The sequence below is a fragment of the Triticum urartu genome, chromosome 5 (genome assembly GCF_003073215.2).
Source record: "Triticum urartu cultivar G1812 chromosome 5, Tu2.1, whole genome shotgun sequence".
NCBI classification, from domain to species: domain Eukaryota; kingdom Viridiplantae; phylum Streptophyta; class Magnoliopsida; order Poales; family Poaceae; genus Triticum; species Triticum urartu.
The window spans coordinates 121,923,432-121,995,520 of record NC_053026.1 but is presented as its reverse complement, the minus strand read 5'-3'; the positions used below and the strand labels follow the sequence as shown (position 1 = coordinate 121,995,520).

The 72,089-nt window shown below is 47.4% G+C and overlaps 1 pseudogene; it reads left to right on the top strand.

Annotated features, from left to right (window-relative positions):
- Window positions 1–54,989: 54,989 nt before the first annotated feature.
- Window positions 54,990–70,459, top strand: LOC125506843 (annotated as a pseudogene).
- Window positions 70,460–72,089: the final 1,630 nt, after the last annotated feature.

The window sequence follows — 72,089 nt, the reverse complement described above, 5'->3', positions numbered from 1 at the left end:
TTGCCACGGTGTTATTTATGTGCAGAAACAAAAGTTCTCGGAATGACCTAAAACTTCATGGAACGTCTATTTGGAAATAATAAAAATCCTTGCAAAAGATGAAGACCAGGGGGCCCACACACTAGCGATGAGGGTGGGGGTACGCCTGCCCCCCTAGGGCGTGCCCCCTACCTCGTGGGCCCCCTGGAGCTCCTCGGACCTCAACTCCAACTCTATATATTTGCTTTCGGGGAGAAAAAAATCAGAGAGAAGGATTCATCGCGTTTTACGATATGGAGCCACCGCCAAGCCCTAAAACCTCTCGGGAGGGCTGATCTGGAGTCCGTTCGAGGCTCCGAAGAGGGGAATCCGTCGCCATCGTCATTGTCGGTGTCAAAAGTGTATCAACTAGGGATGTCCGTATCTTCCATGTTAGGCGGGTTATTCTCAAGAGGAGTGGACTCCGCTCCTCACTCACGAGAAAATGGCTGGTCACCGGGATGCCCAATCCCATGCTTTATGCAAACTAAATCAAAATAATTGCAAACAAAACTCCCCCTGGGACTCTTGTTAGTTGGAGGCACTCATTGTTTCGAGCAAGCCACGGATTGATGCTTGTTGGTGGAGGTGGAGTATAAACTTTACCATTCTGTTTGGGAACCGCCTATAATGTGTGTAGCATGGAAGATATCGCCATATCTTGGTTGTTATGTTGACAATGAAAGTATACCGCTCAAAATATTATTCATCTCTATTTCAAAACCGAGCTCTAGCACCTCTACAAATCCCTGCTTCCCTCTACGAAGGGCCTATCTATTTACTTTTATGTTGAGTCATCATCCTCTTATTAAAAAGCACCAGTTGGAGAGCACCGCTGCCATTTGCATTCATTACTGTTAGTTTACATTGAGTATGACTTGACTGGATCTCTTTTACCATGAATTACAATGTCTAGACAGTCCTTGATCTTTAAAGGTGCTCTGCATTTATGTTTTGTGGTCTTAGAAAGGGCTAGCGTGATACCATCTTGTTATATCATATTATGATTGTTTTGAGAAAGTGTTGTCAACTGAGATTTATTATTATTGCTCGCTAGTTGATTATGCCATTGATATGAGCAAACATGAGACCTATGCGTTATTGTGAATATGGTTAGTTCATAATCTTTGTTGAAAACTTGAATGCTGGCTTTACATATTTATTACAACAAGAGCAAACAGAGTTTGTAAAAGTTTTTCTTTATCACTTTCAGTTTGTCAACTGAATTGCTTGAGGACAAGCAAAGGTTTAAGCTTGGGGGATTTGATACGTCTCTGATGTATCTACTTTTCCAAACACTTTTGCCCTTGTTTTGGACTCTAACTTGCATGATTTGAATGGAACTAACCCTGACTGACGCTGTTTTCAGCAGAATTGCCATGGTGTTATTTATGTGCAGAAACAAAAGTTCTCGGAATGACCTGAAACTTCACGGAAGGTCTATTTGGAAATAATAAAAAATCCTTGCAAAATATGAAGACCAGGGGGGCCACACCCTAGCCACGAGGGTGGGGGGCGCGCCTGCCCCCCTAGGGCGCACCCCCCTACCTCGTGAGCCCCCTGGAGCTCCTCCGACCTCAACTCCAACTCTATATATTTGCTTTCGGGGAGAGAAAAAATCAGAGAGAAGGATTCATCGCGTTTTATGGTACGGAGCCGACGCCAAGCCCTAAAACCTCTCGTGAGGGCTGATCTGGAGTCCGTTCGGGGCTCCGGAGAGGGGAATCCGTCGCCATCGTCATCATCAACCATCCTCCATCACCAATTTCATGATGCTCACCGCCGTGCGTGAGTAATTCCATCATAGGCTTGCTGGACGGTGATGGGTTGGATGAGATTTATCATGTAATCGAGTTAGTTTTGTTAGGGTTTGATCCCTAGTATCCACTATGTTCTGAGATTGATGTTGCTATGACTTTGCCATGCTTAATGCTTGTCACTAGGGCCCGAGTGCCATGATTTCAGATATGAACCTATTATGTTTTGATCAATATATGAGAGTTCTTATCCTATCTTGCAAGTCTATAGTCACCTATTATGTGTTATGATCCGTTAACCCCGAAGTGACAATAATCGGGATACTTACCGGTGTTGACCGTAGTTTGAGGAGTTCATGTATCCACTATGTGTTAATGCTTTGGTCCGGTACTCTATTAAAAGGAGGCCTTAGTATCCCTTAGTTTCCATTAGGAACCCGCTGCCACGGGAGGGTAGGAAAAAAGCTGTCATGCAAGTTCTTTTCCATAAGCACGTATGACTATATTCGGAATACATGCCTACATTACATTGATGAATTGGAGCTAGTTCTGTGTCACCCTAGGTTATGACTGTTACATGATGAACCGCATCCGGCATAATTCTGCATCACTAATCCATTGCCTACGAGCTTTGCATATATTGTTCTCCGCTTATTTACTTTTCCGTTGCTATTGTTACAATCACTACAAAATACCAAAAACATTACTTTTGCTATCGTTACCCTTTGCTATCGCTACCACTACTATCATATTACTTTGCTACTAAACACTTTGTTGTAGATATTAAGTTTACATGTGTGGTTGAATTGACAACTCAGCTGCTAATACTTGAGAATATTCTTTGGCTCCCCTTGTGTCGAATCAATAAATTTGGGTTGAATACTCTACCCTCGAAAACTGTTGCGATCCCCTATACTTGTGGGTTATCAGCATCCTTCAGCTCTCGTGCTATGGTAGATATTCTCTGCTCGCACTGGCGCCGAGCGGCTTGTTCGGACTTTAACTCAGCAGCTGCCTTCTCGACAGCCCATTGCTCCCTCTGATTTGCTCCTTGGCCCAGGCTAGTTCTGCCCGAAGGGTCTCAACCGCAGCACCACCACCTGCAATTACGCATGTCCCAATATATAATCTTCAGATTCGTGCTCATATTAGTATACATGCATAAGTCGACGGCCCCAAAACATACCTTGTGCCTCGTCGAGCCGCCTGTTGATAAGAGTAATGTCCTCATTCGCTGACTCAAGTTTCTTCTTTAAATCTGCAACTTCCGCAGCATGGGCAGCCGCCATTGACATACCAGCCTGTTTTCAAATTAATCATGTCATTTCCTGAGCATATCTTTTCGATCCTCTGATCGCCTCCCTGTGAAAGCCAACCAGAGTCTCAGGGCCTACTATCTATACACAGGTGCATTTGGCATGTAAAGAGCGGTTAGGATATTACATTGCATACCTCAAAGCCTCTTAGTAGTCTCGTGAAGGCTTCATTCAATCCGCTTCTGGCGGACAGAATCCTCTCAACTACCATACCCATTAAGGTATGATGTTCCTCTAAGATGGACGTATTCTGCAACATGCCCATTAATGTATCCGGCGCCTCCGGGCTCCTGGAAGCGGCTGCGGGAGTACGAACTCCCTTCGAAGGGATATGTTTACTCGACCCTAGAGTCGTCTTCGGGTGTAAGCCAGATGGTCCAGGGCCTTTATTGTTGGTCCCCGTAGGGGCTGCACACCCCGGACCCTTGACGACCGAAGTATCACCTTCGGGCGCTGCCTTCATTGCCCGTCGTGCCACTTGATGATCGGGGGAGACCCTCCGGGATGACACCTCAAAATTGTCCGCCCTAAGGGGCGAGGAAGCATGTGGAGGCATCTCGCTTTCCATCATCTCTAGAAGCAGGTCACCCGAGGAGGAGGACTGTTGAGGAAGACTGGGGGCCGGACTATAGACATATTTTTAAGATGTTACCCTTGTGACCTGAAAAGAAAGGGATAAGTCTAGAATACCCTTGTTCACTTATGATTCGGCGAAAGGCTTGTCCTTACGAAGGAACTGCGCGGTAACGTCGTCTTCTGAACCCGGACTGTCTGACAGGGACATCTTCCCTCTCTTGGGAGCCTCTACCTTCAAATCTTCGGAGGCGGTCCTTTTCTTCCCATGGGGAGAAGGGATATCAGCTTCTTCCTCCCCTTCGTCTTCAGAAGAGGGAATTCTGGTCTCCCCTGACATAGAATCTGGTGTACCTTTAGCGTGGGAGCCACCCCTGGCCTTTTTGCTCTCCTCTTTGTCCTCCTTCGCCGGCACTTGATACGGCGTCGGGGCCAGCATCCTTGTTAACACGGGATCGGCTAAGTCTTCGGGAAGTGGGGCCGAACACCTAATTCGTTCTGCTTTCTTTATCCATCCCTGGTCGAAGATAGGTTTCTTGGTATATTTATACGGGATAATCAACTAAGCTGTGTTCAGGAGTCGAGTGCTTACCGAGGTATCCGGATGGTTGCAGTCGAGGACGATGTCCTCGGTTGTATCTGGCCACTGCTTTTGGGTCCCGAAGAATAACTTCCACATCCCTCTGTGCGTTGTGTTGAAGAAGTGCTGAAGGGTATGTGGTCCTTCCGGATTGAACTCCCACAAGCGGAGAGGTCGTCGCTGGCACGGTAGGACCCGGCAGACTAGCATTACCTGGGTCACGTTGATGAGTCCGGTGTACTTTTCAAGGAGACTTCGGATATGGCTTTGTAGCGTCTGCACTTCATCAATTGATCCCCAGTCCAGCCCCTTATTAATCCATGATGCGGGTCATAATGGAGGGCCAGATCGGAACGCAGGTGTAGCTGCCCACTTGGTACCATGGGGTTCAGTGATGTAAAACCACTCCCACTGCCATAGGTTGGAAGTTTCTGTGAAGGAGCCCTTTGGCCAAGGAGTATTGGCGAGCTTGCTCACCATAGCACCGCCACACTCCGCTTGATCCCCGTCGACTACCTTCATCTTCACATTAAAGGTCTTGACCCATAAGACGAAGTGTGGGGGAATGCGAAGAAAGGCCTCGCACATGACAATGAACGCCGAGATGTGAAGAAAGGAGTCCGGAGCTAGATCGTGAAAATCTAACCCGTAATAGAACATGAGGCCACGAACGAAGGGGTGGAGAGCGAACCCTAGCCCCCGGAGGAAGTGGGAGATAAATACAACCCTCTTGCTGGATCTGGGTGTAGGAATAACCTGCCCCTTAGCAGGGAGCCTGTGGAGGATTTCCGCGGTCAGGTACCTTGCCGCCCGGAGCTTCACGATATCCTCCTCTGTGATAGTGGAGGCCACCCACTGGCCTTGAAGGCTGGGTCTGGACATGGCTGGGGGGCTTGGAGCGATTAAGTTGAATCTTGGGTGCTGGAGCTCGAGGTTGGAAAACTTGAGGAAGAGGTAGACGTGGAGGAGAAGGACGGATCTGTGCCCCTTTATAAAGGCGATGAATATCGAATGCCTCCTCATGAGCCTTAAAACTTGCCTATTCTCAAGGAATCGTGCCAACGGGGCGGTTGGATTACCCACGCCCGTATTGATGAGAATCCCGCAATAAGGGGACATGATCTCTGCTTCAAAAAGATGTGCCAATAAAACCGCATCTTGAAACATGGAGTGGGAGGCTGAAAAACGGTTCGAAATAATGACCGGGCAGCGACATGATGTCACGCTACAAGAGTTGTTAGTAGATTGGACTCGTGAAATATCATATTCTCTGCGCGTGTGTGTGGTACTTGTTTTGCAGAGCCGGACGCGTTTTCTATGTTCAAAAGCTGTTTTGGAGTATTCGGAGAAGGAATCCGCCTTGCAATGCCGAAGATAATCTGCGCGCCGGACACATCATCATTGAAGCCTGGTTCAGGGGCTACTGAGGGAGTCCTGGATTAAGGGGTCCTCGGGCGTCCAGCCTGTGTGACATGGGACGGACTATTGGGCCATGAAGATACAAGATAGAAGACTTCCTCCCGTGTCCGGATGGGACTCTCCTTTGCGTGGATGGCCCGGATGAATTATTTCCTTTCTCTGTAACCGACTTTGTATAATCCTAGACCCCTCCGGTGTCTATATAAACCAGAGGGTTTAGCCCGTAGAGAATAATCACTATCATATAGGCTAGACTTCTAGGGTTTAGCCACAACGATGTCGAGGTAGATCAACTCTTGTAATCCTCATACTCATCAAGATCAATCAAGCGGGTCGTAGGGTATTACCTCCATCAAGAGGGCCCGAACCTGGGTAAACATCCTGTCCCCTGTCTCCTGTTACCATCGACACTAGACGCACAGTTCAGGACCCCCTACTGCAGTAGATCAATATACAAATTATTTAGTTTTTCCTAATTTCTTGTGAGCGCATACTTTCTGTTTTTATCGGTAAGATCAAACAACAATCACCCAAGAAGATCCTAAATGCTTTCTGTTTTTATCGGTAAGATCAAACAACAATCACCCAAGAAGATCCTAAATGCTTTACTTGGCACAAACACTAATTAAAACATAAAAACACAATCATAACAAAGGATAGATGATTTATTTATTACTAAACAGGAACAAAAAGCAAAGAAGAAAAATAAAATTGGGTTGCCTCCCAACAAGCGCTATCGTTTAACGCCCCTAGCTAGGCATCTATAATTTTAATGATGCTCACATGAAAGATAGCAATTGAAACACGAAGGGAGCATTATGAAGCATATGAAAATCACATCTAAGTCTAACATACTTCCTATGCATAGGCATCTTATAGGCAAACAAATTATCATAGCAAGCAAAAACTAGCATATGCAAGGAAGCGGAAAGAAACAATAGCAATCTCAACATAACGAGAGGTAATTTAGTAACATGAAAATTTCTACAATCATATTTTCCTCTATCATAATAATTACATGTGGGATCATAAGCAAATTCAACAAAATAGCTATCACATAAAATATTTTCTACACAATCCACATGCATGCAAAGTTGACACTCTTCCAAAATAGTGGGATTAACATTAACTAAAGTCATGACCTCTCCAAACCCACTTTTATTAAAATTTTCATAAGATTGAACATTCTCCAAATAAGTGGGATCTAAAGCTGACACTCTTCCAAACCCACTTTCAATAATATTGCAAACAATATTATCAATCTCATATTCATCATGGGGCTTAAATAAATTTTCAAGATTGTAAGAAGAATCTCCCCAATCATGATCATTGCAACAAGTAGTGAACATAGCCAAACTAGCATCCCCAAGCTTAGGGTTTTGCATATCATTAACACAATTGACATCAATAGAATTTATAATAAAATCATTGCAATCATGATTTTTATTCAAAGATCTATCGTGAATCGCTTCATAAAGTAATTCATCACACTTTTCAGATTCACGAATTTCAAGCAAAACCTCATAAAGATAATATAGTGCACAAAACTCACTAGCAATTGGTTCATCATAATTTGTATCTCTTAAAAAGATTGGCAAGCGGATGAGGATCCATATCAATAGACTTTTAGCAAGCGAAGATGCAAGCAAAAAGAAGGCACATGGTAACACAAGACCGAACGAAAGAGGGGCAAAGAAAAGGCAAAGGTTTTCTAAAATCGTTTTAGAAGTGAGGGAGAGGAAAACGAGAAGCAAATGGCAAATAATGTAATGCGAGGGAGAAAAGTTTATGGTGGGGGTCTTGACTTGGCGTAGATCTCCCCGGCAACAGTGCCAGAAATCCTTCTTGCTACCTCTTGAGAATGCGTTGGTTTTCCCTTGAAGAGGAAAGGGTGATGCAGCAAAGTAGCATATGTATTTCCCTCGGTTTTTTAGAACCAAGGTATCAATCCAGTAGGAGATTACACACAAGTCGCCTAGTACCTGCACAAACAATCAAGAACCTTGCAACCAACACGATAATGGGGTTGTCAATCCCTTCATGGCCACTTGCAATAGTGAGATCTGATAAAGATAATAAGATAAATATTTTTGGTATTTTTTGTAAAGACTGAAAAGTAAAGATTGCAAAATAAAATAAATAGTAAACTAGAATTCTAGATCAGAAACTTATATGATATAAAATAGACCCGGGGGCCATAGGTTTCACTAGTGGCTTCTCTCATGATAGCATGTATTAGGTGGGTGAAAAAATTACTGCCGAGCAATTGATAGAAAAGCGCATAGTTATGAGAATATCTAGGCAATGATTATGAAATATAGGCATCACGCCCGTGTTAAGTAGACCAAAACAATTCTGCATCTACTACTATTACTCCACACATCGCCTTCTATCCAGCATGCATCTAGAGTATTATGTTCATAAGAACAGAGTAATGCTATAGGCAAGATGACATGATGTAGAGGGATAAACTCAAGCAAAATGATATAAACCCCATCTTTTTATCCTCGATGGCAACAATACAATACGTGCCTTGCTGCCCCTACTGTCATTGGGAAAGGACACCGCAAGATTGAACCCAAAACTAAGCATTTCTCCCATTGCAAAAAGATCAATCTAGTAGGCCAACCTAAACCGATAATTTGAAGAGACTTGCAAAGATATCAAATCATGCATATAAGAATTCAGAGAAGAACCAAATATTGTTCATAGATAAACTTGATCATAAATCTACAATTCATCGGATCTCGGCAAACACACCGCAAAAGAATATTCACTACAAAAAAAATACACTTCCATGATGATACGTGTTTGTCACAGTAGGTCGCATTTTCTGTCATGCATGTACATCCATGACAATTTTATGACAGAATCAAGATAGTCATACCTGTGCTGTCGTAGAAGTGTTCCATGACATTATGAAAATTATCATCACGGAAGTGTCCACTTCCATGACGATAAATCCCGCGTCACAGAAGTGCTTTCGTCAAGGGTGACCGACACGTGGCATCCACCATAACGGGACGTCGTTAAGCTATCGGGTCGGGTTTTGGATCCGATAACCCGTTAACAGCCCCGACAAATGGGGATTTTCCATGTGTAAAATCATCATTGGCTGGAGGAAACACATGTCGGCTCATCGTTGGGACAGATGTCATCCACTCATTGGACAGAAGGCGCCTATGATACATAGACACGTGGCAAGGCCCAACAGAGGCCCATTCCTGTGAAAAGGCCGGCCCGTTTGACTTGGTCAAAAGGTGGTGGGCTGGCCATGTAAAGCCTATTAACGGCCTATTCGCATATAGCCCATTTACAGCCCGTTAACCCAAGGCCCGTTACGCCCTATCCGAATTAGGCCCAGTAGCGTCATCTGGGCCACCCAATATGATTCCAGCCCGTTTTCACTTCTGGCCCATGTATGGCCCATGATGTCTTTCAGCCCATATGAGGCCCTATGTAACTCTTGGCCTATTAACGGCCCGTGGTGAAACTGGCCCGTAATGAACAGTGTATCACCTTACACCCATTAACGGCCTATGGTGAAACTGGCCCGTAATGAACAGTGTATCACTTTATACCCATTAACGACCCGTTATTTTGTTGGGCCGTTTCCAGCCCATGTTATCTTTCGACCTTCTCAGAGCCCATTTATTCTTGGGCTCATTTCCAGCATTCGTTTACTTACGGCCTGTTACTGTCATTTTCTGCTTGTGGGCCAAATTCGGCCCGTGGTTACAGTCGGCCCATTTGTGGTCCGTTAATACGTTGGGCCGTTTTCATAGCATCATCAAATACGGCCTATTAACGATGGCCCATTATGGTCGGCCCATGAACGGATGATTCCAACTCTAGCTCGTTTACGGCCATAGTGCGGCCTATTATTGGCCCATGTTTGGCCAATCGATCATACTGCCCGTATAAGGCCCATTGATGATATGGCTCGTAGAAGGCCCATTGTTTCTACGGCCCGTAGAAGGCCCATTGTTTCTACGGCCCGTAGAAGGCCCACTGTTTCTACGGCACGTAGGAGGCCCAGTGTCACTACAGTAAATATTAGCCCATGGTTATTGTGGCCTAGTTTTAAAAAATAGGTTATTGCAGCCACTAGCAAACCGCGGAAAAAGAACTGCAATGACTCCAAGCAAACAAATAAACAAGACAACAAGGAAATTAATAAGCAAGCAACTTACGCTAGGCTATCACGGCTATCACACATATTACATCCACTAGGCATCAAAGTTCGCCACCAGTGCAAATAAACGCGCCGACAAAAGAATATACAAAACTGAGAGCACTTCAGAAGGCACTAGGCCTAGCCAGGTCGGGCCCCCAAACAGCTAAACAAGCTGAGTAGACCTCAGTTGTGTCAATGATAGATGCATCAACACTAGATTTAAGGCATGATGGTGCGCACGGCAGTCCTCTGACATCTTGATTGCATCTTTGACTTCAAGTCGGAGCTGAGCTGAAGCAAGCCTTTCCGCTTTAAGTTGAGACTGAAGAAGTCGAACTGATTGAGGCAGCGACTGCACAGAGGTTGTCTCACACCGGCTGGTGAGTAGCTTCAACTCACCGTCTTCATCAAGACAGGACCTTGGGGTCATCTCGCTGTCCTCAAGATGGTTTGGCTCACTATCTTCCCTAAAGTTCTGCCTGGCGTAAGAGATACGAGTATGAAAGAGAAACAAGGAGACACGTAACAGGTTTCACAATTATATAAGCAAATAAATGGATCTGTTCTGCATAAGGAACATGTTTTTACAACTACAATTTGAAACTGGTAGTTGTTGCAAACATCCAATCAGATGTAAACAGCAAAGCAAACAGTAGTGGAGGAAATGATGCATATCCAAATCTATACTAGAACAAAGTTTGAAGGCTTGAGAAGGATGAACTTACATTACATGTTAACACGGGCTGGACAAAGCCCTTCTCCATGTTGATGGAAGGATAATTGAATAAATTCCCTAAAGAAAATTCTTTATAAGCGTTGCCATTATTCTACATTTTACAAAGAGTAAATATAGATCAAATAACATTGGAAGAAACAGAGGATAATGAAGCTTAGGTGCAGACTGATGATACATAATCAAATAGCAATTAATTAAGTACAACATTACAAGGCAAAAGGGAGAGAGGTACTGACAAGAGCAATGCAGAGCCCCTTATTGTTTCGAGATCGTATGATCCTTTGAGCAAGGAGATTCATCTGAAATTAGTTTTCATACAAGAGAGAAGGTAAGGCACAAGCAAAAATTTAGGAGTTCAAATTTTGAATTGATATCATAGACAGTACCTGACGCTGGGCTCCTAGCAGTTCTAATAGGGGTTTGGACACTGGAGTAGGGGTAAAGTGTGGTACAGTTGGGCTGTGTTTTCTGTGGCTGCTGATCTATCTGATTTAACAGGTATCACTACCTTTTCCATATACCTAGTTTGTACTCCTTGAGGATCTTCACTCACCCTCTTCCTTTTGGACATCTATTACGAAAGAACAACATTTGACTGGAAAAACATAGTGTGACGACACATGGAATAGGTACAGAAAATGGATAGGTATGGCATATACTCATATATGATGCTTAAACTAAGCAGATGGTGTAACAAAGTAGAAGTAATGCAAGAGGTCAGATGCAAAATATGTGCGACCAATACAACATTGCAAAGTTAGAGCAAGCACCTTGATGGGTGAATAAGATAGGCCATCCTCCACCATGCCAAGTTTGTTAGCCAGTGGATCGTTCCGCAATATTCCTCTCGTGCGCCCATTCTCATATTCATTTTGATAATGTTCAATATATGACATGCATGAAAACATAAAAACAAGTGAGATTTTCTTTAAATACATCGATTTCGGACAAGGAGAGTTTGTTTTGCCACCCACCGTGTATGAATGGGGAAATGGAGGAAGAGACACATGTCTTTCGGACGAGCTTGAATCAAATGTGTTTTGCCGCCCATGTTTGGCGCCCATCGTGTCTGAATGGGCTCAGAGGCCGTCGTGTCACGTTTGATCAAAGTTACTTATCTACCCCTATCGACAGCAGTGTAAATCCGGTCAATAAGGATGTCAAGTGTCAGGGGTAGACAGTAATTTCCATCTCGCAAACACTTGCTTCGGGCAGCCCACAAATTATAGTGGGTGTTTAGCCGCTTCGTACAAAACTTGGGAGAATTAGCATTCACATTTGCCCTGGGACCTGGCAAACTAAATTCAAATCCAATTTGTATTCGATTATGAATATCCACAGATAATTATACGTTTTGTTATTTATTTCTTCAAAACCACAACAAAGATTTATTCCACCTTTATATATGACTATGATTTAGAAATGTCGTGATCTTCGAATTCAGTAGGTTGGATACACTCTGATTCAAACAGTTATTTCATCCAATACAATATGCTCACACGAAAAAAAGTTCACCTTATGTCAATCATACAACTACTGAGGATTACCTTGCCTAAAAAATTCGGATCATTACAACACATGGACAACATAGGGGGTCTTGCAACATAATCCATTCAGAGACATGACACAACATGCAAGTACAATAATCTAATTACAATTTCAACTAGTATCTAAAGAAGAACCGGGATTACCTTGGGCTTTAGATAGAAGAAACAGCAGGGCCTCCTCTGTCTTCAAATGCAATATTCTTACTTCCTCCAATTCTTGGGTTGCTTGCATAATGCGTGCCACTAATTCCGTAATTTCCAGCCTCAAGATAAAGATTACCTCATTCATGGCAGCCACACCATCTCTTTCTGCCTCTAGTAGAACCTCAAGCACTATAATATATGTGCTCAGACTGCTCTCCGGCGGTGTTGCCTCTGAACTGCTACCATCTGGTAACATGGATGGCGCACTGCTTCCACAAGTAGATTCTGGGGTTGTACATTGTGTCCTAGTGTGAACGGCATCCTGAAAGGTTTCCGCTGGACATCAGAAAGAGATAGTTATCGTATGATCCAGGCAGTAAGCTTACATGGTAAATGACGGACGAATTATTGCCGAGCATGGCAAACTATATTTAAATGGTTCGAAGCACCATCAGCCGAAAAGAAATTAAAATGGTAAGATGAAACTAGGGATGTAAGTGGCAAATAAACGACATCCGCCAATCCCATCTAGTTAGTTTTTGCTACCTCCCTAATTCATTTTCCTCAAAAAAAAAAACTCTTTTGAACTATCATACCACTAGTGGACTTTAATCGGGATTAAACGGGACCCAGTTGACATCCCTAGTAGAAAGGTAGTGTACAACCGCTATATTTAAGTTGCCAAGGCATCTAAGCAGTTGAAATAATCTGAGAAAGCACTTAACAGTGTGGCCTCATATAAACTACGAAGACAGTCTTGTGATGAAGTTGAGAGGAAAAGTTAAGGACACAAATGAAATAGGCATGCATTTCTTTATGATAGTACAGCAGGCACTGCTGACATATTGGCCAACTCAGTAGTGTAACAACAAATAAGCATTCGAATGAAGCAATACAGCAAAGTAGACAACTGAACTATTTGTAATTCGGTAGGATTACACATTGAGGGCACAAGCCAAGAAAGCAGCCCACTCGCATTACATTTCACATGTACTAAAACACACTAGCTTACCATATGTTGTTGTGAAGCCTAGCTGTTGTTGCAATGTTCTTTGAAGATATCGTCAGCATCCCGTGGTTGCAAATCTAGTTGTTGTAGTTTATTCTGCACCTTCTATGTAGGTAAAATTAATTTTAACCGCATGCACTGGTCCGAATTGATCATCAATGGTTCATCTAAACTAATGAAAGAAGGGTGTGTGCATACACAACAATATATCTGCTTCCCTCTATTTTTATGCCTGTTCGAGGTGCCATCCCCAAAAGAACAAATATTTTGCTTGATGGGGTTGGCAGCTCCATAATTAATAGAAGCATCAAATTAGTCATGCAACTTGGGAAGATCAAGAACACACAAACAAGTAATGAACAGAGGCTCGGAGCAGTGATGTAATAGCTAGCATCAGAAAATGTAGGGTAAAACGAACAAAAAGCAGCGGAACCACATGCTAGTTTGCTGATGTGTAATTAAGCATAGAGAACATTAAGGAGTCTGATGGAACCAACAGGTGGCATCAAAACAAAATTAAAGCATATTAACTATATGTGCACTGGTATGTAATTTAGCACATGTAACATGTTCACTGCCAGAAGTATGGCCCTACAGGTGCAAGCAGAATAACGCTTCTCATGAAAAACTGAACGATGCCCTAAAGAAATTCAAAGGTGCGGTGCTTATGCTAGGAAAGTGAACGTAGGTGCCGACCGTTGGATAATAGTACCTGATTCTCGGCGGCGTATGGGTATCATTCTCAAACTTGATAGCTAAGGACCGTCGATGGTGCTCGTGTTGCGGTTGAGTTTGGGCTGGCTATCGCCGTCGCTGAAGCGGTTCCGGTGCTACGATTGCGGCGCATGTCGACATACAAGAAAGCTCATCTGTGGTAAGTGAACAGTTGCACGATAAAGAGGAAAACTGAAGGAGTACAAATCGAAATAACCTGATGAGGCTGCGGCGCTGGTAAAGCAGGGCCGGTGGAGTTGAATATGGCATCCGTGGAGCAGGTCCGGTGCAGTGGACGAAGGCTTCGGCGGGCGCGTTGTACAGTGCTTTTGGTGAGGCGGATCTGTTGCGGCGGACGAGGGCTTGTATGAAGGGCCAGCGAAGGGGCGGGCGAGGGAGTCAGTGAAGGGCCTATGTTGTGGTGGACGAGGGCGCCGGTTAAGCAGATCCGGTGTGATGGACCATGATGGCGGTCAAGGAGATCTGGAGCGATGGACAAGCCAGTCGCTGAAGTGGCTCCGGTGAAGTGGTGAGTTGGCAGTTGGGGGTTCCAAGGTGCGGAAGGTAGATCCGGCGGGGTGTGAGGTCCACCGCTGTGGCGGCGGACTAGATTCGGCGGCTTGCCATGGTTGGGGGTCGGGGAGGGGAAGGGGAGGGGCTCTGGGGAAGAATGTTGGGGCAAAGAGGGGAAAACAATGGAGTTACCAAAGCATCCCTTTTCCATTCATGTGGCAGGGGTAAAACAGGAATATCGCAGGGCTTAACTTTCGGGCGCGTGATATTTCGATGTGAGCGGGAAGTTTGAAAGCTTTTGGCGCCTAAAATTATAAGTATTCTGCTCTCGTATGGCCAACTATGATATCATGGCCGACAATTTGTTTGTTTTACACGCAAAAAAATGTGCAAGTTTTGAAAATCAATGTCTCCAGCTCAAAACTTAGATTGTCCATTCAATTCAAATATGGATCATTGAGCTACTACAAGCAAATACCATCATACGGTCCAATTCAAATGAAATTCCAAATGTGTTTATCCTAAATATGATGACAAAAGCAAAAATGTGTATGTGTATGAATAAAGTGGATGATTATAAAGTTTGAACATGCTCGTATGTGTATATCTCTAGGTTTGATATATGAATTTGAAATCATGAAATCCCGGCTTAAAAATGTACCTCCGTTTAAATGAATTACAAAAGCTAATGATGGAGTCGAATTCCAAAATTCCAATCTTAGGTTTGTAATTCTGGTACATCAAGGTATATCACGCATGTTCAAAAGTATCATCATCTCATAGTACAAACTGTGAAACAAATTAATCAACCATGAGTGCACAATATCTCAATTACGCTAAAGTCCTTCAAATATAGACACCTCACTCTTTATCTGAAGTCAGCCCCCCCCACCACCACCACCACACACATACACATAGAGAAGTCGTTCTCTCCCCCAAACACCAACACACGAGCACATTAACACCCCTCTCTCTTGTAAAGTCCTGACCCCAACATAGGTCTCTATCACTTTGTCTCTCGGGCATGCACACATCTCTTCCCTCACTTTCTAGGTCTCCCGCTATCTCTCTTACCCAAGCACACACACTATGTAGAGTGTATATTTCCCATACACACAAAATGTCGCCCCCAAACGTCTATCTCCCTAGTTATGTGGTTCTAAAGCACTCACCTCACACACCACCCCCACTGCAAACAAGCACACTTTGTCTCCTTGTGCACCACTCTCCTCTTTCTATCTCTCCCACATGCGGACCCGCCCTAGCTCCTTACATGTATACATATATGTCGTGACTCTTTGCATAGCTCCCTAATGTATAATCGTTCTCGATTTCGCACATTGTTCTCTACACCATCTACTCTAGATCTCTCATGAAGTCCCTATCACACACACGATGACTCGCTTCCCTTGCGTCTCCGTTCATAGGCCAATTTCGGACAACATCAACATTGTCTCCCTATCTATACGCCATTTATGGACACAAATGACCCCTCTCGCCCCCTCTCTTCCTCTCTCTCTCTCTCTCTCCGTCGCTAGCTCTCTCTTTCTCTCGCTCTCACACCCCTCTCCCCCACACACACTCGATGTCTCTTCCAAATAGTCTGCTCCCCCCGCCCGCACCCGTGCTATTTCGCTACTACACATGTCACACCATTCCCCCTTCCCTTATACTAGGTTTACATCATCAGTGGTCTCTCTACTCCACATGCACTCTCTCCCTCTCACACATAAACGCTTGCACAAACACACACAGACACGCACAAACACCCATTTATCTGGATCCTCATCTCTCCTCATGTCCGCATGTGTATCTCACACACTCACTCTCTAATTATGTATATGTGTCTCCAACTTAGACAACATAAATCCCCATGTACATGTCTCTCTCTATCCTCCACACACATAGACACAAAGAATCTGTTATCATTGCCTCAGTCTCTAACATATCACACACGCACTCTCTCTCTCTCTCTCTCTCTCTCTCTCTCTCTCTCGCAAACACGCTCAACAAGGGTTTCCCTATGAATAACTTACCGTCTATTCATCAACAGTCGTGGCAGTACGGCGAACGCGAGACATGAAGAAGAATAAATCTACACGTGCTTAGACCATCTAGTATGACTACTAGGACTAGAGCAAGCCAAAAAGCGCGCCGTCGTCACCCCCTCCTTGTCGGCGACGGGAAAATCTTTGTTTTACACGGTCAAGAAGTCATTGTGCTAAGGCCCCACATGCCGAGGCGTTGAATATAATGTAGATGCTAGTTTACGGAAGCAAGTATCGATAATACGTTTGTATCTCCATACTTATATTTCTTCTCTTATAAAAAACCGAGTTGGTGATGATGGTACGTGTGCCATCTTACAATATAGACCGTCCGATCTATATCTGACGGATGGAAATTAAACTAAAAGATACCCGCACCCCTCTCCACATTTGCAGACAAGGCCTTCCCTCGTTCATCCTTATCTCCAACAAACCTCATTGTTGAGCAATTAAGAAAGGAAGCCTCTGGAACAAACTGGTGTGGTGGCCGCTGCCGGCGTCGTCAATCCCCATGCCTCCACTCAGTCCGACCACCAACCACCACCACACCCCACTCCTCTTCACCTTATCTCATATTTCTCGAGATATCATTAGTTTTTACACATGGGATTACTCCCACAAGGGTCAATCACAACAAGTGTTCTATAAAAAATGCATCTTGATGTTCCGTGCAATGCACGGATCTTGCTAGTACTCCTACACAAGACTAAGTTGGTGATGCTGGTGTGTCTGCCATCTGTCGTTTCTGACCATTAGATCTACATCTAAGGATTGTGAGGTAAGTTGTTGCCTTTTCTCACCAACATCCCACTTGTCTACCAATTTGCAGAAAAACCCATGATTAGTATCTTAAAACCAACCACATCCCTCCCTGACCTCACCAAAACAGCCCAAGGAATATATTCTAATTGAAACATAATATATCTCTAGTGACATATGTATATCAAAATTAGAGTGTTTTGTACCAAGTTTGTGAATAAGTATTATTCTAATTATGATTCGTTGCAACGGACATGAACATTGCTAGTATTTCCAACCATGCATATTTTTCCTAGTATTCCATAGTTTCGAGTTTTCCATCAAGATATTAGTCACTCATGGTTGATATTTACTTTCAATCATGTACACATATGCACTATGTAACTAGCCTTGCTTATTGGCTTCCAAAGCTTAACTTTCACTCATACTTACAATATGTAGAGTATTTAACAAAAAACTATCACTTTCAACCAGCCCTAGGAGGAATCTATTGTACAAAAAATAGCAAAAACATACCCAAAATTTCTTAATCCACGCCAAAAACTACCTAGTACTCCTACCGATTAGGTTCGTTTAAGCCCATTTATGACAGGGTTGGCCCACACATCTGTGTTGATGAGGCAGCTTAAACCACCACATTTTGTTTGACCGTTGACACAAGGGACCCATATCTGACCTTCTATCATGTTATTCCCCCTCAAATCATTATTTTTCCTGAACATTACTTCAAACAGTACTGATGCGTGTTCGTCGGTGGCGCCAGTGATGAGCGAGTTGGCCGCCGCTCCGCCAGATGGGCCGAACGCCGCGCTGGCCTCCGCACGGGTTGGCAGGCTGGCCCGAGCGTGACTCACGAGCGAGCAAGCCGCCGCGCTGGCCTTCGCTCGAGCCAGATGGCTGGCCTTAGCGCCGCGCGCGTGAGGAAGCCGCCGTGCTGCCGTGCTAATCTAGCGAGCAAACCTTGCAGACAAGCAGCTAGACTGAGCTATCTTGGCTAGCTAGCGGCCGCGAGCGCCGGACGGAGCTGGCATCCGGGTTGCCGCAACATGGGCTCCGCACCGCCGGCGGTTTTGACCTCACCTTCTGCCAGCGGCAGTAGCTGCGTCCCATGGCCGAGGATGACTAGGTGGACGGGCCGGAGGTAGGAGGTCACTCGAGGATTTTTGTTGGTAAGAGCATGTACAATGGTTGATAAGGTAGTCTTATCTTAAGTCTGCCACGTATGCAAGTGGTAGTAGTTTCTTGGCATTTTAGTGGTTTCTTACAATATTAGAGCAAGTACAATAGAGCTGAGTCAGCGGGCTATAAGAAATAAACTAGTATATTTCTGCTTAGTTGGAGGAAAGAGAAGAGGATAGAGAAGGTAAGCGGGCTCTTCGTGAAGAGCCAGCTCTAGCACGTGCTCCTAGGCACCTTGTGAGAATGAGAAGTGGGCCACATAATAAAAAAGTAGTACCCTCTTTTGATCTATTATTGTACATGTTGGCTATAAGATGGGCTGTAGATGACATGGCACTGGCTTATAGCCAGCAGCTGTCTATACTATTAACCATGCTTTTAGGGGTTTCTTGTAAGGAACAATGTACGTACTACTAGCGACAAAAGGCGATTCTAGGTTGCGTTGTACTCCAAGGAGTACTACTAGTGGCCGCGGGAGTGTATACCTCGTTTTGTGGGTTCGATCCCGGCCGAACGCACGATGGACTTTTTAAAAAAAATAGTACTACTACACTTTGTTGCGAGCCAATATTTTACACGAGTAGTTTGAGTTTTGAAGTCAAACGGACGTGCGGCCCCACAATCTGGGTGCACTGCAGCCTAGCCATGTGAACGGGTTTTCCTTCCCAGCATCCCGTGGCTCGCGTGCTCGCCCTAGCCACACCTCGCTTGTAGCTTCCTCATCAGCTAGTGGCATATTTAAACTAGCGCCTCCCAATTAAGCTCAAGGAGCCGAAAAAGCCTGGCGGGGCATTGGGAACTGTGCAATATGGCTCTGTACGTAAAGTGCTCTACTACTACTCTGTAGCTTGTGGCGTTGCACGCATGGACTTCACTCCATTATCGGCTCTACTATAAAAGAAATTCCTCTTGATGTGTTTTTTTTGAAACGGAGGCAAAAGCTTTGCTTAATCTCATTCATAAAGAAGGAACTACTAACAAAGTTCGATGAGATCCATTACACCTCCACAAATGGAAGCGAAAAGCCTAGTCTCGTTGTATCAAATAACTCAAATGTTCTGCCCCCGCTGTAACCGTCGCTGATAAATAGGCTGCTAGTGTGTGTGTGAGAGGAGCGGCTGAGTAGGCCAGCTACGTGAGAGGAGCGGCTGAATAGAGCACCGAGAGTACCCACTAGGCCACTACGTAGGTGTACTTCCCCTGCATTGATAGTACATCGATGGTTCTAGAGAACAGTAGTACCCTCCACCTCTAACTGTAGCTCCTTCGCCCTGAGATTCAACAGTTCAAAACTGGTGCACTATACTAGACTAGACTAGAAGTACAGTACATCGCACTACTAGTTGAGAAAAGTAGTACTAGTACTGCTACAGTACGAGTACGTGCTCCTCCGTCACATAATGTAAGACGTTTTGTGACACTGGTTGGCGTGTACAAAAAATGGCAGAAACATACCCAAAATTTCTTAATCCACGCCAAAAACTACTACCTAATGCCAAAAATTTCTTACTAGTGCTATTATTTACAGTATAATGCAATCCCATAACGTTCCATAATGCTAGTACTAGTAGTAAATAATAGCCTCACCCCTTCGCTGAGGAATGATCTACAGTTGGAAGGGACGAGGCCCTACGGTTACTACGCTCTTATCTCCTCCTCGACAGTTCCCTTCCCCCCGAAGAGAAGGCAGTTCGTCGCTGCTCCCATGGATTCGCCAGGCGGTTCTCCTCCTCGTCGGTGCTGGGAGACCTTGGATGACGATCCTTTGGGAGAAATCGCACGTCGCTCCGTCCTCACCGCCGCAAGACTCGATGCTTCCTGCACCAACTTTTTCAAGACGCTGCTTAAATAGGCTTGGAAAAAGGCAATGCTTGTTGGTCTTCCATGCGTCCTCGAGGAGAAGGTTCTTCTATGGGACAATCCTTCGAACAGTCCCCCGCTCCCTGGCCATGGTTGCACGTTGACTCCGCTAGAGTTGCCGACGTTGAGGGGTAGTCAGATTTTGTCCGATGAGCAGGTCAGTAATGGAGTTTGATCATGTAGTACTTAGTTATTCCATTTCCATCCCGTAATTCCTCCGCTGCCCACCGTATTATATATAGGTATGGGTCGGTGCCAACGAAGATTGGCTTGCATACCTCCGGCCGGATACCACCATCATTTTGCACAACATCCACAACAGTGCGGCCGTTCTGGTAGACCCCTTCTCCACCATTGGGATCGGCCTTCCGGACTGGCTGGGCTTGAATACGTATGATGATGCCTACATGAGATTGAAGAAGATAGCAATTGTGGACCCGCCGACAAAGCGACGCGGCTACGATGATTACTATCTCATCGCGGTGTTCGACATAAGGATTGCCATCAATGCAAGAGGTAGTAACGGCAGAGGCTGGCGCATGTTGGCGGCGGCAGATTTGTACCCCTACACGTTCAAAGACGCCGTGCGCCATCTAGGCCGCATCTTCGCGGTGACAAGCCAGGGGACTTGTTTCATCTGGTTGCCATCCTACGGTACGGGAGATTACAAATGGAATGCACAAACCATCATTTGCATCCCTAACGGTACTCCATTATTTTGCAGGGACCAGTCATCCCCCGATCAAAATAAGATCGCCGATCCTGGATGTGCATTTGCATCCGCGATTCGGTCTAACCTGGAACCTTGTAGCTGACTTTGGCATATTGGGATCAACTATCTTAGCAGTCGTTACCCATGGTACCACTGATGTGCAACATAGTCACACAATCTACCACTATCGGACCGTCACCATCTACCCAGGTATTCCATTTTTTAACCCTCTCACCTTCTCTTTCATTGTTGTACTAGTAGTATACTTTGTAGTACTAGTAGGAGTACTTTTCACCTTGGAGGATGCGTATAGCTGGCTAGGCCCTTAAAGACTTGAACCCACTAGCTGCCACCATTTTTGTTTTTCCATGTCTTACTATCTCATCCATGTAGCCAAGAGTGGCTATATATAATAAGCCGGTTATTTTACTTCCTCTATACCGGAGTATTACTATGTGCTGCACAGTATTACTGACCGCCATATTTGAGCACAACATTATTATGCATGGACCTTGACTATGTACGTCACCATGTGTCCAGATCTGGGATGCCGCGTGTACCAGATGAACGGCGCCGAGTTCGACCCCCGTGATGCTACATGGGTGCCGAGGAACACTCTTGGAGAGTACTCGCTTTTCATCGGGGACAGCTACCCCATTGTGAAGCGGATACCACCTTCTGTGCACGACACGGAAGGCTTGTCGTTCATGAAGCATGATTGTGTCTTCAGTGTGCACCGCCGGATGAACGACATGCTGGGACATGCTATCCCTGATTTATGCCGCTTCAGCTTGGATGAGTCTCCATCGTGTAGAACTGGACTAGAAAGCTGCGACAATGATTCCCGTTGCCCACCGCTATGGATCGTGTCATCCATGAAGAACACCTGGGACTGGAACCTGGAGGAGGACATGTAGCCCATCTATAACGTGTAAGTGGAGTACGGTAATTGTGAACAGTAGCGCTGTGAATATATGTAGACTAGTCGTGGACAAATTTATCACATGAATTGGAGATGAACTTGTGTGGCATACTGGCAATTTTCATTTAGAATTTATTACTAGTAAATGTGTTATGTGTATGTGCAACTTGTTTGATTGATGCACGGGCTCCAACACGCTCTTTGAGAAAAAAAGGTTGTATAGCTTTGGATATAGGTTACGTGGCTGCATCGTACAGTAGCATCATTCGCTATACTTGTAGTATACTCCTACTAGGACGACAACTCCTATAAAACCTTGCGCTTGGCTCTTTGCCTCTTCGGGGGGTTCAATAGTTCGTACATGTGTGAACCTTGCACTTGGTTCTTCGCCTCTTCGGAAGGTCCAATGATGATGATACTATAGTACAATATGCTTCTGGCAATCTGACACTGATTGAACTGCTGCACATCCACCGCGAGGGCGAGGGCGAGGGCGAGGGCGAGGGAGAGGGAGAGGGCGCTGTAGTCAAAACCCTCTCCTCGTCTTGCGAACCACCGCGCGCGTGGGCGAGGGAGAGGCGTAGTAAGCAAGCTTCTCCTCGTTCGGCGAGTTGACGGGACACATCAAAGCAGTACTAGTACTAGTAGTAGTAGTCCATACTGCGTCCTTTCCGATTAATATGGCTTAATTTGAAACGAGAAAAATACACTGGCAGTCAACGTATGTAACAATATGCTCTTTACGATCACTATATATAGTTTTGCGGCGATTATACGATCACTAGCTCATCGTAGAGCACCGTATTGCACCCTACTGACCGGCCACATAGTCGACGTGGCACTTTGTTAACTGGTTAAATTGTCACCTGGTTTCTGGGTCCCACCTGTCAGTTGGCAGAGCAAAGAAATCAGTTAAACCAAACTTTACGCAGGCGCGACACGAGTCCAACCCTTGCGCGCGAACCGCCCTGGCTATGTATGTGAGTGCATGCACATGTCCTCCCTCGGTCTTCCAACAAAGAGTGTACATCGGCTATAAAACAAAGAGTGTAGTACATTATGTACATCTACACTTCCAATGCATTTAGCCTTTAATCTAAATCGATATTGATTGACTAATGCACCAACTTGTGATGTAGGTATAGGCTACATGTCTATCCTTAATTACAGCATGCAACGGCCTTCATTTAATCTTCTTATCTCAATGGTCGCATGCACACATAAGTCTGCTACTTTTGGGCGTTAATTATGCCCTGGTCAATGTGTAAATCTCTAAATGTACAGTCTTTCACGGACGTAGGGAGTAGGTTGAGCACTTGAGCGTGAGCGTGTGTGTTGCGTCGTGTGCTGTGTGCCGCATGGGTGCGTGAGTGTTGCGTGCGTCCATGTGTACGTGTGAGTGTTGCATGTTGCATGCATGCAAGCATGCATGGGGCTTACTCCCTCCCATTGACATGTTCATATTTCAAGCTTCCTCTGTTCCCTCCATATGGTGATACTCCCTCTGTTCCCAAATAGTACAGAGTAAAAGCCTCCCTCTGTTCCCAAATACGGAGTATTTGTCTTTCTACAGATTTCAACAAGTGACTAGGTACGGAGCAAAATGAGTGAAGTGAGCGTAGAGGCATAGGGATACTATAGAAAGGAAGTCATCGCGATCCATTATTCCCCATCTCGGTCAGAGAGAACTATTCAACTAGTCTTTGCAGTGAAGTGACAATACACGCCGCAGCAGATGGGACACGTAATTAATAAGCTGAACCAGCATGTTGGTGTTACTAAATCAGCCTTACCTAGTACTGCCATCTCTTCTTCTTCCTCTTCTCTTCTTCTTCCTCCTCTCTTCCCCATCGTCGGCCGCACACCATTTACCCCCGCTCACTGCTCGCCCGCCCGCGCCATCTTCCTTGGTAGCTCGCGCATACCATATCCCCCCGCTCACTGCTCGGCCACACGAGGAGAAGCTTCTTCGCTCGCCCGCCCGAATCCACTTCCCTGCTGGCTCGCAGGCACCGAAAACCCCAATGGCAGAACCGACTGACACGCAGAGCCACGATTGGAATTCCCTCCCTGATGTTCTCTTGGAGCAGATCTGTAGTCGTATGGACCTACTCAGCACCGTCTGTCTGGCCGCATGCTCGGTGTCTTTGTACCGTCTACTCGTCTGCAACCAGCCGGCTCTTTTCAATACACCATGCTTGCTGATGCCCGATCCTCGCAGGTGGCCCAGACACCGACTTGACGATCCTACGGAGGTTGCCGTGGTGCCCCTCGACATGCTACCACTACCTGTCCACCTGTCCTTCATGTGCGGCCACTACTGGGCGGGCATGAAGGCCAACTAGATCGTCCTCATCCACCACACCGGTAGTCCGTGGTGTCTCATGGATATCTACACCCAGCGAGATATCACCCTTCCATCATTGGATACCGCCGCCATCGAGCCTCGTGGCCCGCCGAACACTCCTGCCTACTACACACGAGATGCATCAAGCTTTTGGCTCGACCTCTGTTTGCAGAAAGTTGTAATCTGCGAAGTGCCCACACCATTAGAAGACTACATGGATTACAAGCTCATTGCCTTGTTCAACATGGGATTAGTCTATCTGGAATCCGGTCGCCATACATGGTTATGGCTCATCATCAATCCTGTTGAGGCAACATTTCTGTATGATGCTATAGTGCATGAAGGCATCATTTAGAGCATCTCCAACAAGCGCCGGTCGCGTCGTGTGCAAAAAACAGATATGCCGCGCGCGCATCGCCTGGTTTGGCGCGGCGCGCAGCGCTGGCTCCAGCAGCCGCGCTAAAATGCAGCGCGCGCGCGCCGCTCCAGCAGCGCGCAAAAATGCAGCGCGCGCGACTCGTCGGTGCATTGCATATGGCATTTTCAACACAAAATGATAAACATTTTCCAACACAATAAAAATTTCACACAAACAAGTTGATGTAGTTCATGCCCACAAGTTTAAAATCATGCCCACAAGTTCATCCAACCAAGCTCAAAATGCAAATCAAGTTCAATACACAAATGCAAGACACATCATTCCTCGTCCTCGTCCTTGTCCTCGTCCTCGTCCTCATCTTCGGAAGATGATTCTTCCGCCTCCGAAGATGAATCTTCCTCCCTCTCCTCATCGCGCACCGCATCACGTGAAGCTCCGACAGTGTTGGCAAGATCTTCAACGACATCTTCATGGGAATGTGTGCGAGAAGGCACATCGAAAGACATTCCTCCCATGGCGGCCGGAGGTGCACCCATGCCTCCCATGAGAGAAGCAAAACTCATGCCTCCCATGGTGGCCATAGCGTCGGGGGGTGCTCCAAAGCCAGGAATGTCTCCCATTGCACCTAAACCGCCCACGGTACCTCCGAAGCCACCCATGCCACCCATGGCGCCAAGGCTACCGCCACCCATGGCGCTGAGGCCACCGCCACCCATGGCGTCGAGGCCACCGCCGCCCATTGCGCCGAGGCCACCGCCACCCATTGCACGAACCATGGCTCTTTTTTGGATCAAGACTTCTTCTTGGGCAAGATTGACATACTCCTTTTGCACCGCATTGAGGTTAGTTGTGTCCAAGAAGAACAAGTGCTTCTCCCATTCCAACAACCTAGTTCGCTCCTCATTGCTCACCTTCCTCTCCTCCAAAGCCACCTTCCTCTCCTCGGCCGCCACCCTCCTCTCCTCGGCCGCCAACCTCCTCTCCTCGGTCACGACATCTTGGGTCCTTGCCATTTTCCTCACCTCGTTGGCTTCTTTTCTTGCCTTCACAATAGCTTCCATAGCATTTTTGAGCTCATCATCTCCTTTCCTCTTCTTCTTTTCGGTTTTGTCTTTCTTGCACCCATCCGGTCGCTTTGGCTTCGATTATGAAACCGAGTTGGGTGTGTGGCTTCTCTTGCCGTCATCACTTGATGCATCATCCTCATCATCATCATCATCCAACTTACTTGTTCGCTTCCGTTTGTCGCTCAAATGCAAATCATCCAAATCTTCACGCTTCTTCCATTTCTGATCATCCTTCAACACTTCATAGCAATGAGGCAAAGTAAATACCCTTCCTTTCTTGATCTTCCCCTTCTTGGCTTTCCTCTCCTCTTCTGTGAACATGTTTTGCGCAATGTTGTACTACATGAAAACAAAGCAAGTTAGCACCAACAACAAGCAAAACAAAGCAAGTTAGCACCAACATGTAACATGAAATGGCACTTACTCTATCGTCCTCATTTGTGCCACTTGGGTTCAACTTGTCAACCACCTTTTGACAGGCCACCCACCTTTGACAATCTGAGTTGATTGTCGACCACCGGGACCTAAGTGATCGGTTGGAGCGGTCAATTCCACTCACGTTGCGAGCATCAAAGTGTTCCTTCATCCGGTTCCAATAAGCATCTCTACTTTGATCACCTCCAACGGATGGATCCCTTGACACTTGCAACCAAGTATTGCATAGTAAGATGTCATCGACGTTGGTGTAATTGCCCGCTCTTCCTTTCGGTGCGTCGATAATGCCCTCACCCTCCTCGTCCACCTCGAACTCATGGTCTTCAAAATGCATGTCATTGGTTTGAGACCAATGCGAATTGTTGGAGCCAACACCCATCGTTGACACGTATGCATCATCATTGAGACTACAATTTTTTTTGCACAATGCAAATAAGCTATCTATACGTGACGAATGCATTCAAAAAATAATAAAAAAATGAAAAGTTAGAATTTTTTTACCTTGGAGGCATTTCGTCGAGCATGTTGTGCGCGCCGGCCGCCGGCTCAACGAGTGAGCTTGCCGGCGCTTCGGCAGCCGCCACGCCCGTCGCACGCCCCGCAAGCTTCTTCCTCCTCGCCTTGGAGGTGCCAGAGCCGTCCGCCGCCTTGTTTTTCTTCGCCGATGTCTTGCCCTTCTTTGGCCGCGCCGCATTGGGGAGCTTTGAGGAGGAGGGGGCGGCGGCTCGGGTCGGCGCCGGCGCGACGCCACCCGCCGCCGAGGTCATCTGCGGCGGCATGAAGAGGCCGCGCGCGAGGCCGCTGGTCGGAGGAGCTCCGGCGGAGGCGAGGCCAACGTCACCCGGGCTAGGGATTGTGGCGGCGGCGGCGGGGGGCGGGGGGATCGCAGCTATAGGACGGGATGAGCGGGGTGCCGGCGCGTGCATCCATGGGTGCGGGTCACCGGCACCGGCGCGCGGGGGGCTTTGGAGGGGGAGAAGAAGAGCGCAGCGCGAGCGTCGAGTGTGCCGCGCGCGGAAGCGGGCGCCGCAAATACACCGCGTGAGGTACCGCTTCCTGTCGCGCGCCCAACTGGTTATACCGCGCGCGCGGTTATTGCGCGCCCGCTGGAGACATCCGCCGGGTTGCGCGCGCTAAAGTGGGTATATTTACGGCGCGGTGCCTGTTTAGCGCGCCTGTTGGAGATGCTCTTACGCGGTCGACGCACAGATTGGCTGCCTATACTGGTGGAATCTATCGTCGTGTAATTGTTCAATCTCATCTCATCTTTACCTTATGAATACGACTGCTTGTTCATTTGTTACAAATTTAGAATGCATAGCATGTCTATAACCACATCATTGCTATATGTTCCTCTCATTTCCTAGATTTTTATGACCACACATGTTATTGTTAGAGTTGATATGAGAACAATTGGCATCTAATGATTGTTATAATACATATTATGATCATAACATCATGATTGCTATATGTTATTGTCGTTTACAAGATTTTTATGACAATGCATGTTATTGCTTAGAGTTGATATGAGAACAACAGTAGTAAGTGCTATGGTAGAATATGAGTAGGCATTGTCATAGCTGTTTTCCTCTCGTTGTTACATGATGTTTGAACCATGACATATTGCTAGACTATGAAAGCCATTGGCTTTTTTTAACTTGGGGTATGATTATGACCACGACATTGCAATTCTCTGTCTATGATATGTGTCACTGTTATAATAATCTTAATTCCACACATACTCTAAACATGATTGTTTATTTTTGTCCTTTTGGTCTCCAATTTGAATTGTTGCAGCAGATGCAAATGCGCTGGCCTTCATGATTCCAGGACCTGGAATCATCCCAGCCGATGGGTGGTGGTTTATCGCTCATTCAGCTGACGACGGTCATTTGATGCTCATTGGCACGTACCAAATTGACAAAACCATTACATTAAACCACATGCAGTACAATGCGTGGGAAGTTCGTGACATTGATGGCTATGGCTGCTTCGTGTTCGAGAAAGATCCCAGCTCCGTTGGGCCAGGCTTATTCAACTGGAGGCGGCTTTACAGCCTCGGCAACTACTCCTTGTTCCTCAGGCTCAATTATCCGATCATCCAACCAATCATCGATCATATCACCGGCGATGATTACTGTCCTATGCAACTTCCATTAGCGAGGGGGGCTGTGTTTACACATCATACCATGGGTTTCATGAATCACCATATCCAGAGATTCATCGACACAGCTTGTTGCTAGATAATCTTTAGTGTGTGAAAGGCATCAAGCTTCCATGCGATGGATGGCTTTTGCAAACCCGACATGCTGCGATGTGGTTCATGCTAACAGCAAATATGCACAACTTGGTTCGTGCTGATATCTAGACTGAGCCATGTATTTTGCTGCTGTAGCACGACCCTCTTTTGTTGGATATTATGTATTGTTGTTAGTCTGAAGCACTCCTCTGGTTTGAAGGATAGATACCTTCCTGGGATCAAGTGCATCCTAACTCACCTGCGTAGGATGTACTGATAATGATGATGGAGATGTTGTGTAGAAGCCATATATATATATATATATCAGTTAGGCTTCAAGTGCGTACTTGTTAGTTAAACCTATGTATAAATTGTGACACTAAATATGACTAGTAAGTAGTACAGTAGCAGTACTAGTATACGTCGGTCAAATTATTCATCATGTCCACACATTGAATTGACGTGACAACACGTTGCGCGTGAGGTGACACAAGAATCCCGGCGGCGTGTTCGGGTATTCTGGACTTCAGATTTGGAGTACCACTTATCTGTCGAAATCTTTCATCATTCACTTAAAATAGTCGATTGATCATACATTGAGTACCATATAACTGGAATTACCGATGCAAGTCGAAGAAGGATTGGCCGGTGCTGCCGGCTGGCATCTAGTTTGATCCCACGGATCAAGAGCTGATCGAGCACCTTAAGGCCAAAGTAAGTGCTAACAGCGCGAGATTTCAGTCTCTCGTCGATTTTTTCATACCAACCATCGACAACGAGCATGGCATATGCTACACCCAACCTAAGAAACTTCCATCTAAGACACCGATCGGCCGTCTACTTGCACAAACATATTCCTTTGTTTATAGCTCTATTTTTCTTTTTAGACGCAGACCTAGTGAAGCAATTACAATTTGACGGTTAATAAAAAGTGAAACAAGTAACTGCAACATGCCAAAGATCTTATGAAAATACCAACTAGGTACACTAAAACCTGTATTGCACAATACTGCAGGTAACACACTGTGTGACCTAATGAAGCATTTCTTCCAGCGTAATTCCAGGACATTCAAAAGGGGCACGTGGACGCGTTGCAAGATATAGTCAGAGTGTGGCATGCATGCGATGTGGCACAAGACCGACAATACCTTGCTGGTGATGGTCAACGGCCGGCAGACGGGCAGCAAAAAGGTTCTGGTGCTGCACACCAACAAGAACTTCGACCAGCAGAGGACCAACTGGGTGATGCACCAGTACCACCTCGGGGACCTGGAGCAAGAGAAGGAGCGGGAGCTGGTCCTCTGCAAGATTTTCTACCAGACAAACACTAGGTCCAAGAGTAAAAAGATTATAAGTTAATTTGGTATTGGTAGTTGTACTACCTTGTCGTCTGCAAGTTGGTATTGTTGTTAACGATCTTTTGGTATGAACTTGCATTTGCTTCCAACCATCATGCCGAGGGTCGACGTGGATATAAAGCTGAATCATTTGTTTCGAAACGAATTTTCAGGCACCTGATTTTTATTTGATGGGTAGCATAAGCACCCACCGTTCGAATTCCCAGTTCTCCAATTTTTTCGAAACAAGTGCATGCACTTATTATCACGATAAAAAAACAATATCCGTGCTGCATCCCAGTTATCAGTCTGTACTTGCAGAATTCTCTCATTTATTGAGCACGTATATTGTTTTTTCAGGTCGAGCAAGTTTCAACTAGGCTGTAGACTGTCCAGGGTTGGTTTTGTTTTTAACAGACCCAGCCCATGACGACAACGGGGCACAAAGATCCATCAGGTATCTACCGGCCTCTGGCCCGCCAGCATTAGTTATATTTTGTCTTACAATATCCGTAGGCAGTTTTTTTACTGAATCAAACACACAACCCAGTTCTATTTTCCTCTTGAAACGCATGTCCTACATCTGTTTTCTAATCTCTACCTATAGTTTTACTAGTTCATATACACGTATCATTATATTGAAAACACATAAAATTCCCTTTTCATATTTACATCCTTATTTTTGTTGTTTTTCCCACCCAGCGCTGATTTTTTTACCACTGGTTTTCCCTTAAACCAACTCAATTGTCCCACGTCTTATTTGCTTACAAAAACAAAACGATTTTTTTGGCAAAGCAATAAGTTCTTAAAAAATGTTTATCATTTCGGGATTACAACAGTTCAGACTCCACCAAAATATGCAAAATAAGGTTGAACTTTTTGACCGTGGTCCTGGGCAGAAAATGGGTTGTAATAAATTACTTAAGAATTAGCAAATGGGCTGCAAATTATAAAAAATAGCAAATGGGCTTTATGTTGTCTGCCACAGATTTGGAGGCTGACTTGTGGGCCTACTAAGTTCATGCATACACAAGGTTTCTCAAAAAAGAAACTTAGTCAACAATTGACTCTAACAGCATCAGACCGTTAGATGTCAATCTAACGGCAATCGTGCTTCTTCAGTCTCTGATCTTCCTGCCCCCGCCGCCCAAACCAGCGCCGTCGGAACCTCCTGCTCCCGCCTCCCGTGGCTGGCAGTGCTGCCGGGCAGGCCTCACAACCCCATCATACTCGCATCCCTGGCCTGTCTATCCCTCTACTCACCCACACCTCCTGTTATTTTCCGGCGACGGCAGCTGAACCAGTCAACCCTCGTACTCTCCACCGCGTGGGCAGCCACTGACGTGTCTTCCCCGGCTCCGTGTCGTTCCCTTCATAAGCATCGTCGTCGTCCACCGCCCTGGTGCTCTCGGCATGGCGTGGTCAACGATGTCCATCCAACGGCCGTAGTGCTTCTTCAACCTCTGATCTTCTTGCCCCAGCCGCCCAAAGCAGCGCCGGTCGTGCCGCATGCTCCTGCCTCCCGTGGTCGGCTGTGCTACCGCGGAGGCCTCACCATCCCCATACTACTCCCACCACTGGCCAGGCCATCCCTCGACTCACCCACTCCCCATGTTATCCTGCGACGACGGCAGCCTCACACCGCAGCCGAACCAATGAATCCTCGTATTCCTCTCGGCGTGGGCATCCACTGCCGCATCTTCCCCGGCTCCGCGTCGTCCCCTTCCTAGGCCTCACCGTCGTCCACCGTCATGGTGCTCTCGGCGCGGCGTGGTCAATGTGGTCAACGACCGACTTCCATCGGAAGAGTACTGTACGTGGAGAGGATGATAGCTGGGTCCACGGCAGCCACAAGGAAGTGCCTCCTTATTACACGCAAAATAATTATTCCTCCACCTGACCGCAGGGACCCACCAGACGGGCCACCAGTATTTCATGGAAAAAACGTTTCCCCCCTGACTGTTGGGACCCACTGGACGGGCCACCGTGTTTCACGAGAAAAACGTTTGCCCCTGACTGCTGGGACCCAGCGGACGGACCATCGTATTTCGCGAAAAAAACGTTCCCCCCGCTATCAGCTCGGACCCACCAGAAGTGCCTCCTTATTACACACAGAAAAATGAATACTCCCCCCGCTAGCTGGGACCCACCATGGTGGGAGGCTGACTTGTGGGCCTACTAAGTTGACAGGGACGGAGAGCTTTGTCAACTTAGTCAATATGAACGATTCTAGCTCTGTTGGATTTCGGGTTCCGGCAGACCCTTAAGGTTCGAACTCTAGGGTGCGCACGGAGATCTTTCCCCTACCGACTCGCGCTTCTATGGCTCACAAGAAATCTAGGCTAGAAAGAAGAACACACAAGGGACACGAGGTTTATACTGGTTCGGGCCACCGATGTGGTGTAATACCCTACTCCAGTGTGTGGTGTAGTGGATTGCCTCACGGGCTGATGATGAACAATACAGGGGAAGAACGGCCTCGCGAGAGGTGTTCTTGAGCTGGTGCAGTGTGTTCTACTTGGTATGGACCTTTCTCTCTTTCTTTCTCTTCTCTCTTTCTTTCTCTATGGACCTCTCTCTTCTTCTTTCTCCTCTCTCTTTCTTCTTTCGGGGGCTAGTCCTATTTATAGAGGCCCTAGTGCTCTTCCCAAAAAATGAGCGGGAAGGGTGCCAACAATTGGCCATTTTGAAGGGGAACATCTAGTACAAGTTATCCTAGCCAAAGGTGGTCTTCGGCTGCCAAAAGCACTTGTGATGACGCCATCTTGTGCTCCACGGTGACCTCCGTCCTGCCGCTCTGCTGGTCTTGGTCTTGTTGCACCGGAATGGTAACCTTGTCCCGATGCCTTGGCCTGTGCTTGCTCCCTTTGCACCGAAGGGGAAACAAGGACACTGCGCAGGCCGGCGCCCGCCTGGCGCCCGCCTAATCTCGATCGTCATGGCTTGCGTCACGGGCTCCTCATGAGGCACCCCTCCCTTGATCTCTCCACCTCCTTGAGAGCCTGCCTGATGAGGCTGCTCCTGAGGAAGCCTCCTGTCGTCCGCCCCGCAAGGCTTGTCCCCTTGCGAGGGTCTTGAGCTTGAGCTGATGAAGCTGGGCCGCACTGGGCCCCCACTCGAGCCACGCCGCAGGCCGCAGGCAGGCAAGTCTGGGGACCCCCGTTTCCAGAACACCGACAGTAGCCCCTGGTCCCAAGGCGCGCCCGTGCTTGGCTTAGCAGAGAAGCTAAGGGGCAAGCGTGAAGCGCCGCGGGCCCTAATAGCCTGCGGCCTTGGGCGTCGCATGGCGATTGATGGGACGTGGGCATCTACGCTTCCCTACGACGCCTTGTTACGCGCCCGTCTAAGCGGACCCGTAGTTGCACACAGTTGTTCCCTTTTCCGATGCTCGCTCGCCTCCTACCTTTCCTTCTTCTTCGAGCTCCAACCTCCACCGCCAATCCGGCTCGAGCTCTTCCCTCTTTCCATCGCCATGGCGCCAACAAAGAAAGAAAGGGGAAGAAGCCCGCGCCTTCGCCCCGCTCATCTCCGGTGGCGCCCCCCGCCATTGATTGGTCGATCATACTCAATCCAGAAGCCCTGAACAAGGTCCGCTCTGCCCTTGCCACTATCTTCAATGAGTGTGGCAGGACCACAGTCTGGCCTGCGTCCCATGCCTCCCTTGATAGGATCGTCACGGAGGTCCGATTCTTTGCCGATGCCATGTGGGCGGGTCTGGTTCCCCCTTTTCCACTTTCTTCAATGCGGTGCTCTCCCATTATCAAATCTGCATGATGCACCTCGGGCCTGAGTCCATCACCCTTCTGGCTGTCTTTGCTTTTGTTTGCGAGGCAATGGTAGGCATTCCTCCTTTTGTTGCCCTGTTGCGCCACTTCTTTTCCTTACGCTTGAGCGACCCCACTCAGTGCTCAGGGTGCGTGGGCTTCTTCGCCGTGCCAGAGATGGCCGCTTCAGGGATCGACTTCGGCCTTCCTCCTTTTGAGGCCAGGTTCAGAGAGTGGTGGCTGTATGTGGACGTTGGAGTGCCCAACCCTCTGCTCGCACCCGACCTCGCCTGTTGTTCCCCACTCGGGCTGGGACCATGAGATGCTCGTGAGCCCCAGGCTCGCCTTCGTCTGGCGCCGCTTCCAGAGTTTGAGGGCGCTCAATGTCACTGCGCCCAAGGTGGTGAAGGAGTTCCTCCAATGCTGCATTGCTCCTCTCCAGCGCCACTCTCGCCGGATGTGGGACTTTGCAGGGCACAGAGACCGCATGCGACTTCAGGATGAGGACTTGGCGCCTGAAGTGCTGTGGACGGTGCTCAGGTCTTGACTGGCGATCCTTCCCCAAGCAGCCTTCGGCGTGATGGTGCCCTTTTGTATCTTTGCTCTAGCAGGGCCGATTTTGTGAGGCAGATGCCCAGCTCCGACGAGTGGGGGCTGCGCCCGGCTGGCTTCACGGGGCCCCGCGAGAACCCAGCCGCTGTGGTTGCTCCCCCTGTCGTCCATAGTGGTCCTTCCTCAGGCGATAGAGCGGGGAGACGAGAATCGGCGGGAGCTGAGACGACTGATGTCGAGGTGCCGATGCCGTGAGAAGCCCTGAAGTTGGCGCCTCCCGAGGCCCACCCTAGAGCGGCGGCTGGCGCGGAGTTGCGGCCCTCGGCTCTTGAGGCCGGGGCTCCCGAGGCCCCGACCGTTCCTCGCGAGGCGTTGCCTGATAGCGTCCCCCAGGCCGGCTCCTTCAGCGCTGATCTTCTTGATGCTTCTTCCGTGCCCCAGGCCGACCCCTGCATCGGGCGCTTAGGCCGGTTCCGTGTAGATTTCGAGGCCCTCCGCAAGAGGAAGGAGGCCTTGGGTGGCGACGACCGCCCTTGCCGCTCATTGAAGCGCAGGAAGTACTTCGCCAGGGACGAGTAAGTCCTCTTCTTTCTCTGCTCATTTACTTTACTATCCCTGCGGCTGATTGTGGCCTTTCAGGCCCCGTCCTGCCAAATTCGCCAAGTCAGCCCAGGAGCCAGCCCCCAAAGCTTCGCCTTCTCCGCTGGCTCTGGGCGCGCCGAGCTCGAGCGGCACCCCCGCCGCTGGACCGGTCGGTGGAGTGGTCTGTTCCACCGGGCACCTTGAGCCATCGCGCCTGATACGTCTCCAATGTATCTATAATTTTTGATTGCTCCATGCTATATTATCTACTGTTTTGGGAAATATTGGGCTTTATTTTCCACTTTTATATTATTTTTGGGACTAACCTATTAACCAGAGGCCCAGCCCAGATTTGCTGTTTTATGCCTATTTCAGTGTTTCGAGGAAAAGGAATATCAAACAGAGTCAAAACGGAGATTAGATCTGGAGTTCCGCCGCCGCAAGCCTCTGTAGCCACCAAAAGTCAATCGGGACCCTGTTCCGGCACCCTGCCGGAGGGGGAACCCTCACCGGTGGCCATCTTCATCATCCCAGCGCTCTCCATGACAAGGAGGGAGTAGTTCACCCTCGGGGCTGAGGGTATGTACCAGTAGCTATGTGTTTGATCTCTCTCTCTCTCTCTCGTGTTCTTGATTTGGCACGATCTTGATGTAGCGCGAGCTTTGCTATTATAGTTGGATCTTAGGTTTCTCGTCCCCCTCTTCTCTCTTGTAATTAATCGAGTTTCCTCTTTGAAGTAATCTTATCGGATTGAGTCTTTAAAGATTTGAGAACACTTGATGTATGTCTTGCCGTGGATATCTGTGGTGACAATGGGATATCACGTGATTCACTTGATGTATGTTTTGGTGATCAACTTGCGGGTTCCGCCCATGAACCTATGCATAGGGGTTGGCACACGTTTTCGTTGTGATTCTCCGGTAGGAACTTTGGGGCACTCTTTGAGGTTCTATGTGTTGGTTGAATAGATGAATCTGAGATTGTGTGATGCATATCGTATAATCATACCCACGGATACTTGAGGTGATATTGGAGTATCTAGGTGACATTAGGGTTTTGGTTGATTTGTGTCTTAAGGTGTTATTCTAGTATGAACTCTAGGGCTATTTGTGACACTTATAGGAATAGCCCAACGGATTGATTGGAAAGAATAACTTTGAGGTGGTTTCGTACCCTACCATAATCTCTTCGTTCGTTCTCCGCTATTAGTGAGTGACTCTTTGTTGCATGTTGAGGGATAGTTTTATGATCCAATTATGTTATTATTGTTGAGAGGACTTACACTAGTGAAAGTATGAAACCTAGGCCTTATTTCCACACATTGCAATACCATTTACGCTCACTTTTATCATTAGTTACCTTGCTGTTTTTATAATTTCAGATTACAAATACTATTATCTACTATCCATATTGCACTTGTATCACCATCTCTTCGCCGAACTAGTGCATCTATACAATTTACCATTCTATTGGGTGTGTTGGGGACACAAGAGACTCTTTGTTATTTGGTTGTAGGGTTGCTTGAGAGAGACCATCTTCATCCTACGCCTCCTACGGATTGATAAATCTTAGGTCATCCACTTGAGGGAAATTTGCTACTGTCCTACAAACCTCTGCACTTGGAGGCCCAACAACGTCTACAAGAAGAAGGTTGTGTAGTAGACATCAAGCTCTTTTCTGGCGTCGTTGCCGGGGAGGTGAGTGCTTGAAGGTATATCTTGCAATCAAGTCTTTTAGTTTCTTGTTTTATCACTAGTTTAGTTTGTAAAAGAAAACTAAAAAAATGGAATTGAGTTTGTCTCATACGCTTCACCTTTTTAATATCTTTCGTGAGTATGATGGAAAGGATAATTGTGCTCAAGTGCTAGAAGAAGAAATCTATAAAATGTTTGGCACTAAATATTTGAATTATGAGCATGATTGCAATGTTGTTAGTATGAATTCCTTGAATATCCATGATGATAATGATATGCAAAGCCACAAGCTTGGGGAAGCTATGTTTGATGAAGATGATATTTTGTGTCCCCCAAGTTTTGATGAGCAAATTTATTATGATGGAAGCATGCCTCCTATCTATGATGATTATTGTGATGACACGTATGCTTTAAAGAATAATGATAACCATGAAACTTGTCATCTTGATCTTAATTTTCAATCACATGATAGTTATTTTGTTGAGTTTTCTCCCACTATTATTCATGAGAAGAATTTTGCTTATGTGGAGAGTAGTAAATTTTCTATGCTTGTAGATCATGGAAAGAATGATTTAGGTGCTGGTTATATTGTTGAATTCATTCATGATGCTACTGAAAATCATTATGAGGGAGGAATATATGCTTGTAGGAATTGCAATAATATCAAGTTTCCTCTCTATGTGCTTAAAGTTTTGAAGTTATGCTTGTTTTACCTTCCTATGCTAGTTGATTATTGCTCCCATAAGTTGTTTCTTCACAAAATACCTATGCATAGGAAGTGGGTTAGACTTAAATGTGTTAGTCATATTCTTCATGATGCTCTCTTTATGTTTCAATTCTTATCCTTTATGTGAGCATCATTGAAATCATCATGCCTAGCTAGGGGCGTTAAACGATAGCACTTGTTGGGAGGCAACCCAATTATATTCTTGTTCTTTGCTTTTTGCTCCTGTTAAGTACTCCCTCTGTAAACTAATGTAAGAGCGTTTAGATCACTATTTTAGTATTCTAAATGCTCTTATATTAGTTTACGGAGGGAGTAATAAATAATTCATATATCCTCTGTTTAGATGTGGTTTTATGCTTTTAATTAGTGTTTGTGCCAAGTAGAACCTTTGGGAAGACTTGGGGAAAGTCTTGTTGATCATGCTGTAAAAAATAGAAACTTTAGTGCTCACGAGAACTGCTGCCATTTTTATTTGGAGAGTGCTATTTAGTTAATTATTTTTGCAGATGATTAATAGATAAATTCCTCAGGTCCAGCAATTTATTTGAGAATTGTATGAGTTCCAGAAGTATACGTTTGATCCAGATTACTACAGACTGTTCTGTTTTTGACAGATTCTGTTTTTTATGTGTTGTTTGCTTATTTTAATGAATCTATGGCTAGTAAAAGAGTTTATAAACCATAGAGAAGTTGGAATACAGTAGGTCTAACACCAATATAAATAAAGAATGAGTTCATTACAGTACCTTGAAGTGGTGATTTATTTTATTATACTAACGGAGCTTACGAGTTTTCTATTAAGTTTTGTGTTGTGAAGTTTTCAAGTTTTGGGTAAGCATTCGATGGACTATGGAATAAGGAGTGGCAAGAGCCTAAGCTTGGGGATGCCCAAGTCACCCCAAGGTAATATTCAAGGATAGCCAAGAGCCTAAGCTTGGGGATGCCCCGGAAGGCATCCCCTCTTTCGTCTTCGTTCATCGGTAACTTTACTTGGAGCTATATTTTTATTTACCACATGATATGTGTTTTTCTTGGAGCGTCAATTTATTTTGTTAGGATTTTCTTTCTGTTATTTAGAACAATGTTTTGCATCTTTTATTTCAATAAAAGTGGCATTGATAGCCTTTACTATGCCTATGTTACAAGTATACATGTTGCTGTTTGAAAATAAAAAGTTTACCGCTGTTGCAATAATCCCCTAGAAAAGTCTGAATGTGATAAAATGTTGAATTTTTTTGCATATTAAGCTCTGATAAATTTACTACAGTGGTAATTTTATTTCATAATTTTTGGAGCTATGGAAGTATGGATGTTGCAGCATTCTTTACAGACTATCCTGTTTAGGCAGATTGCTGTTATGTTTGCATATGTTTGCTTCTTTAATGATTCTATTTGAGGATAGGACTATTAACTATGCAGAGCCATTTAGTATGCATTGTTGAATAATAATTTTAGTGATTTGCTACAGTAGAGTATGATAAGGTTTTTGCAATGGTTTATACTAACTTATCTCACGAGTCCTTGTTGAGTTTTGTGTGGATGAAGCTTTTGAGATTTAGGGAGACCGTGATATGAGAGGAATTAAGGAGACACGAAAGCTCAAGCTTGGGGATGACCAAGTCACCCCAAGATAATATTTCGAGAAGTCTCAAGCATCTAAGCTTGGGGATGCCTCGGTTGGCATCCCACCTTTCTTCTTCAACAACTATCGGTTAGTTTCGGTTGATCCTAAGTTTTTGCTTTTCCACATGATGTTTGCTATTCTTAGATGTCATTTTATTATTCTTTGCTTGCTCTTTGAATAGAATACCAAGATCTGAAATTATTAAATGTTAGAGAGTCTTCACATAGTTGCATAATCATTCGACTACTCATTGATCTTCACTTATATCTTTCGGAGTAGTTTGTCGTTTGCTCTAGTGCTTCACTTATATCTTTTAGAGCATGGTGGTAGTTTTATTTTGAAGAAATAGATGAACTCTGATGCTTCACTTATATTATTTTGAGAGTCTTAAATAGCATGGTAATTTTCTTAAATAATCCCAATATGCTAGGTATTCAAGATTATTAAAAACTTTCTTATGAGTGTTTTGAATACTAAGAGAAGTTTGATGCTTGATGATTGTTTTGAGATATGGAGGTAATAATATCAAAGTCATGCTAGTTGAGTAGTTGTGAATTTGAGAAGTGCTTGTGTTGAAGTTTGCAAGTCCCGTAGCATGCACGTATGGTAAACGTTGTGTAACAAATTTGAAACATGAGGTGTTATTTGATTGTCTTCCTTATGAGTGGCAGTCGGGGACGAGCGATGGTCTTTTCCTACCAATATATCCCCCTAAGAGCATGCGTGTAGTATCGAGGTTTTTGATGACTTGTAGATTTTTGCAATAATTATGTGAGTTCTTTATGACTAATGTTGAGTCCATGGATTATACGCACTCTCACCCTTCCATCCTTGCTAGCCTCTTCGGTATCGTGCATTGCCCTTTCTCACATAGTGAGTTGGTGCAAACTTCGCCGGTGCATCCAAACCCCGTGATATGATACACTCTATCACACATAAACCTCCTTATATATTCCTCAAAACAGCCACCATACCTACCTATTATGGCATTTCCATAGCCATTCCGAGATATATTGCCATGCAACTTTCCACCATTCCGTTTATCATGACACATTCATCATTGTCATATTGCTTTGCATGATCATGTAGTTGACATCGTATTTGTGGCAAAGCCACCGTTCATAATTCTTTCATAAATGTCACTCTTGATTCATTGACCATCCCGGTACACTGCCGGAGGCATTCATATAGAGTCATATTTTGTTCTAGTATCGAGTTGTAATCATTGAGTTGTAAATAAATAGAAGTGTGATGATCATCATTATTAGAGCATTGTCCCAAGTGAGGAATAAAAAAAAGAGAAAGGCCATAAAAAAGAGAAGGCAAAAAAAGAGAAAGGCCATAAAAAAAGAAAAGGCCCCAAAAATGAGAGAAAAAGAGAGAAGGGACAATGTTACTATCCTTTTACCACACTTGTGCTTCAAAGTAGCACCATGATCTTCATAGTAGAGAGTCTCTCATGTTATCACTTTCATATACTAGTGGGAATTTTTCATTATAGAACTTGGCTTGTATATTCCAACAATGGGCCTCCTCAAGTGCCCTAGGTCTTCATGAGCAAGCAAGTTGGATGCACACCCACTTAGTTTCTTTTGTTGAGCTTTCATACATTTATAGCTCTAGTGCATCCGTTGCATGGCAATCCCTACTCCTTGCATTAACATCAATCGATGGGAATCTCCATAGCCCATTGATTAGCCTCGTTGATGTGAGACTTTCTCCTTTTTGTCTTCTACACATAACCCCCCTCATTATATTCTATTCCACCCATAGTGCTATATCCATGGCTCGCGCTCATGTATTGCGTGAAAGTTTATAGGTTTGAGATTACTAAAGTATGAAACAATTGCTCGGCTTGTCATCGGGGTTGTGCATGACGAGAGCATTCTTGTGTGACGAAAATGAAACATGACTAAACTATATGATTTTGTAGGGATGAACTTTCTTTGGCCATGTTATTTTGAGAAGACATAATTGCTTAGTTAGTATGCTTGAAGTATTATTATTTTTATGTCAATATGAACTTTTGTCTTGAATCTTTCGGATCTGAATATTCATATCACAAGTAAGAATAATTACATTGAAATTATACCAAGTAGCACTCCGCATCAAAAATTCTGTTTTTATCATTTACCTACTCGAGGACGAGCAGGAACTAAGTTTGGGGATGCTGATACGTCTCCAACGTATCTATAATTTTTGATTGCTCCATGCTATATTATCTACTATTTTGGGCAATATTGGGCTTTATTTTCCACTTTTATATTATTTTTGGGACTAACCTATTGACTGGAGGCCCAGCCCAGATTTGTTGTTTTATGCCTATTTCAGTGTTTCGAGGAAAAGGAATATCAAACGGGGTCAAAACGGAGATTAGATCTGGAGTTCCGCCGCCGCAAGCCTCTGTAGCCACCAAAAGTCAATCGGGACCCTGTTCCGGCACCCTACCGGAGGGGGGAACCCTCACCGGTGGCCATCTTCATCATCCCGACGCTCTCCGTGATGAGGAGGGAGTAGTTCACCCTCGGGGCTGAGGGTATGTACCACTAGCTATGTGTTTGATCTCTCTCTCTCTCTCGTGTTCTTGATTTGGCACGATCTTGATGTATCGCGAGCTTTGCTATTATAGTTGGATCTTATGTTTCTCCTCCCCCTCTTCTCTCTTGTAATGAATCGAGTTTCCCCTTTGAAGTAATCTTATCAGATTGAGTCTTTAAAGATTTGAGAACACTTGATGTATGTCTTGCCGTGGATATCTGTGGTGACAATGGGATATCATGTGATTCACTTGATGTATGTTTTGGTGATCAACTTGTGGGTTCCGCCAATGAACCTATGCATAGGGGTTGGCACACGGTTTCGTCGTGATTCTCCGGTAGGAACTTTGGGGCACTCTTTGAGGTTCTATGTGTTGGTTGAATAGATGAATCTGAGATTGTGTGATGCATATCGTATAATCATACCCACGGATACTTGAGGTGACATTGGAGTATCAAGGTGACATTAGGGTTTTGGTTGATTTGTGTCTTAAGGTGTTATTCTAGTACGAACTCTAGGGTTGTTTGTGACACTTATAGGAATAGCCCAACGGATTGATTGGAAAGAATAACTTTGAGGTGGTATCGTACCCTACCATAATCTCTTCGTTCGTTCTCCGCAATTAGTGACTTTGGAGTGACTCTTTGTTGCATGTTGAGGGATAGTTTTATGATCCAATTATGTTATTATTGTTGAGAGGACTTACACTAGTGAAAGTATGAACCCTATGCCTTATTTCCACATATTGCAATACCGTTTACGCTCACTTTTATCATTAGTTACCTTGCTGTTTTTATAATTTCAGATTACAAATACTATTATCTACTATCCATATTGCACTTGTATCACCATATCTTCGCCGAACTAGTGCACCTATACAATTTACCATTGTATTGGGTGTGTTGGGGACACAAGAGACTCTTTGTTATTTGGTTGCAGGGTTGCTTGAGAGAGACCATCTTCATCCTACACCTCCTACGGATTGATAAACCTTAGGTCATCCACTTGAGGGAAATTTGCTACTGTCCTACAAACCTCTGCACTTGGAGGCCCAACAACATCTATAAGAAGAAGGTTGTGTAGTAGACATCAGCGCCCGATGTCCTTTCTTCATGAGCCCCCTGGGGCACATCCGGCTTGCCCCGCATTCCTCCTCTGATCATAGAGGGTGAATGGTTGAAGTCTGCCTTTAGCTCCTCCTCCATGGGTAGACCGACGACCGGCTGGATTCCCAGAGGGGTCCATTCGGCGATGGCTAGGGCGCCAGCCCCCAGCCCTGCGCTGGGAGGGGGCATGCCGCCTCGGGGCCCTCCGCATACTCCGGTGGAAGAGCGTGATGCGGAAGACGTGCTCAGGCGCGCTCGGGAGCGTCGCGCCCTTCGCCAAGAGTTCCTCCAGGGGGCGGCGGACGCGGTGAGCCGGATCAGGGCATAGCTTGCTGGCGAGGATGCGTGCCTCGAGGCCAAAGGTTTGCGCCTTGCTGAGGAGAGGCGCAAACTGAAGGTAGACGTCGCCCTCGCGCGTCACCAACGTGATCTTGACAACGCGAAGGCTGAAGCGTCGCTGGTGGCTTCGCGGGAGGCCTGCTCCCAGGTCGTCGAGGAGGCTCGGGAAGGAGACCGTCGGCGCAGAGATGCGGAGGAGCGCGCATGGGAGCTCCAAGCCTGGAGCAACTCCCTGGAGCAGCAAGTGGAACTGCGCCAGGCGGCCCTTGAGTCGCTGAAGGGGGCCTCCGTCGACCAGGCGGAACTGCTGAAGTGCGAGGAGGCACTGACGCTGGAGGCCGCCGAGCACAACCTTGACCTTGAGCGGTTGGAGACAAGGGAGCGCCTGGTGGCCCAGGCGGAGGATGACGTTGCTGCGCGCGAAGTCCGGGCCCAGGAAGAGGTCGACCGCCGCGTGGCGGAAGCTCGCTCGGCTTTTGAGCACGAATACGAAGCGAGGTTGGGGCTGATCAGGGCCGAGGCTGAGGGTAGGACTATGGCCCTCAGGGCCAAACTGGATGAAGTGACGCGGCGTGCGGACTCATCCGCAGCTGCCCTTGGCACAGTGCAGGTGGAGCTGGCCTCTTCCCGGGCTAAGCTGCTTCTTCTCCAACAGAGGGTTGATGACGCCGAGGCCGTCGCGCGGCGGAATGAGGACGAGATCCGTCGGCGGCGGGTTCTAGAACACGTGCATGCCCCCATGCTTCGAACGCTCAGGGAGAGGGCCAACACAGCTTTGGGCAACATTTGCGAGGCTGCCGCTAAGGAGCCGCATGAGGCCAGCTACGCCGGCAACCTCCAGTTTTTCACCGATGTGGTGACGCTTCTGGAGAACCGCTCTGAGAGGTCCCGTTGGCTTGTCGAAGAGAGGAGCCGAGCCTTGCTCGGGCGTGCCTTCTCCCGCGTCTTCAGCTATCTGCAGGACAGGGACCCCCACTTCGACTTCGACGCTGCCATTGCACCCATGCCCATACCCGTCCGAGGCGACCTGGCGCAATGGGTGGAGGACAACGTGGACGCCCTCGTCAGGGCCTTTGCATCTGATGACGACGGCGTGATCGTGGCCGCCGATGAAGGCGGCGTTGTGGACGAGCCTGGCGCTGTCGGAGGTGTTGGCAGTGGAGGCGACGATGTCAGCGACGCCAGTGATGCCTCCGGGGGTGCCCCAGAAGACACGGTGAGTGATATGTCCGACTGACCGTTTGTCGCTACTGTTTACCCTACACGAAGAAGGTTCGGGCTCGGCCCTGAAGAATGTAAGAGCATTTTGGGAGGGGAGGCCCCTCATGTAAAGGTTTGCGATCAGTATCTTGGTAAACATAACGTTGCGTGTGAACTTAGCTGCTAGCCCGGTGATGGGTCAGCCGACTTATTTTCCTTTCGACTCCGACGAGTTCCGAGCGGGCCTGCGGGGGCCGCCGCGCCTCGGGTGTCTTCTGATTATCCTGTTGATCCTGTGATGAGAACCTCCGGAGAGGGTGCGGTGACGAGGGGCTCGCGAGGGGGGGCAGCCAACGCTAACTTTGGACGCAAAGCCGAAATCAGAACACGAGAGATTGCTCGAACAAGACTAAACACCCCTTCCTCAAACACACGCAAGTCTCGAGCTCAAATCCAACGTAAATCCAAACCGAAGAAACTTGTCAACAAGGAAGAAGCGAAAAGCAAAAGGCCGCGTCTGGCACCTAGTCTAGTCTTCGACGTCTTCTCACCAACGCGGAGCTAAGTGCTGCCACTGGGCGTGGGAGGGAGCCCCCGAGGCCCGAGGGCGGATCTCCGGAGACTCCGGGGCGTGTACATCCCCACTCATTATTACGTGAGAGTGTCACGGGCGGCGAGCTTCACAGGCACTGGGTCTTCTTCACAGGTACCAGCCTTGCTTCATATCGCCTGACAAGGGCCCCGCGTTGCGCCACACTCTACTGCCATTGACGGTGGCCGGAGACCAAGGACGACACCAATGGGGTAGAGCGGTCGACAGCGGTTCCTCCGACGACCACGGGTCCTCTGCCGGGGGCAGGCCCTGGGGCACCTCCTCGGCAGAGGGCCTACCTCCTGAGAGCGCCTTGCTCCGACTGCCGCGGGGGCGAACCCGGATCTCGGCCCCTCTCATGCAGCCCCCTGCGCCCTCCTCCTGAGGGATAGGAGGTTGCAGCATTGGGGCAGCCATCTGCTGCGGCGACCTATATCTCATGCGACCCATTGTTAGCATAAGCTTGCTCCCGAGGAATGAGTGGTACCCGATAGTTGCTGCCGCCAGTGCAGTTGTCGAGGCTCTCTTGGGGTTCCTGAAAGAGCTCAACTTCTGGCGCCTCCTCGCCCCAGCCTGGCCCGAGGAATGAGCCATGATCTTCTTCCAGCGCGCACCCCTGATCCACCATGCGGGGCACATAAGCTTCTGGGTCCACCGCCTCGTGGGCCTCGCCGTAGCGCCCCGCATGCCACGCAGTCTGGCTTGGAGCGTCGTCTTGGGGGTGATGGCGCGGCGGTCCGCAGAAGCCAGAGGCCATGGCGTGCACCCCTTCGCTGGCCGGAGGTGGGGCCGGCGCGACTTGTCGCCTGGTGCCGACGGAGGCGTTGGCGCTGAACAGGCCCTGGAGTCCGCTTGAAGTTGCGTGAACACGTATAATGCCGCCATACGGCCCGCCCTAGACCTAGGGCGGCAGCTGGACGCGGAAGGGAGGTGATCCTGAGGCGGCGGCGTCCAGGAGCTTGGCTACTCGCTCCAACAACACGTCGCGGCCGCCGGCACCGTAGCAGCTCTCGGGCCACCGTGAGCGCGGCCCTGGAGTTCGCCTGTTCCCGTCGGGTGTGCGGCGCTGTGGCCGCGGCATGGTTTGAGGCCCTTGCTGTGGCCCGCACCTGCCGTGGTGTGAGGGCAGGCGGCGTCTGGCCGCGTCGCCCGCGCCCCGCAGGGCCCTACGGAGCACGCGCTGCCTGAGGCGCAAGGTTGAGGTCGCCCCGAGCCGGCGACATGGCGTGGGCGGGCCACGCCGGCCAGTGGTTGGCGTTGGCAGCCGGGTCGCTCGACATCTGAACGGCGAGGCGACGGAACGCAATGCGGAGGAAGAAGGATTCCAGCGCACCCCTACCTGGCGCGCCAAATGTCGGATTTCGAGTTCCGGCAGACCCTTAAGGTTCGAACTCTGGTGTGCGCATGGAGATCATTCCCCTACCGACTCACGCTTCTATGGCTCGCAAGAAATCTAGGCTAGAGAGAAGAACACACAAGGGACACGAGGTTTATACTGGTTCGGGCCACCGATATGGTGTAATACCCTACTCCAGTGTGTGGTGTAGTGGATTGCCTCAGGGGCTGATGATGAACAATACAGGGGAAGAACGGCTTTGCGAGAGGTGTTCTTAAGCTGGTGCAGTGTGTTCTACTTGGTCCGGACCTTTCTCTCTTTCTTTCTCTTCTCTCTTTCTTTCTCTCTGGACCTCTCTCTTCTTCTTTCTCCTCTCTCTTTCTTCTTTCGGGTGCTAGTCCTATTTATAGAGGCCCTGGTCCTCTTTCCAAAAAATGAGCGGGAAGGGCGCCAACAATTGGCCATTTTGAAGGGGAACATCTAGTACAAGTTATCCTGACCAAAGGTGGTCTTCGGCTGCCAAAAGCACTGGTGATAACGCCGTCTTGGGCTCCACGGTGACCTCCGTCCTACCACTCTGCTGGTCTTGGTCTCGTTGCACCGAAATGGTAACCTTTGCTCGATGCCTTGGTCTGTGCTTGCTCCCTTTGCACCGAAGGGGAAATAAGGACACTGCGCAGGCCGGCGCCCGCCTAATCTCGATCGTCATCGCTTGCGTCATGGGCTCCTCGTGAGGCACCCCTGCCTTGATCTCTCCGCCTCCTCGCGAGCCTGCCTGATGAGGCTGCTCCTGAGGAAGCCTCCTGTCGTCCGCCCCGCAAGGCTTGGCCCCTTGCAAGGGTCTTGAGCTTGAGCTGATGAAGCTGGGTCGCACTGGGCCCCCACTCGAGCCACGCCGCAGGCCGCAGGCAGGCAAGTCTGGGGACCCCCGTTCCCAGAACGCCGATAAGCTCCAGTGACCATACGATGTCCATCTAACGGCCGTAGTGCTTCTTCAACCTCTGGTCTTCTTGGTCCAGCCGCCCAAACCAGCGCCGGTCATGCCTCGTGCTTCTTCAATCTCTGCTCTTCCTGCTCCAGCCGCTCAAACAAGCGCGGGAGGGACTGCTTGCTCCCTCCTTCCCGCGGCCGGCTCTGCTGCCGCGCAAGCCCCACCGCCCCACCATACTCCCATCGCTGGCCTAGCCATCCCTCTACTCACCCACACCTGCTGTTATTCTCCGGCAATGGCAGATGAACCAGTAAACCCTCGTACAGTCGTACTCCCCTCCGTGTGTGAAACAACTGCCGAGTCTTCCCTGCCTCCGTGTCGTTCCCTTCCTAGGTCTCGCCGTCGTCCACCGCCCTAGTGCTCTCGGCGTGGCATGGTCAACATGGTCAACGACCGACATGCATCTGAAGTGGACTGTACGTGGAGAGGCCGACAGCTGGGTCCATGGCCGCACGCAAGGAAATGCCTCCTTATTACGCGCAAAATAATGATTCCTCCACCTGACATCAGGGACCCACCGAAAGGGCCTCTGTATTTCGTGAAAAAATGTTACCGTCGCTGACAGCTCGGACTCACCAGCTATATCTTCGCACGCAAGGAAGTGCCTCCTTATTACGCACAAAAAAAATGAATACTCCCCCTGTTAGCTAGGACCCAGTATAGTGGCAAACTGACTTGTGGGCCTACTAAGTTGACGGGGACGGAGGGCTTTGTCAACTTAGTCAATATGCACGATTCTAGCTCCAGTGACCGTACGATGTCCATCCAACGGACGTAGTGCTTCTTCAACCTCTGGTCTTCTTGCTCCAACCGCCCAAACCAGTGCCGGTCGTGCCTCGTGCTCCTGCCTCCCGTGGCCGGCTGCGATGCGGCGGAGGCCTCACCGGCCCCCTACTACTCCCACCGCTGGCCAGGCCATCCCTCTACTCACCCATACCCCCTATTATTCTGCGGCGACGGCAGCCTCACACCGCAGCGAACCAGTGAACCCTCGTACTCCTCTACGCGTGGGCATCCACTGCCGCGTCTTCCCCGGCTCCGCGTCATCCCCTTCCTAGGCCTCGCCATCGTCCACCGCCCTGGTGCTCTCGGCGCGGCATGGTCAACGTGGTTAAGGAACGGCTTCCATCGGACGTGGACTGTACGTGGAGAGGCTGACAACTGGGTCCACGGCCGCAACAAGGAAGTGCCTCCTTATTACGTGCAAAATAATTATTCCTCCACCTGACAGCGGGGACCAACCGGACAGGCCACCGTATTTCGCGAAAAAAACGTTTCCCCCCTGACTGCTGGGACCCACTAGCTACACCTTCGCACGCAAGGAAGTGCGTCCGGGAAAAAAACAAAACAATTCGCCCCCCTGATTGCTGGGACCCCACCAGCTACATCTTCGCATGCAAGGAAGTTCCTGACAGTCGGGACCCACCTGGTCGAAGCATACTAGCGTTGTCATTCTGGTCGCGAACGTGCATGTACATACTGGTCGATGTAGAGGAGCGCACGTGTCGTAGTAGAGGCGCGCACGTGTTGTAGTGGAGGCGCGCACGTAGCATGTACACGTACGTACAGCGGCCAGGGTGCAAGAAAGAATATACGGCCACATATGTGTACATACGGGCGGGGTCTCGAACGCCTACTCGCGCATACGTACGGCCAGGGCTCGTGTACATGGCTGGGTCGGAATGGAGAAACAGCGTCGTCGTCGTGTTCACGGGGAGGCAACGGAATGCGTCGTGTTCATCGGGAGGCGACGGAATGTGTCGTGTTCATGGGGAGGCAACGAAATGTGTCATGTTCATCGGGAGGCAACGGAACACGTGGGAGCCAACCGGCTGGGTCGAAACGGAATGCGTGGTCGTGTTCATCGGAAGGGTTTGGACGGAACAAGCGATGGAAACGAGGCCTGGCGTACCACAGAATGGAGGAAACGGACCTCCTATGGTCGAAATGGGGGTCCTGTTGATCGGGAGGGGTGTGGCGTACCGCAAAACGGAGGAAACGGACCTCCTACGGTCGAAACGGGGGTCATGTTGATCGGGAGGGGTGTGGCATACCGCAAAACGGACGAAACGGACCTCCTACAGTCGAAACAGGGGTCCTGTTCATCGGGAGGGGTGTGGCGTACCGCAAAACGGGACTCCACGGGATACTGTTCATCTCCACCGTCGACCTCCTCCAGCCTCCACGGGCTACCGTCGACCTCCTCCAGCCTCCACGGGCTCCTGCTCACCCAGCCTCCACCGCGCGCTACTCCACCGGCTACTATTCAACCACCCCTCCATGGGCACCCCTCCACCGTCTACTGTTCATCCAGCCCTCCACACCACGGGGTCCTGTTCAACCACCCCTCCACGGGCACCCCTCCACCGTCTACTGTTCATCCAGCCCTCCACACCACGGGGTCCTATTCATCCAGAGGCAACGCCACCGCTCACTGTTCATCCAACCCCCCCCCCTGCAACGCTCACTGTTCATCCAATCGATCGGCTTCAGTTAGCAGCAGTAGCGAAGGAATCGCTCGATCGGGTTCAGTTAACAGTCATCGATCGATCGCTCAGTTTCAGTAACGCGTAGCCTGCAGTGCAATCACTCGGGTTCAGTTAGAGCCCAACGCCTCGCTCGAGTTCAGTTAGAGCCAACGCCTCGCACACACGTACGTACGTGTATGAGAGAAACGAGCATCGCTCGGCCCCCGACCTTCCACCGTAACCGGGAACTCCCCAAAATTTTCCTCGCCCTCGCTTCTACCATGGTTTTTTCCGTCATGGACGACCCAAAGAATGTCATGCAGCCACGTCTCCGGCCCGCCCAAGACGAAAAGCCCATTTTCTATCATGATTTTTTGTCACAGAAGTATGATCCCACCACATCTATGATGATACCGGGTTTTGTCACAATTATCGTCATAGAAGTGTCATATGTATGACAGAAAAAAAATTCGTTCGGCCCAAAATGTCACGGACGTGTCTTTTTTTTTGTAGTGATTACATCGAATAGATCTCCAAGAACATCGAGGAGAACTTTGTATTGAGAACCAAAGAGAGAGAAGAAGCCATCTAGCTAATAAGTATGGACCCGAAGGTCTGTGGTAAACTACTCACACATCATCAGAGAGGCTATGGTGTTGATGTAGAAGCCCTCTGTGATTGATTCCCCCTCCGACAGATCGCCGGAAAAGGCCCGAGATGGGATCTCACGGGTACAGAAGGTTGCGGCGGTGGAAAAGTGGTTCCGTGGCTCCCCTGGATGTTTTTAGGGTATAAGAGTATATATAGGCGAAAGAAGTACGTCGGTGGAGCTAAGAGGGGCCCACGAGGGTGGGGGCGTGCCTACCCCCTGTGCGCGCCCTCCTGCCTCGTGGCCGCCTCGTTGCGTCTCTGACTTCCACTCCAAGTCTCCTGCATTGCGTTTGTTCCAAGAAAGATCCTTGTGAAGGTTTCGTTCTGTTTGGATTCTGCTTGATATTCCTTTTCTACGAAACACTGAAATAGGCAAAAAAAACAGAAACTGGCACTAGGCCTCTGGTTAATAGGTTAGTCCCAAAAATAATATAAAAGAGCATATTAAAGTCCATTAAACATCCAAAACAGGTAATATAATAGCATGTAACAATCAAAAATTATAGATATGTTGGAGACGTATCACTCGTCAAGCCGAAGATGGAGCCGGGCCTCGCCGTCGTGAAGAGCGAGCATGATGACGCGCTCGACGACGAGGCCGCCATGAAGTGGTCGTGGAAGGATTGGGCCCGGCTCGAGATGGAGCACCAGCGCCGTGCCCTGGAGGAGATCCCCGCACGCCGCCATGGCCACGACGAGGGAGGCGTCATCGTGCTCAAGGACAACGACGATGACGCACCGCCACCGGCCAAACCAGTCCGCCAGGGTGACCCCGGGCAAGGCTCTGGCAGGGACGGCCGTGTGAAGAAGGAGAAGGAGGAGTACGACGACGGCGACGGCGACTACACCGCGTTCAGCAAGTTCTTCGGCCTGTAGGCGTGGCAGCAGCCCTTTGTTTTCCTTTTTAGTAGATTTTATTTTTTCTATATGTAAAAAACTGTGAAACGCCTAAATATCATCAAATATATGTCGTGTTTGCTGAATTTTGGCCAAATGTCTTTTTAATTTTTTTTACAAAAAGGGCGTCTGGGGCGGCGGCTAGAAACCCGATCGCCCCCATGATGAAAATATCGTCGGTTCGCCCCCAAGCTACGCTTTTTCTAGCCCCTGGGGGGCGAACGGCTGGAGATGCTCTTAGCACGATTGGGACATGAAATATAGTCACATCAATAGCATGTACATCAAGGAGTAGGACGTTTTGGTGCCCAGGCTTATTTGCACCTGGTTAGAAAAGAATTCATAAAAAATTCAAAAATTTCCAATTTTTTTTGTACGGTAGACAATTTGTTGCATGAGGCCCGCTCCAAATTTTAAATCATTTGAACATGTGAGCAGCTCTCAGCAAAAAATACAAATTGGACCAAAACAGTACATGAACAGTAAACATTTTTACAGACCCTCAATTTGTCTTTTTTGCTGAGGGCTCCTCAGATGTCGAAATGATATGAAAATCGGAGCGAACCGCATGCATCAAATTTTCTACCTCACAATTTTTTTGGAATTTTTAGAATTTTTTGATTTTTTTCTAGTTTTTTTTATTTTTTTCGTCAGCGTGGGTGCAGATGAGCTCGGGTGCAGAGATGGATTTTCGGTATATCAAGCATATTGTGCACACAACTATGGGAAGCATGTAATGCATATGATAGATGAGCTCGGGTGCAAAGTTGGATTTTTAGTATATCAAGCATATTGTGCATACAACTATTGGGAGCATGCAATGCATATGATGAATCAAAATCTTCTAACATGTATAAGGAAACTATAGAGGCTTCCTCACGAGCAATAGTATAAGCATGTTGCAAGTAATGAAAGGAGAAATTAAACAACATCTAAAACAATGCATGTCCAAAGCAAGGCGATCATGGCATGGGATATGTGAAGAATCATGCAAATTATGTAAAGGTAAAGGTTGCATAACAATAACATTACAAGATATGCAAATAGCACTAACCAAGATTTTTTTTATCTATGCTATATTCACATATCAAGTTGATTTTAATGAAATGGCATAGGCACAATAAGCTTAACGATTTTATATTTGCAATCTCATTCATAGGATATATAAGAAAACAAGTTGAGTTTTTTTTTGCGAAATGTGAATATGGCATAGATTCACATATAAACCGGAGTTGCAAACATAATCTGACGAATGAAATTATCACAAGATGTCCTATCAAATTTGATTCATTGTCCAACTTCAAAAAGAAAAAGTTTGATTCATTGTCCCCTCAAAAGGAAAAAAATGATTCATTTTGTAGAGCTCAAGCAAACTGACCATAAAATCGAACCGAATTCATAGCTTGCCTAGCTCGAACTTTTTTTTGACAGCCCGTACCGACTAACGTCCACCGGCCACCACCGACCCCCGTCCTTTACTGGCTCCTCCTCCCCTCCTAAGGCCAACTCCACCGCGCGACCCCAAACGGACGTCCGTTTTGTCCGGATTCTGTCCGTTTGGGTAGGGATTTGGGGGCGTGTCCGGGCGTGTCCTGGGATGCGGTGGCCGTGTGCCCACCGCGCGGACGCATCCCGGCCGCATCATGTCCGCGTATTATTTCTTTGCAAGTCCTTAACTTTATTTCATCATTCATTTTTGGTACATGGAAAATGCATCATCACATTTTGACTAGTAAAGCAAGACCAAAGAAAATAAGAACAACAAAAATACATTTTAGAAGATAGCCAACTTCCATAACTGCCCCCTTGAGTTGGGTTAGGGCCTTCTCGATGCACTCATTGCTGATCTGTGGAGGAGGCTCGATCTGGCATCCTCCTTTCTTCTTCAAGCCAGAAGTAGATGTTGCTTCCTCAGACCTAGTCTTGTGTCTAGCCTCTAATCTAGCAACAAGTGCACTTGTCTCATTTACAGCCTCTATGCTAGCTAAAAGTGCATGAACATGTACTAAATTTCGCTCTATCAATATATCGATGTACTCTTCTTCTCAATACCAAAACTTGCATCCATTCTACACAACAAAATTTGAAGTTAGCACAACTAGTCAAATCTAGAGCACAAACCGAAGCTAAAAAAAGCGCATACCCCATCGTTTAAGCACTTGATGAACACCCATCCGAGATGTTCCGGCGTTGTAGAGACGTGGCGCACGACCATCCTTGGGCAGTGGTCGCACTTAATGAGTGGCAACGGTGCGCCGGTGAGCTTTTGGGCAAGCACCGAGCCCGGCTGGCCGCCATTCGTGTATCTGCCGGTGGCCCACCGACGATGCAGATCCGAGCGGCTAGAGGAGGAGCCACTGCCTGCATGTGGCCTTGCGGCCCTGCCAGGGCCTTCCGGCGAGGTGCCCGGCCAGTCCATGGCGCGGCCAGGCCTCCCACAACCGGCCGAGCTCAAGACCGACCGGATCCGCCCCAAAACCGGTCGGCGGGTGCGCAAACCAGGTGGCTGTGGTTGGGTAGCTCGGCGGCGCCGAGGGGAAGGGGTTGGGCGAGCTCGCGTCCGAACTGCACGGCTGCAATGGCAGTGGCGGCGGCAGCGAGGGGAAGAGTGGGGAAGAGTGGAGGGGGTGCGGTCGGAGGGAGGGAGGAGGCGGATAGAAAAAGGCCCGTCTGGTACCACCGACGGGCGGGCCAAGGGAGGACACGCACAGACGACCCGCGCGTCCGCGTGGTGTCCGTTTCACCCCAAAAGCGGCGCAAACTTGGGCCGCGGATGGGTCGAAAGCGGACACAAAGCGGACAAAAGTCCGTTTGCTCCCGTGCGCTGGGCCGCCTTTTTTGTCCCTTTTACCCTAAACGAACGGGGACGGACAGGATAGGGTCGCGCGGTGGAGTTGGCCTAAGCCGCCGCCGCCCTGCCGCCGGTACAGGAGCCCAGCAGCGCCTCCCTCCATCGAGCAGCCGCTCCCACCAGCAGCGCCGCCCTCCCTGGAGCAGCCGCTCCTGCCCAGCAACGCCGCCACCCAGAGCTACGCCGGCGACCAGTCCATAGGCAGGTAGCCATCACTCCTTCGTCGTCCTTTCTCCCTCGTTCCTCCCTCTTTCCTCATCCCCCTCCCTCCTTCTCTTGCATCCTCTGTTTGTTCAAATGTCTTTCCTGATTTTTTATTGGGTTGGTACTTGCTGTAGATTTGATATTGTGAGAATATAATGATGATTATTTCTTGATGAGTACTTGTCGCATGATACTTTAAGTACATATTCAAGTTTGCATGTGAATAGGTGTCTATGATAATGCTTGTAGGGCTAAATGCTTACAAATTCTAGTTTAATTTTTTTTATTCAGATGAGCAAATGTTTTGGTTTAAACATGTCAGCAGTGAAATATGCAATGAATTTTATTTTTTTGACATGAAACATGCAATGATTGACGGTATATGAAAAGAAAAAAAATGAAGTTGTTTTATCTGCATCATCTTGACCTGAAATCAAAGCTTAGCAGTAACATGCAATTTGAGAGAGCAGGAGCTTTGTCTTGGGTTATACTGGCCGAAATTGGTTAACACATTATTACTAGTGGTATTGTTGGCCTGATAGACATCCCAGGTCTTGTTTATGATCGGTAATATAGTGGTATTGTTACGCTGTGTTGTTGATTTTAACAGTCAGACCTAAAATATTCCCGTTTAAAGTGATTGTTTCTCCTTTTGCATGTTAGCTATTTGATTTTCAGGTTCCACCTTACATGTTATGCCATGAGAGATATACAACTAACTAATGATTTGATTTGGTGCTTCATATTCATTTTACACTTACTAAAAGTCTAATTCTACCTCTTTGGAACTTGGAGTTGGAACAGGGCATCAACATTGTCAGTTGGAGGGGCTTGGAGCTGCTTCGGCATACACAGTAGAGCCAATAAGAAAGCTATCTGTTGTTCCTAGATTCTATACATATATTTTTTTGTGAATTAAAAAGTAGTTAAACGTATCCCTGTATTGGCGTATTGGCGCTTTTCCACAAATGTCGAATTTATGTATCCGTATCGGTGCAGCTTAGCTCAGCACCCTGCTTTGCTTTATATGCAACTTGTACTATCGACATTTCATCGAAAAATAAAAATAAAAATTTGGGAGCCTCGATGTCGAAGAGCAATCCTGGTTATCTTGGCGTCTCCGAGCCAATCTCGTTAAGCGGGCCGACCGAGAAGGATGTCATTCAGACAGCTGAGGTCGAAAAGGTGCGAGCCTGTGTGGCAGGGGTGTCAGATGGACCAAGAATTTGCAAATTTTTTGCTGCTCTCTTATGTAATATGTTTTGCTGATATATTGTTATATTGGTGTTAACCAGTTTCTTGCTGACGCGGGCTTGTACGAGAGTCAAGAGGAGGCTCTCTCGAGAAGAGGTCTTAGGCAAACTTGACCAGGTTTGAGCATACTTTGCCGATGTGCTTATATTTTGGGTAGGCCGGCTTCAAGATGACTTGCTGTTTGTCCTGGCAGACTGTGAAAACATGGATTAAGAAGGCCACCAGAGTGAGCGGTTATCGCGAGCAGTTTGTGCAAGAAGCAAATGCTAAGAACTTCACATTTGGTTCATACCGCTTTGGGGTAGTCTGTTACGCCGTTTCTTGAGTAGTTCTTATTTCTAAAGAAAGACTCGTTAGTTGTTACAGTGTTTTTATGCTTTTTGCCTATTTTGTATTCCCTCGGTCCGGAATTGATTGTCGCTCAAATGGATGCATCTAGCACTGAAATATGTCTAGATACATCCATTTCAGTGACAACTAATTCCGGACGGAGGTAGTATGTTTTTTCTATCAACGGTATCCAATGGTCATTTCATTTTCCGTAGGACTACTTCTTCCAGTATCTTCACGATATGCTAGCTGAGATGCCAGAAGTTTCCGAATTACACCCAGTACCAGATGCTCATGTGCCTGTTCTGGTGTTCAAACTTTGTGGGGTGTCTATTGACCTTTTATATGCAAACCTCGCACATGTGGTGATTCCTGACGTAAGTTTCATTTTACAACTTTGTTATTTAAATAATATATCGCTACTGTATGTTATCTTTATCTTGCACTCATTTTAGTAAATGAGTATAGAATGGAAGCATTTGCATCTCAAAAAATGGAAGACTGGAAATGGAGTTTAGCATTTTATTCCCTAGTTTTGTTTGGCTTGCGTATCATTTCATAACATGTTCTTGTGATGTTCGATAGCAATTCCTAATCATGTTAGATGATTCCATTTCAGGATCTTGATCTTTCTCAGGACTCCATACTGCACAATGTTGATGAACAGGCTGTCAGTAGTTTAAATGGATGTCGAGTTACGGATCAAATCTTACGATTGGTCCCAAACATTCCGGTATGTGTCACCTGTTTCTCATGTAAACATGTTATTATTATTCTATGGACTAAAACCCTTATTTTTCTTCTCAAATCCAGAGTTTCCGCACAATCTTAAGGTTCATGAGATACTGGGGGAATCGCCGTGGGGTGTACTCAAACGTATGGTTCTTCTTGCTGCAAGAGTATGCTTTAAAGTATGAACGTACGTGCATTATTAGGGAGAGTTATTTACCCAAAATCATCACACTTGGGGCTAGGGTAACCACTTAGTACCACATTGAAGGCAGGGCACAAAAAACCACCGTTTTTGTGCCTAACTAATAACACGGAGCACTGATAGTCGAATAACCTCACGAAAACAGCCAAACTGACTGGTTGGGCCCACATGTAAGGCTGACGTGGCATGCCTATGTGGAAGTTCTGCTTAGATGGACCTAGGTCCCACCTGTCATCCACCCACTGCCTTCTTCCTCATCTCTTCGACAGGTCACGCACACAGGAGCGGGGCAGGGAAGTTGCAGACGAGCTCGCCGGCGGCGGCCAGGAGCGGTGCAGGCCACCATGCTCCCGTAAGAGAAAAAGGAGGCCACCACGCTCCGGTGGTGGAGAGGTGCTCCTCCGCGTCGCACGCCCTACTCGGCCGGAAGAGAAAAAAGGGAGGGCAGGTGCGTGGCTGCGGCGGCCGGGTTGCTGAACAGCGGCGGCGGTCGGAGTTGGCGGCGTGGAGCTCCGCGGTGGCGGCAGAATACGGCGGTGGCGCTCCTGAGTGGGAACAAGGAGGCGGGGTCGCACGACAGGGGAGCGCACGATGCGGGCGCGGAGTCGCACGGCCTGCTGCCAGCGCTGCTCCCACTCTATGCGTCCCTGCCTCCTTCCTTCGTTCCTTGCCGCGCAGCCATTGACGGCTAAATAAGAAATTTCGGCGCCTCCATCTTGCTGTCCATGCCGAGCGGGGCCGTACGCTGAGCTCGGGCGAGATCCCGCCCCGACCATGTCCGCGTCCACCGGAGGAAGAGCGGCCACTTCTACGACGTGGCCCGTGGACGCGAGCTGGTCTCCCGGAGGAGCTCGCCGGCAGCAGCAAGGAGTGGTGTTGGCCAGGCATTACCGCTGCAATGTCCTCTGTGGCGGCGCCGCCGGCGATGTCCGTGTCCAGTGCTCGCCCACAACCTGTTCGGTCAAATGCCCACAGAGGAAAAGAGAGAGAAATAAAAAAGAATAGGTGAAAAAAATAAACACTTTAGTCATTGACAGGTGGGACCTAGGTCCAACTCAGCAAAATTTCCACATAGGCATTCCATGTAGCCTTACAGGTGGGCCCAACCAGTCAGTTTGACTGTTTTTGCGAGGTTATCTGACTATCAGTGTTCCGCGTTACGCATTAGGCACATTTCCGGTGGTTTTTTTGTGCCCTGCTTTCAATGTGGTACTAAGTGGTTACCCTAGCCCCAAGTGTGGTGGTTTTGGGTAAATAACTCTATTAGGGAAGAAGAGGAAACTTTATACGAGGAGGCCAACAGAACAAGAGAATACATTATGTTCCATTTGGTTTCAAGCAAGAGCTGACACCAAATGTAACAATATGCTATCTGATTTTCTGCATTTATCTGCCTATAGTGGATCTACCAAACTAGTTTTTATTGTTTTGGGGTCAACTGTTAAAGTAGTACTGTGGTAGTATGGGGCACAAATACAAGTAAAGAAAAGAATATTACAAAAAAGCATTTTCTTAAGCTGTTCAATGATATTTCTAAAATACCGCCGCACATAAAATATGGTTGGGTAAATAAAAACAACTTGCAGCACGGGGAGCCCCCTAGCACCCTGCTAGCCATGTCCAGTGCATGATTGCATGTTTACATTATGTACATTTGCATATCATTATATCAGTATTATGATAAGCATGTGGAATTGATACTCAGATATTCCTTGCATTTCCAGGTTATAGGATTTTTGGGTGGCATAAATTGGGCTATTCTTGTTGCTCGTTTATGTCAATTGTACCCAAATGCATCGCCCAGCATGTTGATATCTCGGTTTTTCAGAGTCTACAGCCAGTGGAAGTGGCCCAACCCTGTTACACTTTGCCATATTGAGGAGGGTCCTCTTGGCCTCCCTGTGTGGGATCCAAGAAGAAACTTTAGAGACAGGGGCCATCAGATGTCTATGATTACACCTGCCTATCCTTGTATGAATTCTAGTTATAACGTATCTACTAATACTAGGTATCTGATGGTCCAAGAATTCACACGAGGATACGAGATCTGCCGGGTATTTATTATTTCAGAATAATTTGTTTATAATTATTCAATGGCGAGATGTTACTGATGTCTACTGTCTAGTATTATATATTGATCTTAAATGTGTGAACTGTATCCTCAGAAAACATTGATCTGAATGTAGAATTTGTAACTAGTTGGGTTGTAATGCTAACCGAAGCACCCCATTTTTGTAACTCAATCTGCAACTGTCTAAATAGTAATTATGAATGTAGGATCTGTATTTGTTATACAGAGATTTATAGTTATGCAAATTCATTTCATTGTAGAGTTATCGAACTTTAATTAATGTATGCAATGCATGTGTTTTGGCTGTCAACTTATACTATATTTGAACAGATTCTTGAGATTATGTGGCTACTCTGTAGCATTTTTTTTTTTGCATTTATCTTTAGCACTTCTATTTTAAGTTCACAGGTATGGAACCTATTTATGTCTTGCATCAAACTTGATTTGCCCTCGATTATTAACTGTAGGCAATAGATGAAAATAGAGCAACCTGGGATGATTTATTCGAGCCATATCCATTTTTTGAATTATATAGAAATTATTTAGAGGTCGGTATCACAGCGAGAAATGAAGATGACCTCAGGAATTGGAAAGGTTGGGTAGAGTCTCCCCTTCGAACACTTGTATTGAAGGTGAGTAACTGAAAAAGCTTCCATTTTTCTTAAGTAACATGTGTGCTGCGCTGTCTTTTAATATGTGATTTTGGCTGCTGATGTAGTTTGAGCGATATACGCATGAGATGCTCCTTGCACATCCTCATCCCCGAGATTTCTCAGATGGATCCAGGTCGTTGCATAGCTTTTACTTCATGGGTCTTTGGAGAAAAGAAACTGCCCAACCTCAAGAACCTGAGCAATTTGACATCAGATGAATCGTAAATGAGTTTAAGGTCGCAGTTCTTGCTTATGTACATCGGAGAGAAGGAATGGATATTGTGTTTGAAATATGAGCAATTTACCAAATGATTTTATTAACAGAAATACTAGATAAAGTATGACTAATATAGTAGAGATAAAACAAGTCATGTGTTCTGACAGAGAGAATGTAAATAGCTTCTGCATATATGAATCGTAGCTTATCATATCTATAGCAGACAGTAGAACTAGTTGCATATATGAGGTAGAACCTAACATATTTAGGGCAAGTACTAGTACGAGAAACTGTGGTAGGATATCTAACAGAAAGAAGAACACATACGGGACAGCAGCAGCAGTAGCACTGGACTTGGGGTCGGTGTCCTCGCCAGCAATCTCGTCGAGGAGGTTGTCGACGTCAGGGAAGAAGTCATCGTTGGGGAAGTAGTCGTCGGAGTCCGGGGCGTCCGTGACGAAGGAGTCAGTCAGTAGTCGCACAGAGCGCTCCCCAAAAACCTTATCACCCTTCTCCCGTATAGGACTCAAAGAAGTGCGGTTTCAGAGGCCTACTGTCCCGACCTGCGATGCACGCCGCAAGCCGGGATGAGGAAGACAGCAGCAGCTCAGAGATTAGAACCGGTGGCGAGAGGAAGGAGAAGTTCTGGTGCGTCTCTCTGAGAGGAGCGACCTCCCTTTTATAGGCGCAAGAGAAAGAGGCGAGAGGCTGCGCTGGGAGCTAAAGGGAACGCGGGAGATGAAACGAACAGGCAGCAGCCGAAGGGTGCAGCGTTCGTATTCAATATCCACTACAGCAAAAACTTTCCAGCTCCCGAGTGACCTTTCGTATACCCGTAGTGCGTGGCAAAAATTTAGACATCGGCTCATTCCCGCAACCCGCGTCGCGTCGTGGCGTGGCATGGCGTGGCGTGGCAAGGCGGACGGCGGAGGAGGAGCGCGCGTGGATGTCCCTCTTGTTCTCATGCTCATATAAGTGGGGAAAGAACCTCCCTTATAAGGAGGTACAACTCCCACTAAACTAGCAATGTGGGACTAAACTTTAGTAGTATCCCTTACTTTGCACAAATGGGCTAAGTGGGCCTCTAGGATTTATTAGGAATTTCTGAAATAGTTATTAGGCTGCCCCCAATATAGACAAAATTCCAGCAATCCCCCACCAGATCCCAGAGGCATATAGAGATTTGCCTTTGGTTCCAAAACACTGTTTTATATACCGGTACTGCAGTGGAGACTGTTAAGTTGAACTTCCACCTAGAACTCTATGCTACACTAGTAAGCAACTTGAACAGTGAACTGGACCTTGAATTGCAAGTTTTCTACAAATCTAACTTCACATAAAGCCTTGACCGAGACGTGGCTACCGTGGGTCTTCCCCGCGGGTGGAGCTTATGCGTCATACTCCGAGACCTTTCATGAGTTTACTAGAGAGAACCCTACTCTCATAGATTGCGACGTTTAACAATCAGACTCATATAGGTGCGTTCTTCAAAAGATGTTCTGTAGGACAACATCTCTGCTTCAAAGAGCCACTTAGAACACATTAAGATATACATCAACCTGCCATGCAGATTAGGAGAGTATTGCATCTTTATGGAGTGGTATTTTAATAGTAAGGGTACTCTCCTCCCAGTTGACCAACAGCTTATCTTCCATATCTAATTCACGGGATCTCCGATCACAAAGAATAGGTTACCACTGTGAACAACTCATATTGTGGGTCTCATACCCATCTCCCTCGATGCATTATCTATCACATTACGTGATAGACCCTTAGTAAAAGGATCTGTCAGATTTTTAGACGTTTGGATATAATCAAATGAAATAACTCCGGAGTTTCTCATTTTTCTGACAGACTTTAACCTTCTCTAAACGTGTCTTGATGACTTCATGTTATCCTTTGAGCTGCTCACTTTCGTGATCACAGTTTGATTGTTGCAGTTCATAAGAATACCCGGTACAGGTTTCTCAACAACCGGCAAGTCATTCGAGAGCCGACGAAGCCAATCTGCTTCGACCGTAGCTGTATCTAGTGATGTGAGTTCTGCTTCCATTGTTGACCTCGTTAAGATGGTCTGCTTGCAAGACTTCCAAGAAACAGTGCCACCTCAATGAGTGAATACATATCCGCTCGTGGCCTTTATCTCATCAGCATCTGAGATCCAGTTTGAGTCACTATACCCTTCAAGCACCTTTGGGTGCCCGTTGTAGTGAATTCCATAATTTGCAGTGCCTTTCAAATAACGCAAAACTCTCTCTAGAGCTTTCCAATGCACATCTCCTGGTTTTGAAACAAACCGACTCAGTTTGCTAATAGCAAAAGAGATGTCAGGTCTTGTAGCACTGGCTAAGTACATAAACGAGCCAATAATCTGAGAATACTTCAATTGGTCTCTAGCAATTCTTCGATTCTTTCGAAGCAACACACTAGCATCATATGATGTTGGAGAGGGCTTGCTGTCACTGTAGCCAAAGCGACTCAAGATCTTTTCCACATAGTGAGATTGAAGCAATGTAATCCCACCATCATCGTCTTTCAACAACTTGATGTTCAGAATGACATTAGCCACTCCTAAATCCTTCATCTCAAAACAACGAGATAGGAAATTTTTGACCTCCTTAATAACATTCTGATTTGTTCCGAAAATCAGTATGTCATCAACATACAAGCAAAGGATAACTCCCTTGCCCCCACCATGGCAATAGTACACACATTTATCAGCTTCGTTTATAACAAAGCCTGTAGCTGTTAAAGTTCTTTCAAAATTCTCATGCCACTATTTGGGTGCTTGCTTGAGTCCATACAAAGACTTCAGCAACTTGCACACTTTTCCTTCCTGACCATCTAGTACAAACCCATCTGGTTGTTCCATATAAATTTCCTCGTCCAACTCTCCATTTAGGAAAGCAGTCTTAACATCCATTTGATGAACGAGAAGACCATGTGAGGCAGCTAGTGAAAGTAGAACTTGAATAGTGGTCAGTCGAGCCACAGGTGAGTAAGTATCAAAGAAGTCTTCACCTTCCTTTTGGGTATAACCCTTAGCCACGAGCCGAGCCTTGTACTTTTAAATAGTAGCATCAGGCCTAAGCTTCTTCTTGAATACCCATTTGCATCCTATAGGTTTGCACCCATAAGGACGATCAGTTATCTCCCAAGTTTCATTCGCTAAGATGGAATCCATCTTGCTACAAACCGCTTCCTTCCAGTAGTCAGCATCTTCACATGCATAAGCCTCTGAAATAGAACTGGGAGTGTCATCTATGAGATACACAAGAAAATCGTCACCAAAGGACGTTGCAGTCCTTTGTCTCTTGCTCCTAGTAGGAACTTCATTGTTTTCCTCCACAGGACTTTCAAAGTGTTCTATCGAAATGGCAGGTTTGGTAATTGTAACTGGTTCCTGATTCGATGAACTAGGCATCTCCTGACTAGATGAGGTAGCCATATCCTTCATGGGAAAGATATCTTCAAAGAAAGTCGCATCATTCGACTCCATGATCGTACCGACATGCATGTCAGGTACCTTAGATTTTACAACCAAGAATCTATAGCCAATGCTATGAAAAGCATATCCCAGGAAACACAATCCACAGTTTTTGGTCCAAGCTTCCGCTTCTTTGGAATTGGAACATTGACTTTCGCCAAACAACCCCATGTTCGCAGATAAGAGAGCTTTAACCTTTTCTTCTCCCATTCCTCGAATGGAGTTATCTCTTTGTTCTTTGTGAGGACTCGGTTCAGGACATGACATGCGGTCAATATCGCCTCCCCCCACCATGCCTTGGAGAGACCCGATGTGTCTAACATGGCGTTAACCAAATCAGTTAGAGTATGGTTCTTTCTTTCGGCCACCCCATTTGACTGAGGTGAGTAGGGAGGCGTCCTCTCATGGATTATACCATGTTCCGCACAAAAAGCATCAAATTCATTGGAAAAATACTCTCCACCACGGTCGGGCCTAAGCCTCTTGATTTTTCGATCAAGTTGGTTTTCCACTTCAGCTTTATAGATCTTGAAAAAGTTCAAAGCCTCATCCTTAGATTTCAGAAGATACACACGATAGTATCTAGTGGAGTCGTCAATTAACGTCATGAAATATTTCTTTCCACCTTTTGTCAAAACACCATTGATTTCACATATATCTGAATGTATGAGCTCTAGTGGTGCAAGATTTCTCGTTTCCGCAGTCGTGTGAGACTTACGAGGTTGCTTAGCTTGCACACAAACTTGACACTTAGATCCCTTGACAGTGGTGAAACTAGGGATTAAGTTCAACTTCGCTAGTCGTGACATGCAACCAAAATTAACATGACAAAGACGTGAATGCCCCACATTGGATTCACTATTGTTGCAAATATGATTAACAACTTTATTGCAAACGTCTGATAAGGATAAACGAAACAGACCTCCTGACTCATAGCCTTTACCAACAAAGGTTCCATACTTGGATATTACAAATTTATTCGACTCAAAGACAAGCTTGTAACCATCTCTACACAGAAGAGATCCGCTAACAAGATTTTTTATTGACGGAGGGGACATAATGCACGTTCTTCAGCCGCACGATCTTCCCCGAAGTAAACTTCAGATCGACCATGCCAACACCATGAACAGAAGCACTTGAACCGTTGCCCATCAGCACGGTTGAAGTCCCTACGGTCTGATAAGACGAAAACATGGAAATATCACCGCATACATGCACATTAGCACCCGTGTCAATCAACCAATCAGGAGAATGACATACTGAAAGAATATTGGGAAATATACCATACCCATCATCATTCATGTCAGTGTCTCCAATGACAACATTAGCGGTCTTGCCGCCTTTCCCAGGGTGATGCTTGTCATAGCGATTAGGGCAACTAGGAGCCCAATGATCAGGATCCCCACACACATGACAGACACCTTTCTTCTTGTCATTCTTCTTCTTGAAGTTCGTGTATTGCACAGCCTTGTTCTTCCCATCAAACTTTGCTTTACCATCAAACTTTCCCTTGTTCTTGAACTTGTGGGGCTGGAAGTTCTTCTTCTGTACCAGATTGGCACTAGATCCTCCCTCAATACCTTGAGCACGTGTGTCCTTTGCTCTCGCCTTTTCTTCCACATCAAGAGTGCCAATGAGATCCGGGACGGAAAACTCTTGTCTCTTATGCTTCAGCAAGGTAGCAAAGTTCCTGTGACGCCCGGGTAATTAAGCTACAGTGATCCTCTGCTAGTGATGCCACGTCACCTCGATTATAGTTGCTAATCTCAAGTTAGTTCGAAAACGATTCAGATTCAAATTCAAAATCAGTCAAACAATAAAAGTTTTCAATTATTAAAACTAAAATGTTCGGAGTGAGCCAAATATTGCCTAGGTAATTATAGTGGAGAAGCCACATTTCTATAAAATAATTAAAAGCACTAAACAAAATAAAATAGTGGCTTAAACAAATAATTAAATGCATTTTTAAATATTAAAACATTAAACTATTTTATTAGGTATGAGAAATTAATGTGGTAGTAGAGTATTTATAAATACTAATTTAGGGGCTAGTGGTATATTTTGTAAAACTAAAAATAAAGTAAAACTAAAATAGGAAAGAACCCCCCCCCCACTGGGCTCCGGCCCAGCAAGCCACCGGCCCAACTGGGCCATCCCCCAGCCAGGCCGGCCCACCTCGGCCTACACATGCCCCCGTAACCCTAGCCATAACCACCCGTCGCCCCACTCCCCCGTCGCCCCCACGTCCCCACTCGCTCCCCCACGTTCCCCCACTCCCCTCGCTACCTCCTTCTCTGCCCGATCTGGATCGGGGCAGACCCCCGATCCCATCGGCCCGACGCCGCCGCCGATTCCCGTCGCCACCGCACTGGCGCCCCTCGCCGGACCGCTCCGCCGTCGCCCCTCCTGCTGCCTCGGCCCGTCGCTCTCCTCCCCAACTCCCCCCACCGGTCTCCAACGCGCCTCGCCGCTCCCTGGATGTCGACGTCGCCGTCGCCGGAGGCCACCTCGCCGTCCACTTCCTCGACACCTTGTCGGAGTTGCCGTGCCGCTGCACCTCGTCACCGACGCCGTCTTCTCCGTCTCCTCCCCGCGAACCGCTGCCTCAGTCCCTACAATCCCCTGTGAGCTCCCCCTCTCCTCGCACTCCCTCCTCTCACGGTCACCGCGCGCCCGCGCCGCCCGGCACGCCGTTCGCACTCCGCGCTCCTGGCCACGCTCCCACGAGCCCTTGCCACATCCGTCCGCGCCCCTGCGGCACCCCTGAACGCCCGCCCGCACTTGTTGCCGCCCCGGGACGCGGCCTCCTCTCCGCCCGCCCGCCTTGGCCGCCTCTTGCCACGCCGTGGATGCGCCCAGCCGCGTGTGCTTGGCCGGCGACCGCGACCCCCTACCACCGGCATCCCCCTGCTCTAGCGCCCGGCATCGGACGCCCGCGCCAACACCCTGGGGGCTCCATCGCCCGTTCGGGCTGTGCCCTGCATCCGGCGCCCGATAAGCCCCTGTGGGCCAATGACAAGTGGGCCTAGCCCCAGAACGGTTTAATAAAAAAATAATGTAATTAATTAATTAATTAATTAATTAACTAATTAATTAACTTAATTAATTCTTATTAAATTAACCAATTAAGATTAATTAACCTAAAGATTAATTAACTACTGTTAATTAGCTAAATAATTAGTATGACAGTGGGGCCCACCCCCCAAATTAATTGTGATTAGTTTAATTAACCTGTTTAATTAATATGTGTCACTGACCAGTGGGACCCACAGATCAGGTTGACCAGTCAACTCTGTTGACTGCTGACGTCAGCATGACATCATGCTGATGTCATTAATTCATTTTTGAATTAAATTAAATAATTAATTAAATTCCAGAAATTAATAAAATCCTTAGAAAATCATAACTTTTAATCCATAACTCGGATTAAATTATTTTCAACATGAAAGTTGCTCAGAACGATGAGACGAACCCGGATATGCAGCCCGTTCGTTCGCCACACACCCCTAACATATCAAACTCGCAACTTTTCCCCTCCGGCTCCTCTGCCCGAAAACGCGAAACGCCGGGGATACTTTCCCGGATGTGTCCTCCCTTCACCGGTATCATCACATACCGTGTTAGGGCACCTCTAGCACCACTACTTGTCATATCATGCATCGCTGTGCATCTGCTTGCTTAAATATTTATTGTTTCTCCCCCATCTTCTCTCGATAGACACCGAGACCGACGCTGCCGGTGACCCCCCAGTTCGACTACGGTGTTGACGACCCCTCCTTGTCTGAGCAACCAGGCAAGCCCCCCCTTTGATCACCAGATATCGCCTACTCTTCTCTATACTGCTTGCATTAGAGTAGTGTAGCATGTTACTGCTTTCCGTTATTCCTATCCTGATGCATAGCCTATCCTTGCTAATACTGTTGTTACCATTACCTGCTATCCTACTGCTTAGTATAGGATGCTAGTGTTCCATCAGTGGCCCTACACTCTTGTCCGTCTGCCATGCTATACTACTGGGCCGTGATCACTTCGGGAGATGACCACGGGCATATACAATATACTTTACACAGTTACCTTACCTGTGATACTGTTCGGAGATGGGGGCTGAAGGGGCAGGTGGCTCCATCCCGGTAGAGGTGGGCCTGGGTTCCCGACGGCCCCCGACTGTTACTTTGAGGCGGAGCGACAGGGCAGGTTGAGACCACCTAGGAGAGAGGTGGGCCTGGCCCTGGTCGGCGTTCGCGGATACTTAACACGTTTAACGAGATCTTGGTATTTGATCTAAGTCTGGCCACTGGCTTATACGCACTAACCATCTACGCGGGGACAATTATGGGCACTCGACGTCGTGGTATCAGCCGAAGCCTTCGTGACGTCAGCACTGAGTGGCGCGCGCCGGATTGGACTGGAACACCTACTAGGCTAGGTCTGCTTCCGGCTGCGTTCGCAACGTGCAGGTGTGCAAAGGGCGATGGGCCCAGACCCCTGCGCCATAGGATTTATACCGGCGTGCTGACCTCTCTGTTGTGCCTAGGTAGGGCTGCGACGTGTTGATCTTCCGAGGCCAGGCATGACCCAGGAAAGTGTGTCCGGCCAAATGGGATCGAGCGTGTTGGGTTATGTGGTGCACCCCTGCAGGGAAGTTAATCTATTCGAATAGCCGTGATCTTCGGTAACAGGACGACTTGGAGTTGTACCTTGACCTTATGACAACTAGAACCGGATACTTAATAAAACACACCCTTCCAAGTGCCAGATACAACCGGTGATCGCTCTCTCACAGGGCGACGAGGGGAGGATCATCGGTTAGGGTTATGCTATGCGATGCTACTTGGAGGACTTCAGTCTACTCTCTTCTACATGCTGCAAGATGGAGGTGGCCAGAAGCGTAGTCTTCGACAGGATTAGCTATCCCCCCTCTTATTCTGGCTTTCTGTAGTTCAGTCCACCGATATGGCCCTTTACACATTTACCCATGCATATGTAGTGTAGCTCCTTGCTTGCGAGTACTTTGGATGAGTACTCACGGTTGCTTTCTCCTTCTTTTCCCTCTATCCCTTCTACCTGGTTGTCGCAACCAGATGCTGGAGTCCAGGAGCCAGACGCCACCGTCGACGACGACTCCTACTACACCGGAGGTGCCTACTACTACGTGTTGCCCGCTGACGACGACCAGGAGTAGTTTAGGAGGATCCCAGGCAGGAGGCCTGTGCCTCTTTTGATCTGTATCCCAGTTTGTGCTAGCCATCTTATGGCAACTTGTTTAACTTATGTCTGTACTCAGATATTGTTGCTTCCGCTGACTCGTCTATGATCGAGCTCTTGTATTCGAGCCCTCGAGGCCCCTGGCTTGTAATATGATGCTTGTATGACTTATTTTATTTATAGAGTTGTGTTGTGATATCTTCCCGTGAGTCCCTGATCTTGATCGTACACGTTTGCGTGTATGATTAGTGTACGGTCCAATCGGGGGCGTCACAGTTCCTCCATGAAGGAGGAATTTTAGTGATGATACCTCCGGCAACAAACTTGTCTGGTAGCATACAACCGAAGCGCTCAAGTTCTCTAGCAAATGACTGTATCTCATGAGCTTGCTCAACCACGGAGCACTCTTCAGTCATCCTGTAGTCATAGAATTGCAACATGATGTACAGCTCAGTGCCAGCATCCGAGGCCCCAAACTTGGCCTCGCGTGCATCCCACATATCTTTTCCATTATCAATTGACGCATAAGCATCAACTATGTTCTCACAAAGAACACTCAAGAGAGCAGCCTTAAACAGAGTATCCATTTTCTGAAAGGCTTGTGCCTGTTGAGCATCAAGCTCCCCTTCAGGTTTGCCGAGAGTGGCGTCATAGAAACTCATGGTTTGAAACCATAAGACTGCTCTCATGCGCCACCTCTTATAGTCGATACCCTCAAACATAGGAGGTCTCATGGAAGCAGCAAAACCACTTGGGGTAAATTGCCTATAATAAGGTTTTTGGATTGTTTGAAATGTGAGCAATTTACCAAATGGTTTTATTAACAGAAATACTAGATAAAGCATGACTAATATAGTAGAGATAAAACAAGTCATGCGTTCTGACAGAGAGAAGGTAAATAGCTTCTGCATATATGAACCGTAGCCTATCATATCTATAGCAGACAGTAGAACTAGTTGCATATATGCGGTAGAACCTAACATATTTAGGGCAAGTACTAGTACGAGAAACTGTGGCAGGATATCTAACAGAAAGAAGAACACATACGGGACAGCAGCAGCAGTAGCACTGGACTTGGGTTCGGTGTACTCGCCAGCCATGTCGTCGAGGAGGTGGTCGACGTCGGGGAAGAAGTCGTCGTCGGGGAAGTAGTCGTCAGAGTGCGGGGCGTCCGTGATGAAGGAGTCCGTCAGTAGTCGCGCAGAGCGCTCCCCAAAAACCTTATCACCCTTCTCCCGTACAGGACTCAAAGAGGTGCGGTTTCAGAGGCCTAGTGTCCTGACCTGCTGTGCACGCCACAAGCCGAGATGAGGAAGACAGCAGCAGCTCAGAGATTGGAACCGGTGGCGAGAGGAAGGAGAAGTTCTGGTGCGTCTCTCTGAGAGGAGCGACCTCCCTTTTATAGGCGCAAGAGAAAGAGGCGAGAGGCTGCGCCGGGAGCTGAAGGGAACGCGGGAGATGAAACGAACAGACAGCAGCCGAAGGGTGCAGCGTTCGTATTCAATATCCACTACAGCAAAAACTTTCCAACTCCCGAGTGACCTTTCGTATACCCGTAGTGCGTGGCAAAAATTTAGACATCGGCTCGGCTCATTCCCGCAACCCGCGGCGCGTCGTGATGAGGCGGGCGGCGGAGGAGGAGCGCGTGTGGATGTCCCTCTTGTTCTCATGCTCATACAAGTGGGGAAAGAACCTCCCTTATAAGGAGGTCCAACTCCCACTAAACTAGCAATGTGGGACTAAACTTTAATAGTATCCCTTGATTTGCACAAATGGGCTAAGTGGGCCTCTAGGATTTATTAGGAATTTTTGAAATAGTTATTGGGCTGCCCCCAATATAGACTAAATTCCAGCATATTGATGTGTCCCATGTAAAAAGAAAAGATATCCCTTTGTTCGTTTTTCCTGGTGGAGTATGCCCTCCTCGTTCTTCCAGGACAACAGCTAGGAATAGTCGCGTTGTTTCTAGGAATGTTGTTACAGCTAATGTTCAAGTTGGAAATCCATTGTGTGTTATTTCTAGGAATGATGTTACAGCTGATGGTCAAGTTGGAAATCCATTAGCCGCTGAAAGTTGGAGTGATCCTCAATCTGCTGTAGATCGTTCTGGTGGCTATCAAAGCACCTCTTTATTGGCCTCTATTGTATCAAGTAAAGAAACCCAAAATATTTTGAATAGACATTCAAATCTTCACACAGAATATGTTGAGCATGAACATCCAGGGCGCTTTCTTGGAAGTACATCCGCTCCTGGGAACATTGCCGTGTCTGATGTAGTTACACAACCAATCAGTATGCCATCTACTTCAATTAATGTTGGTCCAACAAATGGGTTGGGCATTTGTTTCAATAGTTCACATAAGGAATTAGAGGGTGTCGTGGAAATGTCACGGCAGATGTCCTAATGGAAGGACTTAGTTGTGGAGCCATTGCGACGAGGTTAGCTTAAAGGGGTTAAACGGGACAAAGGACACAGAGAGTTTATATTGGTTCGGCCCCTTGCGGTGAAGGTAAAGGCCTACTCCAGTTGAGGTGGTATTGCTAGGATTTCGATTACCAAGGAGCAAACACGCTTTGGCTGGCCCTCGATTTGATGTTTCTTGCCCTAAGCCGATGCCGGGTCATCCACTTATATACACGGGTTGACGCCCTGCGGCCTACAGAGTCCCGACCGGCTCATACAATGTGTCTGGCTCGGTGACGTATCTTATATGCCTCATATTACAAGTCTACTCATACATGGCGGTTTACGCTTATGGGCTTTAAGCCATCTCCGGGCTTGGGCCTCTTACCGGCCTATTTATGAACTGCCATCTAGTATACTATTGGGCTTCATGGATGAACTGCCATTGTGGTTGACCCGGCCCCTCCTGGGCGGGTCATACCTGATAGTCATATCCCCAATATTAGGCCCCAGGTTGATTTGAACTTGTTCATGTCAATCTTCAACACTTAGAAAAAATCCTTCTTCCTCTGCTGTGAAACATTGTAACCTGCCATGATGTCATCTCCAGAAATTTCGGAAACCCCGCCACAACATCATCTTTAACGGATCTTTTCTCTTTAATGACCTTCCGAAAATCGAGGCGTTCAATTAGTTGGATAATCATCATTTGGTCTCCTCGTTTTTCACGCCTGCCGGTTACTCTTTTCCTTATAAATAGGGTCAAACCACCCCTTTTCTCATTCTCCTCTCCTTCCCGTCTTCTTCTTCCTCGCGACGCACCACCCTGCACGAGCTCCGCCATCGTCGACCTTCGTCCTCTTCGTCAACTCCGGACGCTGCATCACCCTGAACGGTCCAGAAACGCCGCGGCGCTCCTCCGCTATCAGCTAGCATCAGTAAGTCTTCCCTTTTCCTTTTCATGGATCTGTTCTTTAGGGTTTCGGTGTTCGTCGGTGTTCATCGTTGCTCCTCCTTCTCCTTGCTAGATCGTGTAGTTTTGATCTGAAAATAATGTAGGTCCTATGCGACAGCAGTTCTAGCACCCGCTTTTGATATTAAAACGTATCCTCATCATGACAGATCTCCTCTGGAGCACCTCCACTTTTCCGCTGCCGCCTCTGTAGGTTTAGATTTTATCTCCTTTTTTGAACAGTTGTAGATCCGAATTTATAACTTTAGCCTGCGGAACCTGTTTGTTCCAACACTTAGCAAATTTTTCTCTTGTTAGATCTTGAATATCTTAGTCATGGCGGCTTACTTTACTGGCTTATCATTACTTTATATATCATTAGCCCTCGCTTAAGCCGCCATTCTAAATGTACACTGCAACTGTTAACTTGTGATTTCACCAGCTGACTTGAACCGGCAAATTATTCCCTTATTTAGGTTGTCCTTCTTTCACAATGCCACCAAAGACAGTTACCACATGTAACTGGGTTCCTTCCATCATTACTGAAGGTACCTTGAAAGATTTTGTCAAGGTTGGATATCTACCAGAGAAGAGTGTCATGCATTACCGCGCTCCTGACCCGGGCGAAAAGAGACCTCTGCCAAAAGACGGTAAAGTCATTGTTTTCACTGATCGTATG